The sequence below is a fragment of the Pseudopodoces humilis genome, chromosome 7 (genome assembly GCF_049639895.1).
Source record: "Pseudopodoces humilis isolate 2021_Gansu_Grassland_sample_001 chromosome 7, ASM4963989v1, whole genome shotgun sequence".
NCBI classification, from domain to species: domain Eukaryota; kingdom Metazoa; phylum Chordata; class Aves; order Passeriformes; family Paridae; genus Pseudopodoces; species Pseudopodoces humilis.
In genome coordinates, this window is record NC_142206.1 from 23,206,099 (window position 1) to 23,278,187 (window position 72,089).

Sequence of the window (72,089 nt, forward strand, 5' to 3'; positions counted from 1 at the left end):
ACAGTATTTCCTGTGTTTCTGGCACAAGAAACAGTCCAAGCTAGAAAAAGTGACTTCCTTGGTCTCAGTTCATTTCAGCACCATTACAAATTCTGTTTGTACAAATACTGTTTTGAAAAAAATCACAATTGAATTTAATTCAACTTTAAAAATATGTTTATATACTTTTTAAAAATGAAAATGAATTTAATTTCAAAATAAAAAAAAAATTAAAATAATTTTACCATTGCCTTGAATTTCAATTATTAGACTTTAAAAAAATTTAATCTCCATTCCACTGATTTCAAACTCCTTCACAAAGCTGACATTAATTAATTAAACATGTCCATTGACCCAAATCTATTTATGTTGGATATAAAAAATATTTGGCCTAAAAGTTTCACCTTGCCCCATGGTTGAACTTCAGCTACTGTCAGTATGAGTTTTATCTTCTTTAAAAAGTTGTGACAGTAATATTGTACCCTTGTGAGAAATTACTTAATTAGTGCCTACCAATTACTGAGGTCACTGAATGGAAAATTCTGAAAGTGTAATATCATGCTGAATAGAAAGTGGAAGAGTAGACTAGAACTGATCATCGCTCCGATCGGATCCATCACGCTCTGACCTGGGTCGTGGTGTCCCTGTGGACGCCAAATGATCCCAAACAATAAATTGCAGAGCACACCAAACTGGAACAGCTGGTGACTGCCAAATGCCCTGATGAATGTGCTTTGGCAACTTGCTGTTTGGACTTCTTAAGCAGTAAAATGACCAACTATAAACCAAATAATTCCCAGAACATTGTCTTATTATGGTCCTCTCTGTCACCACCATTAAATTCATGGTCCACATATTTCACCCTCTTCAAGATTTTTAGAAATAAGAAGATGTAGAAGAAAATTTCTGCCATAAAGATTAGAACAGAACCACAGCTGCAGCGCTTAAGTATTTGTCAAATGAGTACCAAGCTCTCAAACTGATGCTCAAAGGTGATGAGGTTCTGGTCCAGGTATAGCTAAAATAAATGGACATACTGAATAAATGGACAACCTGAGTATACAGAGTGAAGTGATTTACATGTTTAACTCAAGAAGTCAGAGGGAGAAGTCTTACTAAAACATGATATTCATGATTCTTAACACCCAGCTCATAATATATTCTGCAGTCTGCCTTGTTAGAAATAAGTGCCTAAAGCACATAAGGGAAATGACAAATTAGAAAGGGCATGCACAACGAAGTGAAGGACTTCTAAAGCAGTAATGTCAGCAGCATCTGCACAAAATTATTCCTTTTTTAAAAATTTTGTTACTTTTGTCTTGATTTTTTTCTTCTTGTCATTAACTGTAACAGCATATTTAGAATTTAAAATTATGTTACTATCTAGAGGACTCAGTCATCTAGATGGTCTAGACATTAAAAACTGTGTTTGGGGTTTTTTTTAATTTAAATGCCTGTGCCTAATCCAAAATATTTCAGGCTAAATTCTCAAAAGTCGTTAGTGTCTTGCTTCTGTTGAAATCAGAGTTTTATTCCTGCAGGCCAGATGGAGAAGAGATGTAGAATCCAGAGAACAAGGCACAATAGAATAATAGGACAAGCAAGTGCAAGGAAAGTTTTATTTCCTTTTTTCTTGTTCTTAATTTTCCTTAAGAATTTAGCAAAATTCTTATTCCGTGTGTCTTCGGTCTCCTGTAACAGTGGTGCTGACTTAGGCTGTGTTTGTGTGATATTAAGTGCTGGCTTTCATTGCTTTTTGCTGACTTACGTGAACTGGCAAAATTTATAATAGTACCCCAGCTACTCAGGAAATTAACAGTCAATGAATATTTACTGGAAGTAAAATGTTGTCTAACAAAGAAATATAATGCCCTCTGGCTTCTGGCTGGTAGTATATCAGGAACCATTGGAGTCAGTTGATTCTGGTTTTGTCATGTTGCTGATTATTTGTCTTAAAACTCTGAGTCATGACATGGGCTCAGTGTATAATGTATCTGCTTATTGATAGCAGTCCTTTGTTTTACACATTTCTTACTTGGCATACAAGGAAAATTTAAATGTTCATAAAAATGCATTCTGAATCCCTTCCACTTCAAGAGTTTTGAGAAGACCTAAAGGAAGATGAAAAATATTTCCAGGCATCCCTCAAAGTTTGTGATATGAAAGAGAAATTGGAGAAGAAGAAATCTGCAATATGAAGTATGAGGAAGAACATCTTTACATTGAGGGTGGCAGAGAACTGGGACAGGCTCCCCAAGGAGGTGATGGAGTATCCCTCTCTGGAGTCATTAAACACCCACCTGGACAAGTTTCCATCTTACCTGCTTTAGATGGCCCTGCCTTGGCAGGGGGGTTGGACTGGATATCTCCAGAGATCCCTTCCAACCTAAGGATTCTGCGATATAGAGGGCTCAGAAGACTTGCCAACCTGACAATACCATAAATGTCATAGACTACAAGCTATTAGACAAGTAAAATATCCAAAAGTATCCAAATCCCATTTTAAAATGAGACTTGGACATTTAGATTCCAAAATACCATGGAAAACCAAAAGGCTTCAAGGCAGCAAATAGAAGTTAGGGTCCTTCTTTACAATAACAGTTTGAAATATTTTTAAATTGTAGCCTTTTAATGGTTGTTTTGAGAATACAAAGATCCAGTTATGACTGTCAATTTGGAAAAGCACAGCCTTTTTACATTAAATACTTATTAGATGAGATGTTTGGTCTTAATTTCATATACTACTAATTTTGCTTATGCTGTATGTTGAGCTGAATGATTAACAAATGAAATAATTAATGACAATAGTATATGAATTGTAATTAATAACTAAGTCAAGGCAAGATTATCTGTAGAAAGGCTTTGTCTCTGCAAGCTGTGGGTTCTTGCAAGGTTGGTGTGAACTTTATTTCCCAAACAGGTGCAATAACAAGCTGTAAGTGACTCAATGTGTTCCACCACAACAATGCATACCTGGGCATGAGATTCATTCCAAACTTAAAAATTTTATGAGTGGATATTCATTGAATTAATCAGAAACTGGTCATCAGAGATCAAATTTGTCTGCAACAGTTGTGTAACTCTATGGTGGGACACACTGAAGAAGAATGCTGTTCTAGGAGTAGATATTTTTATTTTCAATAAAATAGGCAGTTTAAGAGGGTTTTTGCTTTGGTGTGGAGTTTTGGGGTTTTTTGCGGGGGGGTTGTTTTGCATATTTTTTCTCAAGAGTTATTTCCCTTCCTCTTTCTCCTATCTTTCTCTAGACTCACACAGAATAATCATTCTCCATTTCCCAAACTTGCTTTGACTCTTGCAAAATAGTCTAGTAATCTCTGCAGTGACTGCAAGGGAAAAGTCTATTGTTTCAAGCTTTAATGAAAATTCCAGTAGTACCTATGCATAGAGGATCCCACATAATCAGCATGAATTAGGCATGTAGAACATTAATGTCCATTTCATGAGCTACCAGATACATTTCTTTGGCCCATAGCTCAGTGTTAGCTGTGCTTATCCTGGAGTTGCAGGACCCTGAGGGATGGTGGTGGCTGAACCCTGGCTGCTGCAGTCAGAAGGAGCTGATTGCTCTGTCCCTGTGCAGATGTTGTCCTTGGAGGGCAGCTAGAATCCTTCCCTGGCACTGTAGGCACTGGATAGGCTGTGTAATCCACCTGGCAAGAATGACTGCAATTTCTCCATTTCAGTGTTGGCCCTGTGCATTCCTGTTGGTCTGGGATGTGGTCCAGCCCAGTTCTCGCTTCTGAGTTGCCCAATGGCAGACAAAAATACCAAAAAAAGCCTTTTTGCCCTTTATGGTTGCTGTGAATAGCAGCTGAGCTGCTCACTCTCTCCAGTGGCATGGGGGAGAGAATTGAAAATGTAAGAGTGAGAAAATGCATGGGTTGAGACAAAAGCAGTATATTATTATTATTATTATTATTATTATTATTATTATTATTATTATTATTATTATTACTACTACTACTATTATCAGCAGGAGCAGCAGCAGTAGTAGCAGCAGCAACACCACCAACAATAATATTTTAAGTAAAGGTGGAAAAACCCCAGCAGAGATAATAAAAGCCAAGAAAGACAAATGGTGCAAATATACAGAATCACTCCCCACCACCTGATCAATGCCCAGCCATCCCCCGTGCAGCAGGGCTGTGTGAGAGGCACAAAAGGCCTTGAATGTGTGTAAGCACTGCTCAGCATCAATTAAAACATTCCTTTATAATCGACACTGTTTCCAGCACAAATCTAAACCATAGCCCTGTACCAACCACTGTGAGGAAAAACAACTCTATTCCAGCCCAAAGCAGCACACTGGTGAGGTTGGTTTCTGAGTTTGGTAAGCATACTGATTTTTCTTCCCTTTCATCCCCTAAAGTCAAATCCTAAAGTTTCAACCCCCTGAGTCAAAGAATTTACCACTCATTGTATTTACTCGTATTTGCCCCAGAATCATTTTCAGATATTCAAGGAGTACGTTTTTGAATCTGTAAAGCTTTTGAAAACACACCAGTTAATTCAGTAGAAGGAAAGCACCTGAGTCTGCTCAGGGCTTTCCTTTTGTTTTTTATTTGTATGCAAATTGTTTATTTCTTGAAAATGCCACATGATATTTGCAGGCAATCATCATTTTGGGCATAGAGATTTTAATTTCTCTCTTTCTGACAAAAATCCAACATTCTTTTCTTAAGAGTAAGAATAAAAAATATTTATAGTATTTAAGAAGACAATTCCAATAATCAATGAGATTTTGCCAAAAAGGAGACAAGATTAATTGAGAATAAAGGAAGTGATATTTTAAGTGATACAGCATGTCATTTACCTCTTGGCTTAGAGGTCCTATATGAATAATGGCAGAATGGAATAAATGTCCCAGTGCTTTGTTAGAAGTGATTCATCTCGTGATGAAGACTTTATGTTGCCATTGTAACACGCTGCTAAAGAGTGGACTTTTCCAAAGTAAGACTTCTGCTGTTTTATAGAAGCTAGCTGTGACTGAAGTAATAGATTTTCTTCAGTCAAGTAAAAAAAGCTGATAATAATGTGTGTTATTAGTTTTATACAGCGATAATGAAAAAATAAGAATATTCAGAAAGGTCTCAAAAGCAGTGTTAATAGGGTTATTTTTTTCATCTTGCATGTTGTATTTATTTTCAACAGAAAGTAGCCAACATAGAAAATCCACTGGAATGATTCATTAGAAGAGTAACCATCCATGTGAAATAACATTTAGAATCTTCAGTTTCTAGAGCTATCCTTACTTTAGGGGAAAATTTTAATTTTATATTTTATAGCTTTGTTTATTTGGCTGTTTACTATCAACATGCTGTGATTGCTCAGAAACTGAGCTGGTGTAGCTGTGCCTGGTTAGAGAGGTCACACAGCACATTCAAATCCACATGGCTGCCATTGGGACAAGCTTTGATCCACAGGCTGTCTTAGATCAGTGTAAAGCTAATGGATTTTAAGTGCCTTAATTTCACTAAAAGAAATTACACTTCTTTTTAGAGGGAGACAAGTGTAAATACTAAAAGCTTCAGCAAGAGTCATATGTGGTCAAAAGTGAAGCAACTTGGCCAGGTGTCATCCTATCACAGAATAAGAAGGTTATTTTATATGCTGGGCCAGGAAGAGAGAGAAAAAGGAAGATGGCAAGCAGGAGAAGTAGCTGTAAGTGTAATTCTTAAGCAGCAAAAGAGAAGCAGAGCTTCCTAAAGCATGAAAATTTTCAGAGGGACAAGACTGGAAATTGATCCATGACACTGTGATGAGGATGGTGATGTTCATTCCTTTTCCATTGAGAATTGCAAGATTTTTTCTCACTTACTTTCTTTGAAACTAAAAAAAACAAAACTGTCTTAGAGAATCTTTCTTGTTTTATCTGTTCCTAGGAAGCTTGGAATTGACAATAAGGAGCTTTGCAAAGAGAAATAACATGTTGCAAAGCAAAACATCTGCAGTGTATAGACAGGAGCTGATGAGGTGCCTCTCTATTTGCTGATGCCTTTGCTGCATCTGAAAGCGGCAGCACTCGCTGCTTCCTTGAGCCTCCAGCTCCTCTTGTAACAGGTGTGCAGCTGGATTCCAAGCCCTTATGCAGGGCAAGAGTAATGGAGCCCTACAAAAGCAAGCTCATCTGTCTCTGTCAATGGGTCATGGTAGAATAATCTCCTTATTTCACTCTTACCCTCTTCAGGAAAAGCAGGGTCCCTTGCAGCGCTTCCACCCATCTCCTAAAGCTCGGAATCATGAAGCACAGACTCACAAATAAATGGGTTTTAGACACTGTTGTTCAAAGCCATCATCTACAGACATATTTTTTTAAGTGGTTGGAATTTATTCTTAAGACAGAAAATGCAATTTTGAGTCCAGCTAATATGGACAAAGGAACTCTTTTTATAGTAAATCATGGACAGTCATTAGCCAGAAGCAGATGATGGTTTGAGAATTGTCCCTTTGTATCTGTTTGGAGTTTAAAACTGACAGTCTGGAAAGATGAAGCCTGCCTTTTTTTGTTTTGGGTACTTTTTATCTTTGGGTACTGGTGACTGGTAAGTTAGAATATCTTGTACAGGTGTCTGTTTAACAAAGCAAAGATCTGACAACACCTTCGTTATTTAGGAACTCACACATCCAGGCATGCACACCACTCCAAGGGAAAAAGAAATTTAAATATTTCACCTATGTAATTAAATCATATGGAAACTTTGGGGTTTTTTAAGGATGGAAATGTGAGCAATAACTTTATGGTTAAGTTCTGGACTGAGATTTCCACAAGATTAAAATAATTCTATTCAATATTTTCAGAAAATTGACAAAAAAATTAATTAGATCTTGAAATAGGCACAATGATTCTCCAGTAGACATTTGAACTGTCTGGGTAGTATTTTAAATGAAGAATTTCTATAACAAAAACCATTTAAAGTCATATAATAATACGTGCCCTAAAGTGGCTTAATTGTTTTTTATTTTTTCCCCAGCCTCATATATTAACTTTTAAATCAAAAAATTTGTTTTATTCCATCATTTGTGTAACTCAACACTTGTATACTTCAAGAAACGTCTACATAAATACCATAAGTGTCAAAAATGTCATCTTACTGCTTCCTTTTTTTGTTTTCTTCTAAATTCATGAGGACACTACAGGGCTTTTTATCCCTAATTCAATGTGATTTTCCTCTTGTAAGTATCCCTGGAGAATTCTAAGGCAACAAAGAATTGCCTGGTGATGTTGCAGAAGATTTTCTTGAAAGGAGCTGTTTTTCCAGTAACATTTAATTATTTAGCGAAATCTGTCCTCGGTGCAATGCCCTTTATGTAATCTTAATAAAGTCACCATGATCAGCATTGCACATGGACCATGTTAATGTTTTTAGTTACTCTAAAGGCATACCAAAAGGAAGCTCATGAGGAAAAGGTTAAAAGAATTAAGTGTGCATAAAATAACTATAAACTGAGGAAGCAGAAGTAGAAAATCTGCCTGAAAATACTGAAAGGACAATATTAAAGAAATTAAAAGTATTGCTTGTGAATATAGGAAAGTATCTATGAAACAAAGAAAGGGGAAAAGCTAGAATTATTTGCTAAACAGAAAGACTAATTACAGTGTTATCAACCTCTTAGGGGAAGCATTAGAAATCTCTTCACTCAAGCTGTTCAAATTTAGGCTTTGGCAAAGCATCAGGGGATATTCTGCAAAGAACAATGCTTCTCTGGTGAGGTGAACAGGCTGGCGAGAAGCTGATAAAGCAGCAGTATTAGCATGGTGCACAGCTGTGTGAGAAAGACACAGTAAATGCTGAAATCAAAAGTAAGCAGTTTTGTTTGAAAAGGGCACAGGCAATTACTGGCGCTGGAGTTTAAAAAGTCTTGGTGACATTCTATATGGTTAGAGAAACTGGAAATTTCTAAAGCTTTCCTCTGTTACCTCTAGAATAGCCCCTTTTTGGTTCATTATGGCTAAAGAATTTTAATTGTCAAATCATCTTTCTTGATGACTACAGAATGTGAAGCACTACAAAGAACAATACTCCACACCCTAAGAAATTCATTTAATACAATTAAAAATGCAAACTATGCAAAATTCAGGTACTCTGGTTAGTGGGATGTGGTAAGAGCTGCTTCATATTCTCAAAAATAATCTGAGGACCATGAATGGATTTAATAATTTAACAAAAATCCAGTAATTCTGTAGTTGGTTTGCTTGAGTCTCTCTTTTTGCGGCTTCTTTGTGAGCACATTAGCACAACCAATTTTTTTTTCCTTTGTTCTGTGCCTGTGCCTCTCCCTGTGCTGTTATTTATCTGCTTCTAGATTCTATAGCCATTTCAGGATGCCACTTTTCACAGATGGAAAACAAAAGTTGTTCTGGGTTATTTTACTATCCCTAGTTTTTTTATTATTTCTTAAATTTCTTGTAAGATGAAACTTGACAAGCTTTAGTCTATACTATATTTATCTTGTTTAGTTTTAGTTTTACAGTTTCAAAACCCAAGAGGTTTATGATTGGTAGGATAACAGCAACTTAACTATTTCAGCTAGTAACTCCTGACATAATCTGGTGTTTGTATTAAGTAGAATAGAAAATGCATAAATAAACCCAAAAGTAGTTAATAAATCTGTAATTTCACTCTGTATCTGTGGAGAAGATCAACACTTATTTGCTATCGATTCCATGCCATAAAGGACATGATCATCTCTGAGTATTCATTGGAGAGCTAGAGATGAAAGGTTTTGTGTAGATATCTCAGTAAAAGTACAAAATGAATTATTGAACCTGGCTAAGATGGAAGTACCTGCTTTCTAAGTATTTTAAACACCAACTCAGTCATGTAGTCAGACTTGACCAAAACAAATTTCCAGCTTTTGAGGGAATGCTAGTGATATCACAAATGCAGAGGCAAACATTTCCAATCCCTTACACTAAGAGGAAGGTAGGATAACCTACCATCTACAAATGTAGGTCTACTCAGATATGAATGATTTACAAAAGAAAAGCCAAAATATTATCTTGTATAATAACTCCATGTAATTGAGCAATGGAGAATGTGAAATAGTTATTTTATGAGAAAATAAAACCACTCGGAAATATTCTAGGTAAAATATCATGTAAAAAATAAAAAATTGTGCTTCAAAAGAAATGTCTCATCCTGGGTGTAAAATGGACATTGGTGAAGTTGTAACTGTTGTTCCCTTTTATTGTTCTAATAATGTTACTCTTGGTAAGCTCCCATTCCATAGGAGTATATTTTACTGAAGTGTAGCTATAGGAAAAAGAAAAAATAAACAAGAAAGAATAAATGTCAGTGAGTATCCCAGCCAGCATCCAGGCCTGTGTCCCTGCTGTTGAAATGTCCTGGCCTGTCAGGATGGAAAGGTCGTGTCCAGGTTCCACATCAGCATGAGCACACCATAGCAACAGGGCTGTCACTAGCCCCTTGCACCCCAGCAAGGCACACTTCTGTGGGCTGCCCACCTCACACACCAGCATTAACTGCTCCAGTGGGTCTCTAAATTCCCAGACATGTTCCTGTTCTCCTTTACACTGCCTAGCTAGCCCTGCTTGATGCCACTATTGCTGCCGCTAGTGACACAGGTGACAGATCACACCATAGAACGGCACCTCATGAAATAACACGTTCTGTAGGATGGTCTGCCACAGGATATCGTTTAGGAGCATAGATATACCACACAAACATACTGTACACTGTGGAAAGGCAGGTCTGTCCCCAAAGGGATGCTGCCCTCTGCTTCCTCAGCAAATACTGGCAAGCCATGACTGGGAAGTTTGATTTCCCAAGTGTCAGATATGCTAAGCAGGAAATATCTCCTACCCAAGATGAGAGTTCCCAAGTCAGGGAATATTTAGCTCTTCTGAGAGTAAATCCTTGACTGAAACTAATTTACAGACATATGAATTATCAGGGAATGAAAACTGTTACACCCCACCATCAGTCATCTAAAAGTAACCTCAGTCTCAATTCTTTGATAAGAGAATGAAAGATGTTAAAATAGAATTTTAGTTGTTCTGGAATGAGTTGAACGAGTCTGATTTGTCCCACAGAACTAAGCCACTACTTTTCATCAGTCTCATGCCTCATGACCTCCATTTCGCTCAGCTCTCTGAAGCCAGACACTGTGCCCAGTTAGGTGCAGTCAGAGAATTCACTTCTGATCTCAGCAAACCTCTGCTATTAGCATTATTTTATCTCTAAAAACCTGCTGGTTTTAAACTTAAGCTTTTTATAGCAGTAGTTCATTGGATAAAACTAAAATACTACCAGTTTTCTAAATACTAACCTTCCTAGTGAAGCAAGTAGGATTTAAACTTAAATCACATACACATGCAGTACACAGTCTGAATTGGTAACATCTGATGAATTTACATATGATAAATTTCTCTGCAGATCAGTATTGATGCTTGTCTCCTGTAGCCAATGGGGGTTAAATCAGCCCTGGAGAATACTGTGGGATTAGGGTATTAGGAGTTCTGCAGACATGAGTCTAATGCCAAAAAACAGTGGAGCACTATGAAGCACAATGCAGTCATGGGTCACACTGAGCACACTGACTTGAGAATTCTAGGATTTGATTATTCACTGCTCTGCAGTACAGACAGTCACTTCTAACTGAGTGGAAAAATCAGTGTGAATATCATAATTCTAATTTGACAGCCTTTTATGCCCTCTTTACATGAATTTTGTAGAGATGGAAATGAGCCCACAGGAATTGTGTCAGCAGAGAATATAGAGAAAGAATCCCAACTTAGATGCACAGAAAATGGTGATGGTAAAAAGGATACAAATTGCACCAAATAAAATATACAAAACAACAAACAACAAAACTAAGAAGAGATAACTGGACTGGGAGATCTGCAGAAAAAAAAACATCTAGGGATATTTCAGTAGAATACATGTGATTTTAAAATTCTAGAGAAAGGGACATACATTAGAGATCAAGCTATTTCAACAACTCTTCTTTACCAGGGACTTTCCTTAACTGTTTATGATTTCAAAGGTTATCATGTTACTCAGTAAGTGATAACATGTCCCTGGATGACCAGCATTTTTAGCAAAGAAATATTTAGTAGTCAGAGTTGAAACTTCGTTCTAAAATGGCAGACTAATCTTGATGTTCAGATATTCTATGCCTTGCAGAGTTTGCCATTGAAACACCAAAAGTTTTCTTTGGCTTTCCTGAGGTACAAAGAACAGTTTCAGTAACAAGTTACTGCTTGATTCCACAGCATACGTGTCTGAGGCAAGTGAGCTGCCACAGAGCCATTTTTGGTTGTGATGCATGCATAAATCAGCTTAGAAAGAGATGAAACACAGATATCACAAGCCCAAATAGGTGACATGTCCTTACATTATAGGCAGCTGAAGAGGGAGGGTCACAGTAGAGAATGTCAGACAACCTTTATGCAAGACAGCACTGCTGTTCCGTTTTGATCACCTCGTTAACTAAACTTTTATTTATGAGAGCCATCTAGAAGAATGATCAATGAATGAATGAATGGCTGCAAAATATCCACAGGAGAAAGATTAAGACCTTTTTTGCACCCTGACTTTTTTTTCTGGTTTTTTTAGAGAGTTTTTATCCATGACCTGGAACATCAGTGGGTCAGGTTCATTCCTACCGTGCACACAGGTGTTGGATTTGGCCCCAAATGACATAGAATAAGCAAAGAAACACAACCCTGACATGAACATTCTCCTCTTTCATTCTTTGTGTGTTCCCCACTTTACTGTAATCATTAAAGCAATTTACAATAGACGGGAAATGAGGAAAGTATTTAAGAATGGCAAAATGTATATGTAAATATATAATGCAAATGCACATACACAGAGGTTTCTTTACCCATTTTTTTAATCAGAAGGATACTCAATTCAATGCAGCCAGTCTCATTTAATGCCTTTCTGCTAGGAATGAAAGCATTTGGCTATTGGCCAATTCTATTCAGTACTTTTTGTCAGGCTCCAGCATATTACATCCCATTTCATCTCCTCTTCTCTTCCTAAAGAACCCCAGGATCCCCCCATGGTAATGGGGTTGCAGATATCAACAGAGTCAATGCCAGATCAAATACTCACAGACAAGCAGATTCCCTCCCAAAGTTGAGGAGATTATTTGGGAACCATGCAATTAAAGTACATAGGGGGGAAGGAGTGGTAACAAGGCTGGCTTGATTGCTGTCCAAATTCATCTACTCTCATGCTGTTTTTCACTTCCCTTGTCCTCATTTGGGCTATCTCCCTCTGGGCCCAGTCCTCCCTTTTTCTGTAGCATACAAGAGAAGAGCAGTGAGTTGACACACTGGAGGTCATGCACAAAAGAAACACTTTAAGTTAGGTTTTTCTTCTGAAACGGAACCTTAGGGTGTTCCCATGCACACACATACAGTGGATGCTAAATTTTGTCTACCAAAATGGCAGAATTCAGGGCCACAACACCAACATTATTCATCTCCCCCGTGGCCGCTTCCTAGATTTGAAAAGTATGAGTCTCACTGTCAGATCATGTCCCTTTTTGTCCTTGAATAGGGACAGGAGGTTAAACATGAGACAACAGCAAAGGAGAACAGCAGTTTGGAGGACTCTACTGATTGCTTGCTCTAAGGGAGAATTGCAATTATTGGTGGTCAAACTCTTAGATCTGTTTATTTACACTTTCCAGACAGGTTTCACCTATGTACATTAAATTATCATGCCCTTTGGCTCCAAAATAAAGCTACAGGAAACTGGTGCATGCCTATTTAAATAAGCAGGTATGCTGGAGGCAGCACCGATCACCAGCCACTTAAATGGAAATTTCACATGAGAGAGAGAGGAGCTATGTAGGAAATGAATGATTTGTTTTGACTCCAGTGCCCATATTACAAATTTACAAGAGACAGCTAAGGGTCAAGTGTGTATGTTCATCTCTTGTAGTGCCATGGATGAGCACAATTCACAATTCTGTGCCTGTGAGAATCCACTGGGCTGAGCATATATATATCTAGATGCTGAAATGTGGTTGTTTATACTTTGTATTGCATGCTAAGGCAGAAGTTAAGTGAAATAAATGAGCCACAGAGAAGTCACACATAAGGATTTAGTTGGTTCTCTTACTGAACAAGGACTACCTGCGGGCATGCTGCAGGTGCCAGAAGTTAAATGCATATTTCTTTATTCTCAGCAGTAAAATAATCATATGGCACCACACTCAGATCCTGGCTCCAGGGCTCAGCAATAGCAGCAGAGGGAATGCAGGGCTCCCATTTAAACACAGTTGATCACTGTCAAATCCTGGAATATGTTTTTGCAGTGGAAGGACTCCTGGTGAGTGCTTGCTGAGTCAGCACACCTGCATTCCCCTCTGTGGCTTTTCCATTACTCTCTGAGCACCATGGACAGAGATGGGAGAGGAGTTTGGGGCTGTCCCAATGCGTTAGCACATGCTATCATGTGGAACCAACATTTCCAGAACAAACTCTACTAGTTACTTCACAGGGCAGCATTGTCTAAATTTGTCCCCGCTTTCCTTAGTGACTAATTGTTAATGTGCTTATGCAGATAAAATACCTTTACTTTCAGTTTTCTGGTCAGCATCACACCAAATCCAAGTGTTGTTTTCCTCTGCAGCTGTAGTGGAGGATTCACAACTCAGCAGAGTCCTCACAGATGCCTTTGGAGTTTGTTGGGAACCCCCAAGGCAGTACTGATGGAAAGGGTAAGCAGTGGGCAAAGCTAGAGAAAGAAGTAACTACAAAAACTGGTATGTTTTCATTTCTGCTTCAGAAATGCCTTAGTAGTCATGTGTGGAATCCGAAATGCTCTGCAAAAATAAGCTGAAGGTTCCTTTTTATCTCCTTGGGTTTTGCGCTTTTTTAAAAAAAAAATATTATTTATTCTTTAAAACAATGATTAAACAGGCAAGATAAAAGCAAAGGATGAGGGACATTTTTAGGCCAGTTATTTCAGAGGAGTCACTTGATGAATCAGAACAAATCCCCTTTAAAGCAAAGTGCTGTAGAGGTGTGTGGACGTTAGGCAATTCCTTTCTCCATGATCAAACAGGTATTCACAAATCCATGGCCAACATGTGGAGGAGTTAACTCTCTGCTCCCTGCACTTCTCCCCTGTCTTACCCTCCAATCCTTATAACTGCTTTCCAGAAATATCCTTGGAGACAGGTCACATTTTAGGAGAGAAAAAAGAGAGATGAGAAGGAGAAAATATGTTCGTACTCTGTCTGAGCCTCTTGACTTTTCAAGCCTTTCCTGCAAATGCATTTCACTCTACAGGCACCTTTGCTATAGTCTACAATTGTCCTTTAACATGATTTTTTCAGTCCTATTCAAAGGATGCTCATCATCTTGGACTCCAAGAATAATGCTATGCTCTCTCCCCTTCCCTCCGTGCTTTTCCATGAACACCAGCCCCTTGACACTATTCACATCTTTTTTCAGGACACATGGAACCCCTTGTAATTAACACACAGGCTTTGGTACTGATCTCAGCCAAACTGATAGATGTAAATTGAGCATGCTGCCTTTCTTAGCTGAGCCATCTCTATCCCTACAACCATGAGAATCACAATAGCTGTATGGGTAACTCAGACTTATGGCTTGGGTTATTGGAGATTTGAAATCAGTCTCTTTCATATAAATCTTAATTTTATAAATGAAGACTTTGCAGTGGAGAGGATTGACAGCAATCTCACACATTGCTGCAATAGGCAAGCACAGGGAAATAGAAGGTGAGATAAACTAATCATCCCACTCACTCCTTCAGGGCTGCTGCATTTGGGCTTGCAGGGTTCACCATCTACCAGTAATTTTTGAAAACACTTTGAGTACCCTCACACTTCAGGAGCCTAAACCACCAGTTTTACTGGTGTTTTAAAAAGTTGAGCCTTAGTAGTAAAATTAAACTCTCCAAAAGAAAAATAAACCTATTCTTGCCCTTATTTACTGTATTTATTACTCAAGATTTCTAAAGCTACACTACGAGCGGACATGGAGTGTCCTCAGACCTCAAAAGGAGTGAAAAATGGAGCAATTTCTCTCTGAAGTCATGCTAAAACTTCTGCTGAGACAGATGCTGAAATAATCAGGATACATAAAGTTGTTTGACTCCTCATTGCTAAAATCAAACACACAGGTATTCTCCAGCAGCTGATGCTGTGAAGACAACGGGGGAAAAAATCTATTTTGGAGCATGAGAAAAGGATATTTTTTTACATTTCCTGAATTCTTTTAAGAAGGTTACTGCTGGTTTGACAGAAAGAAAAATATTGCATAGCTGCTCCTCGCCATCATGATTCTCTCTGGATTTCAAAGGCAAGATTTCTTTGTTTATTAAGAATTTGTTTTGATTGGCATACAAGAGTCTCAGAGCATCCAAGGTCTCTGCTAGCTGTGAAAAACCTAGAGAAACCAAGTGAATCAGACTATAACCTTAAGCAACTGTGGGACAGCCTTTGAATGAACAGAGATAGCTCTCTTCATTTTTGTATGTGTGTGTCTGATTCATTGGAATAACTTTCCAAGCATTGCAATAATAATCTGTGTGTGTTGGGATTTTTGGCATCTGATAGTTACACGTTATAAAAGGGCCCAGAGGTATTACACAAAGAGCAAGAATGATAGAATGTTCTCCTTGGAAGGTTTGTTTGTGTGTGCTAAAAGGTAAACAACCCTTGATTTAGATTCCAGATGGGTTGTTTTATTTTCTGTTATTTCCCCTTGTTTTTCAAAAATTCCAGAAGCATCATTGTCTGCCTATCTTGCAGATATTTATGTGACCCTTGTGACTTTGCAGCTAACACACAAACTGCTTAGATTCATCACCAAAGGAGAGCAAGAAAAATGTAGTACAGCTGTGCAACTTGGTGGGTAATATGTATTGCTCAGGAGCAAGGCAAGGCTGGATTCAAATTCCTGAGCTAGGGGTGAGGTTTTGATGTGGATTTTTAAGCTAATAAGTCTTTGATGTGAAAAACAGAAACTCTTCTGTGAGAGGGATGCTGAAAGACATTCTTGCTCAGATATTTAATGCAGATTTATCATCAAATGATTTACATAATTTTATCTTTTACTAATAAATTGTAATTTTTATGTTTACTGTTCTAGGTAAATGATTGTATTTAAATGTTTCCCTTCCAAGTACTCTATTCTAATACAAGATTTAGTATGCTATAACTTGAAAGCAATAGTTTTACATGAAATGGTGAGTGAAAGTTGAACAAGCTACTTTAATTTTGACACCTGTGGCTACTTGCATGCCTCAGTATTCAGCATCAACATTGTCATAATTTAAATAGTTACACAAAGGAATCGAGCTATGAACTCACAGAGAAAACTAAAGGGCTTTACAGTAGAGCTAACCAACACTTAATATTCCCAGGCTTAGAGATCATAGTGGGCCTTTTCATGTGCTCAGAACCGTGCCTTTCCATTTAATTCTGAAGAGGTTATTTTGGGTGCAGCCTCAAGAGGGACTCATTAAGTTTTGATGCTGCAGATCCTGATGTGTCAAGACATCAATATTATTTTCCATATTTACCCCATTCTCCTGGCAGTGCTCTCCTAATCACATAAACAATCCAGCCAGATCCTAATGGACTGTGACTCTGGCAGAGCTGTAGGATTTGGAGACATGTTAGAATATTTTAGAAAAGTAGGACAAATTTTACTAGAGGAAGGCACTATTATTGCATATAGACTTACCAAAAAGAGAGCAGTCATGTCAGCCACTTTTCCTCTGTATCACACCCTTCTCATTCTCAGTCTATTTATTAGTTTATTGTCATTCTCCTTGAAAAACAAGGTACTTGGGAAAAAAAAAGAATTAAATTTATGGATGTATCTGGACAGCACTTGACAAATTGTGCTATGGAAAAATAGAAGCAAGAATAGCATTTATAAAATTTTAAAATTCACTCTTAAACATGTTCATCCACTAAGATGTATCAAATTTAAGTCAGTGTTTTTTGGGAACAGAATGAAGAATTCAAGCTTCATTCAGTTTTTGTCCAATGTTTTATGTTTTCCTCAGCTTGTCAGGACAAAGAGATATGGGTCACAGCTGAATGAAACTGTTTTTGTCAAAGAAAACCTGAAGTCAAATGTCATTGTCATTCTATATAAATATTCAGCATGTGTGCAGTTCCTCCCAGGCAACCTTTCTTTCTCTGTCAGGGCACTGGCCTGAGTTAAATTTCTCAACAGAAAAGTAAAAAATCAAAAGGAAGAGAAAAAAAAAAAAAGTTAGAAATTACATAAATGGTTCCAAAATGCATATTCACTCACTTTCCCAGCTGAAGGCTTAAGTGTTCACTGAACAATTATTCACGAGGACAGGTTAAATTCACAATACTTTTGCTGTCACAAGACAAGCTTTGTCTGAAATGTTAATGATGTTGTTTTACTGTAGGAACTTCTACTGCATTTTAAGGAACAAAACAATCAGACATAAAGGAGCAGAAGGAACACTAGGAATACCCCAAGAGTGAAACCACGGCCCACCACGTGTCAGGATGGTTCCCTGTTGGCAGCTGTCACAAATAATCTGGACTTGCTGGAATCCAGCTTCTCATCCCCAAGCACAGAAGCGATGAGGATGGCATGGCACGGAAACCTCATCTGCACCAGGGTTAACCCCATCTTCTCTTCTCCACACACATGTCCCTGAGCTGCCTTCACACTGAGCAGAGGAACCTCAGCTGTGCTCTGCATCTTGAAAACCAACATTTTTCTATTAATTTTGACTAGTAATGATATGCTTTTATTTGCCTCAGTATTCCACCTCTTCCAGGAAGCAGTTATTAGAGTCAGGGCTCCAATGTAATGACAGTCCAATGGCAAAAATCCATGTGGTTCCCATAGAAACTTGCAGGGAGCACTCTCAGTTCCTCTCCAGTAGGAGCTCACATTACCACGTTTGCTGTTGGTGCCCCACTATCTCAGTCATCTTCTGCACCTCTGGGAATCTCACAGACAGAGTCCTAATTGCTGTATACCCCAGGGATAGCCCAGGGAGAAATACTGCTATTGCGCACGGAAATGATTTGGGCACATCATCATTGAGTGAGGGCTGTTTATGGGCTAAGGGACCATAACAGGTGAGAAGAGAATCTGAAAGAAAGTCAATGAGAAGAGGATGTGAGAGGATTTCTCTCCCCCTTTTCTTTCTCCTTTCCTATATTCACTTGTCATCACAAGCCAAGTCTTCAGCTTTGGCATTTAAATTAATCCTGCTGGGTCTAAGCCCTTAAAGAAGGCTAGTGACCAACAACTTTTCATCTCCACACTTTAAGCTGCATCCTTAAGCATTCCACACACTTCTTTTACCTAGCTAGGGCAACAGCCATTTTTGTGTCTCTTTTACAGGCTGCATTTGCAGTTTGTATGTCCACCATAAGATGGCATTGTCAGTTCCTACATTTGTTCCACCTGCCGGTGTGCTCAGGAGCCAAACCTGCAGCCGTGCTCCTGGTGGGAAAGGCAGCGGTGTGTCAGCACTTATCCCACCCAAAGCGTGTGTAGCTCCTGCGAGCACTAGAGGACAAGTGAGGTATAACTACGGAAAGAGACAAAGTTTTTAAACCTTCTCCAAGAAAGTGCCAGGAATAAAAATATCTTTTCTAGCCCTAAATGTAAAGATCAAAAAGAAACACTCTCTGTTCCCAGAGAGACTGATGCTCTGAAAATTATAGTAAGAGCAATTTTACTTAGAAGTACTTCAGAATATGAAAGAAAACCCAAATTGAGAATTGGACATTCTAAGAAGGACTGGCAAGGTATTTTGTTCAAAATGATGGCACTGATCCTCAATTAGAGTTGAAAATTGGTCAGGGCAGCTAAGAACTGGGTGTTGATTTTGGCAGTAGCCCATTCTGGGTTTATCTCCAAAAACAGAGTAGAACGACCATGTCTGCCCTGACCTGACAAAAAACTTCATATATTCCTCTTCTTGCATCATTCACAAGCACTGTTTGAATGTCTGTAAAATGTTGAAGATTGTTTATTGCTTTCATTTTTTCTTCTTTCTTATTCTTCATTTCGGTACCTTAATTCTGGATTGCATTAGTTATCTGGGGTTTCTTACTGTATCACCTTTCATTTTTCAGCAGGGGTATTCATTCTATTATTGCTTTGTGCCAATAACACAGGCCAGCTTATTGATCCCAGTGGGAACATTCACATGATTCAAATTGTTCATTTGCTCACATGTTTGGCTGAATTGATGTTTCTCAGCATTAAGTCCATCTTGAAAATTTGCATAAATTGGAGCTCACAGTCCTGGATTCATTAGTTTGACCAACAAGCTGAGAGTGTTTTCTCAGTTGTCCTAGCCCCTTCAACTAACTCTGAAATCACCTGGGAATCTTTATGAGAGAAGTCTCCTCTGTGATGTGGAGATGTAACATAAGATATGTACCAGTATCTACATTTCTGGAAACTTACAGAATTGACATTTATTTCTCAGCATCATAAATTAAGAAAATTAAGTAAATATATATATATATATATGCTGGTATATTCTGACTCATAGTTCTCTTTAATTTAGAAGTGCTTTTTAAAAATTATTTTGTCTTGGCTGGTGAGCCAGTGATGGAGATGTGAAACTAGAAGAGACACACGTTACATATACATGTAATTATTCTCCCCTCATAAAACCCAGCCTCTCAAGGGTAAGATCAGAATCCATCACAAGTAAGGGGGTGAAAATTTTCGTAAGAAAGTGGTAACAAATAGCAGAGAGCCTCTTAGCAAGACATTGCCCCCAAAGAGAAAATTTCTGTTCAGTTAACTAATGTTTCAACCCTGCACATTTATTATCTGCTCTCCTCCTCCCCAAAGCTACTTCTTGCTTTCTCCATAGAAGGTCATCCCACTCACTTTTACAAATGCTAATTAATTGCCAAATATGAAGTAACACGGGTGAAGAAGGGAATGGGAACTTCTTAAAATGGTTGCAAGATGTTAAAATATTTGCCACTCATGAAAAATTATCACTGTAGTTTAAAATAAAGTATCATTAGTTAGATAAAAAAAGAGAAATGCATGCAAGTCTGGCATCTGTGGGGTATAAACAAAATCATTATTTTCTATTTCTTATCAATCAATGATTTTATTGTTGATTTTGGCAATCAACTACACTTGTATCCTGGGAAACCAAGATAAAAAGTCTCAATATATTTCACAAAGCTACTTCAAGTGGTCAGATAGTGTATTTCTTAAGTCTACCTTTATTTATTATAAGTCTACCTTTATTTCAGGTAATGCAGTACTAAATAATAGCACATTCTTTTGATAAGTTTTGAGGGTTACCAGAGGAAGCTCTGAGATGCAATTTCAGTGTTTTAACCAAGCATTTTAGGTCTGAAAGTAATTTGTTAAAATACCTTAATAGAGTAAATCATGTTTCATCTTTTTGGTTATATTTCCTTCTGGTACATCATCTCTGAAGACTGTAGTGCAGATTCCTCATTCTGGATGCCACCATTTATAAGCCAAATCCTACAGATGATAGGTGCACACTAAAAGCATTAATCCATCATTCCTTTTTTCAAATTTGGATGGATCAATCTAGGAACATATCAGTCAAAGGCACTTTTACCCCTTAATGATATTTTTATGTTCATTAGACATTACTGAAATGAAATACAACTACCAGCTTATTCTAGCTTTGTTAGTCCATTTCATTTTTAAAGATACAGACAAATTTTCTACCCCAAAATTATTTTTCATCTCTGATAGCAAAATAGACTAGTTATGTGTGATTTTTTTTTTCTTGATTTTCTGAAGAAATATTACCACTTTGGGAAAATAAGTTCTTTATTCTGTATCTGAACTACTTTATCCACAGAATGGGATATTTTGTGCCATAGAGAAGTGCTCAGAAGATGCAGCACTTAAACATTTTTACGATTTATGTGGCAGCATGAGAATCAAAAGGTGGGCAGACTGTTGTTTTTTGCTTTTTATTTTAACAGCCTGGAAGGGGAGTTTAGGAATACAAGTCCTCCATAGCAGCATTTTGTTGAAACTTTTATTGGATATAAAATGTTTCAAATAAAACATTTTGGCTGATGTCTGTAGTGTAGGAATACACCTTGATTCCCATCCGGCTTCTGAGATCCTGTTGTACACAAACTGTAGGCACTACAACTCCAAATTCAGGTCTGACATACAACATCTAAAAGTGTCGCAAGAACTTTTCAGGGCCTGCAGATCCAGTCAGAGCCCAGTATTTCCAAAACACCCAATATATGGGAATCAACAAAAATCCAGGATGCAGAGTGAGGAAGATGTGGGGATCTTCAGAGGCTGAAAGAGAACAGAACAAAACTTCTGTGCTGGTGTTTAATTGCCTTGCTGTTTGGCTGATGTCAGGGAACCTGGCACTGAGGGTCAAGTTCTTAATATCATCATCATATTTCTTCACTTGTGCTGATAAGGCCTGTCCTTGTCCTGCTTTCAGTGAACACCCAAAGCAGGGTCAAAGAAGGGGCATGTGAAGAGGTGTTACCAGTGTGAACCCTCTTCTTAACTTATACTGAACTAGAAAGGTTTTGGTTCAAGCTAGGAGCAAGACACAGAAATGTGGTGCTTCATGGTTAATATCTAAGTTTCCAGTTCTTGTATAATTTAAGATATCTAATCTTAAAAATTTGACTCCTGCTGTTCTGGAAAAAATATGTAACTTCAATCATATCTTTACTTCCATCAGCCAGGGTGTAACTCTGTATGCTAGCACGGTGTGGCTGCAAACACTGTGTGCACCACTCCACTTCTCTGACACTGAGAACTGCTGAATCTTATGCAGAAGCTGCAGGTCTCAGAGCTCAACCATGGCAGACTGTGACTGTTGTAGTGTGGTGATCCCAAGCACTAAGTATTGATAAATGGTTATCACTGATCTTTACCTGATGGTGTTCCTGCCTTTTGCAGGAGGTTTGGACTAGCTGAGGTTTTAAAGGTCCCTCCCAACCCAAAACATTTAGGGATTCTGGGATTTTTCATCTAGCTGTTGCTATCTAACCCAAATACATGATAATTTAAAAATAAATAAAGTCTTTAGAGAGCAATTGTGATGACCTGATTATTCAAGGTCTTTTGAGCAGAAGATTTTTCCAAGTCAGTGGCACAAGTCCACAATTCCAGAGGAAGGTGAAGGTACAGCTGAAATTGAAGAGAAATTTGGCTCAGGAGGAATCTATCTGAAAGTCTTTTTGTAGTGTGATTGTGGCTTTCCTGGCAGTTGTTTTGGAATCCTGCCAGACCTTTCCCTGAGGAAAGTCAAGTACAGGCAACAGTAGGAACAGTGTTTAAATAATCAGTTTTTTGTGCTTAGAACTGTCCATTTTCAAATGCAGCTCAGAAGAAGGTATAAAGTAGTGAGAATAGGTGAGGCTTTCAAAAGATCAAGGAAATAGCCTCTTGTGTGTCATAAATGCCTTTCTTTGCACAGTGCTTTAATGTGACAGATATGGGATTTATCCTGCCCTATTTTTGGAATTGTTTAATGGTCAGTTTGTACGTCTCAGATGGCTGGTTAAGAAATTAGGCTGAAACACTGGATGGCCATATTATGAGCCTGCAAACTCCATTTGTGAATGTTGATTTGATTTATAAATGACACCGTATCCTGGATTCTGTCTGGACATTTCTCCCTGCTGGATGGCGTGGTGCTAGTTTGAAATGCAGAGTCTGCTTCCCTGCCCTTGGCTAGCAAGCTAGCTGCAGCCTATATGGAATAGTTAGGATTTTAGGTGGGCTGCAACCAAACAAAGGTATCAACTGGCTTTTGCTAGGGGTAGGAGAAAAGGTAACTAAGTGGGCTGAAACTTTACATATCAGTAACTTTAATAATAGGTATTTATGAGGAATGAGGAGGCTTGCAAAGGAAAATGAGGGAGGACCTGAAGGAATGAACAGAGTGACTAAAAGAGGTAAAGATTTTGAAAGATGCTTCCATCTGACCGTGTCTTTCCACAGCTGATTATATTGTGTGTGGTGTTCATGTGTGAAGCATGATTATTTTAGAAGCCTCACTGAGAGTATTCTCCAAGCTGTCACATCATTTCTAACCAGTGAGAAGTAAGCCCCCAAGTCCAGGATTTTGAGGATTGTGCAGTCTCTTCTAAAAAGCATCTGGAAGAACTGCACTGTTAAGTGGACATGGGCTGCCAGACTGTAGAATGCTAATTTTCAGGAAAGAGAAAAAGCAAGAATATCAGAATCCCAGAAATCATGATTAGAAGAGCTGAGTTTGTGAGATACCATTGGAATCTCATTAGTTCTTTCAATTTAAGGGCATGGGACATCCAGAAAATGAAGACTCTTGCTGAAGTCTGGTAAGCATCTTAGTGGAGTGTCCACCAGGGCTATAGAAAAAATGCTTCTGGGTTTTGTTGGTGCAACGGTGTTTTCTAATTTTGTTCTCCATGGAGCAAAGATTTTATTCCTCCCTCAATAATAAAATATCCTGTCTCCATGAGTGCACATTATGTATATTTAATGTCCTATCATTAAATGCCCTTGTAAAAAGTCCCTCTCCGTCCTTCAACAAAGAAGAAATTATTTTCTGTGAGGACACTGAGACACTGGAACAGGTTGCTCATGGAAGTGTTGGGTGCCCCATGTGCTGTGAATTTTCTAATCTGAGCAGCCATTTCCAGTTGGTAGAAGAGAGAGGCTGATAGGAGCCTGCTGCTGCAGGGCTTGTGCAAACTGACTTGCAGGAATCACTAAAAGAGAATATAAGAATTCACAAGTGTGACAGGCATTGTTTTCTGTGTTTGGGTTTGGATTTTTTTTTCCCCACTGTTTACCAGCCCCTACCTATATTTTCTTTAATAACTAATGTTATTATATATTAACAACTATGCTCTTATGCTTTTTTTTTCCTAGTCTACTTTCCTGGCTGTAAGTAAAAAGGTAAAATAGAAGAAAAGTCAAAGCAAAAGGTAAGTTCGTAACAAACACTTCAAAAATATCCACTGTTTTGTCTTGTGGGATTTTTGGTGTGGATTTAATTGTTTTTAAAAAAATTAAAATTATTATTTTAAGTATTTTTATTTCTGATTTGCTAAAGTTCTCTGAACTTATAGCTGAAAGCAAAAACTGCCAATTTGAAGGTGTCTTTACACTGGCATTTTGTATGTGGAACGTGAAGACATGTTGGTGAAGTTAACTGCCTATTACAAAATAGGCAGAACTGTTTATGTTACATACTCCTTATAAACATGTAAAATTTGATATTGTTTTGATGAAAGGTACACTGGAGGGAAGAAACTGAGCTTATACTTTGTTTCTGTCTCTGCTTGATTGTTTGGGAAGGCTTTCTTTAAATCCCTGACATTGATAAGAGACATTTGAGAAGTTCCCCTTAGCCAGACCAAGCCTGGGCTCACAAGCACAGTTCCATTATTTCATCTGGATTTTATTACTGCAAACAGCTTACCCAGCTGCATAGCAGGAATGTTTAACCAGGAACAAGACAAACTTCCATAAGCTGCTTAATTCAGACATGGGACTGTTCCTTCAAATCAATTTATATTGAAATAATTACTTCTCAGAATCTGTAGAGGAAAAGGATGTAAAAAGAAAATGAAAATCTAATTAAATGGAGGTAGAAAGCAGTGTCTGAGTAGACAAATCTTAAGCTTTAGCAAATTTTCAAAGGTTATGTTATTCTTTTTGTCCCTAGAAGTCTTTTTACTTTTCTCTCCTCCTCTTGCACTTTTATCACTGTTTTTGAACAACAAGGAAAGCTTTTAAGAAAATAATAACTTATATTTCTAGATGAAATTTGAGTAAAATTATTTATATATAATTTTTTCTTTTTTTAATGTGTAAAAGAAAATGTCATCCAACAGAATTGACAGAGCTACCCTGACAGTGTCAATGTCCTGAACAGAAGAACATAATGCTGTTTTCCCAAGAGCAAGGGTCTTTATTTGTGGTGTTTGCAGCTAAATTTCAGCTTGGGCAGCTGTTCTGCTTCCTCTAATTCCCTCTTTATAACCTGTGTAGTTGTTCTCCTCTTCACTATTAAACTGCAGGTAGCATTATAAATTCACTGTGGTGGATGAAGTAATTCATCTATAGCATGGGCTAAACTCCCTTCTTCTTTTGCAATAATTTTATACTAATTTAACTGCCCACCTCAATGGAATTATAATGATGGATAGCAGAGCTCATGATACTTCAGTGAGGCAAAAAAAGGACATATTGAGTGTGTATATATATATATATAATATAAAGGTAAAAATACTGAAAGAGTTTTGCTTTGTCTTGGTAGGGGGAGCTATATTTAAAGTAAATCTGATGTATTTTTAAAGGGAAAGACACTGGAAATATGGAAATTTGCTTGTTTCAGGGCAAGTCTAGATTGAAAGCATAGATATTGCATGGGGTAGGAAAAGGGAGTCCAACTTCCTCTAGGGAAAGTATTACAGGGCAGAGGGAGGGGAGGGGTTTATATTTGGGTCAGGGTGTTCAAAATCAGTTTTCTGAAGTGAAGCAGCTAATCACTAAGACAACAAAAATGAAAAGTGGCCATATACAAATACCTGAGGAAGAGTAAAAATGGGCAAGCATGTACAAAGCTTAACACACGCGTGCAATCTCTCTAAACCTCCTGCTTTATTCAGTACTGGGGATTTTCCAGCTCTGTTGTAGTTTGTCCGTCTGGTAAAGCCAAATGTACCTATCCCCTAAATATTTTCCCCTTTTTTTTCCTTGAACCCATATGAACGTTTTTGTATTCACAACTTTCTCCAGCAAGATATTACAGGTTTATGCTACCCTGTGCCCTCCTCGTTACTTCGAACGTTGTTCCCTGTAGTTTCATTTATTGGACTTCCTTGAAAAGACCATCTGTCTCTGTCCAGCCTTTCCATGTCATTTCTGGTTTTGCACACTCTCCATATTCTGCCTAAATCCCTGCCACCACCTGAAATATTTTGCCTATCTGTTGTCCCTCGTAGGGAAGCCACTCTTTTTTTGTTACTGTTTTGACATTTTTTTTATCCCTGTTTCCCCTTCTGAAGATTTTTTTGTTTTCTAATAAGAGATGATTTTCAAGGGTTTCAGCCATACACTCACCGTTCTTATATATTTATGTCCAGTAAGACGAATTGTAGATTTAAAGGGTGGCATAGTGACCTGTTCTGTTTATCCTTCTTTTGCAAATTCCAAATGTTTCCTTACTGTTTTCACTGCTATTATTGAGTGCTCCCTCGTTACTTTGTGGAACCAACTGCTGGGACCTCCAGTTCTTTCTCTGGTAATGGCCATGTATAAAACTAGGAGTCATTTTCCTTTCCTTATGCTTATTTCTACCTGCCAGGTGAATGCTTTTGTGAGGTCCTTCAGGTTTCACAGTCCTTTCTCATCCTTACTCCTTTGAATGTTCTTTCTATCTCTGGCAAACTTCCTTGCCTTACCACTAACACTGCTTTCAAGGTTAAGATTTAATAAAATGAATAGCACAAACTCAAGAGTTTCCACTAATTACTTCCCTCCACTGCAATACTGATCAATTATCCATATCACACCTCCTCCACCTTCCATCTTTCAGCCACTCACTCAATGCTTCCTCATTCCTAGACATTTTCCACTTATTCCACTGCTGCTTATTTGTTCTAAAAAACCTATGGTAAGAGTTTGTAGAAAAAACAAAACAACAATTCAAACCTTTTGGTTATATAACTTTTTCTGTTCTTGATTTCTTCTAATACTTTAATAATTTGATTAAATACAAGACTTCCAGCTGCAGAGCCTGTGCTGGTATCCATATCTGATACACAGATCTAAGGAGGTCATGTCTTTGTAGTTGCCCTCTAATTATACCTAGTGGAAATTGCTTTCTGTTTCTCACTTGATTTTCATCCTTTGTCTTATGATTCGCATAAAGTAAAGAATTTTTGCATTTGCATAATAAGAAACACTGTTCTGAAAAGAGTGTTCTTTGCATTCATTTGGTCTTTTTCTCACTCGTTAGTTTCAAAGCTCACTCATGGTTTTTGTTTAAAGTATTGCTACTCGGCCTCCCTGCAGTTCAGATGCACTCCATCCCTCTTGTGCAGGCTTCTTTCAGATGTGAACCTAGGTATTGTCGCAAATTGAAGAAAATAGATTTTTGGAGTTTCATGCTTCAGATAAATTTGTACTGGCTTCACACTGCATCTACAACAAATAGACATCTTGAAGGAAAAGACACATTTTAATCACAAAAGGTTGACTTTTGCTTTAACACTAGGAAGAGATAAGTTGTCACAGTTGAAAACATTTGAAAATGGGTTTTGTGTTTAATTTTTAATTTTGCTGAAGAGATCTCATACAGCAAAAATATCCTTAATTCTGTGTTAATTTGTTTGTGGAGAAATTGGATATTTTTTCTTCTCAAAAATAGCATTATAATGGACCAGCAAAATTATCCAACTTCTGCTTCTGAATATTCCAAATATTAATGAATATATTGAGCTGATGATGGGGTTAGTGATGCACTGTAGAAATGTTAAAATTTCATACAGTCCTGCTTCATTCCTATAGCTATAATGAAGAAGGCTGTATTGTGGATAATTTAGATAATCTGCAGGGGAAGTAAAGCAATGACTGTGAAGGAGAATGTGGCGTGTCATCCCCCTAGGCCATGGAACACTCCATTTGCTGGAATAGCTTCCAACTGCTATTTAGTGGGCAGCTAGTGGAAAATAAAATTGCTTCAGGCAAGTGCGAATCTTATTCTGTATTATTAATGTTTGCAGTCTGGGTGAGGAATAGGGTAAACTAACTCCATTTCTAATAAGGGCAGAAAACTGGAGGCTAAAGGAAAGGGAGGAGAGGATCAATATATTCTTTTGGCAAGATTTCTTTTGAAGGATTGTTTGTGTTGTGCTGATTTTTTGCTGAGGGTGGAGGCGGGTAGGAGTGGTAAGTTAGACACCTGTAGCTTCTTCTGGAGACTGATTTCTGTTATCTTATGGTCATCCACAAGTGACTTGCTGATGAAGATGGTAATCTCTGGTTTGGAAGAGCTCAGGTATTTCTGAAAAACTGCAAGAGAAGAGCATTATGTGAGAGAAACATTTCACACCCTGAAAGCTGGATGAGTTCACCATAGTGTGCTGAAATCCTCTGGGAAAATGAGAATGTATGTTCTGTATGCTAACAATGGAGATTAACAAAATAGATTTCCACTGAGAAAATCTGAAAGATTTCAAAGACAAGAGTTTGTGTTTTCTTTGTTTAATGGGTTTTGGTTTGTTTTGTTTTTAGGTTTGGTTTTGAATAAATAAGCTAAAGTAAAGCCAGCTTTACAGTATTGAGATGATGAAATATTACAAATTATATAAAGAGTATCCAGAGAAACTTGTTCATCTGGGAATCTGTGTGTCCATTTATACCAAAAATTATTGGAGTCTAGGAGGGCTGTGGAAGGAGCCCATCAGAAAACCTTTTCTTCCAAGTTTTCCACATATTAGCCGTAGAGGAGACTTTCCATTTTATAAAGGAGATATCCCAAAATGGTGTCATCTGTGAACTGGCTGCCCTCAGGATACAGAGAGGAATGCTTCAGAGACAACACAATGTTTTCAGCAGGATGGTATGATGATCTTGCCTCAGGCAAGATTTTCTTTTCCTTCCCACTCAAATTTTCTGTCAGCTCTTTTCTCAGTGTGCCACCTGCTCTCCTGTGGACTGGATGTTAGACATAGGAAGTGCATGTGGTATATCTCTTCTGGGAAATATCTTCCAAACTGTGCATGGCTTTCTTTCCTGATACCTCCTAGTTCTTGATCAGATTGAGTAAGGGTGTGCATGACTTCATCAAGAAGAGAAAGCGGTGTGTTCCAGAACATGGGCTAAAACATGCAATGGACGTGAATGAGACTGAGTGAACTGGTTGGTGCTCCAGTCTAACGTGCAGATAAACTCTAATAGCCATATTCAATACTTACATTTCTTTCCTGAAGAAAGAAATCATGGTGTAATCACTGTGCTGGAGTGGATGGTGGTGTCTCTCTACATGCCAAAAAACAAAAACAAAAACAAAAACAAAAAACAAAACAAAAAAAAACCCACACCCTCTGGCAAGCCAGATGTGAAGATTTTGCCTTATCAGCATAAACCTTTGGATATACCAATCCAAATACCAAGTGCAGACTTAACTTCTAAACTCTATAAGATTCATTTTTATCTTAGATACAGTGGATACAGGGTTTAGTGGACATGTGCAAATGTTGAAGTTCTTATTAGCAAATGGGAATCAGAAAACATGAAATCAAGTTTAGTAGTAACTCCAAGCCTGAAAACTGCATTGAGATTTCTGAGAAGCACCAAGCAGCAACCTGCAACTTCTGTTAACATTCTGAGTGGTTTAGATTTTGACTGTGAGAATGTAGATGGGGAAGATGAGAAGAACTCCACATATAAAGCTATCAAGAGAAAAATAACTACCTGTCAAGTGAGATAACAACTATGTGATATGATGAGAGATTTTCTTTATTTTTCCACTGGATCAGATTTGAAGCATCATAGGTAACAGCTATCAAACAAATGTCCAACTATGATGCAAACAATAATTTGCGTGATTTCTCCCCCTCAAACCCTTCCCAGAACTGAAGTAAAGCTTTACTGCTTAATTATTCATTTGCCACATCATTTTCCATTTGTGTAATTTTCTTTGGTGCATTGGCTATGGTACATTGTGCTATCCTATAGTACCTCATCTGTTGTGTAAGTTTAAAAGCAGTTAATGTTGGAGTAGGAAGGGCTAGCCTGACAATAATAATTCAATTCACCCTTGATTTTCAGCATTCCTTTGCACCATCACACCATTAGTAGTTGTTGTGGAGGTGGGTTTTTTTACTTCTCATTGTGAGGCTTTGATTATTCTGTTTGGGGAGGGCAGTTTCTGAACTTCCTGTGGGATAGTTCATTTCCTAAAGCCAGCACTGATTTTTTTTTAATTTTTTTTTTCTTCTTCCATTAAGATACATGGCTTTACTTTTAGGGTGTACTATTTATGGGTTTTATGGATTCTTTTTTGAGAACAGAAATGGAGCAGAATTATGCAGCATAATTATGACCTTGGGCTTTGGGGAGGCTCAGAAACCAAGATTTTTCTCCTGTCCATCTCCTAAACACCAAGCCATGGTGTGCTGTGTGACCAGTCAGATGAAGAGCAGCTGAGAATCCCTTGGACTCTAAAGAAAAGCAGCAGACATAGTTAATAGTGATTCAATAAGAAATTAATCCACTGACTGCTGATAAGATTTACCTCGTCCTTTTTCTTCAGGGAAAAGTAGATCCCTGATGCTCTTGAAGCCCCAGTGTCTCTAAGAGCAGATTGCTGTGAGTGTGTAGGACTAATGGACACAGTGGTTGTGTGCACACTGACTGTCCCATGTCTCCAATTTGCTACAAGAACAGGAAGAGGCTTTGCTGCTCCTTGGCAAATGAAAAAGCTCTTTCAAAGATGAATGCTGAACTTCCTATTGGGTCTCCAAGCCTCTTGAGGTGAAGGCTGTATGGCCTGCAGCACAGCTGAAATCAGGTCTAAAAGTCAAGCTGCAGAGGCAGGAATCCTGTTCAGCTGATATTGAGGCAGGAGAGTTGGTGGAGCCTGTCCTTTTAGCCACAAGTCTATATGTAGCCTTTCTGACCAGAGAGCATTCTCTGTCCCCAGCAGCAGCCTCTAGAACCTGCAAGAGACATTAACTACAGTGCTGTGGAAAATGGGAAATAAACAACCTGGCTATTGACTTAGCCTTCATTTTATAGGTTAACTTACAAAGAATCTTTTGTTTTCTGGCTTTGTTTTAAATTGAAAGCCGAGGTTTTCCTTTAAATTTCTAAATCACTAATTCAGTGTTAGATGGGTAAAGAACACCTTTACTCACCTCAAGTATTTATTAGCTATTCTCTCTTTTCACAGAATCAAAGAATAGTTGAGATTGTTACAAATCTCATGGGAATGCCTAGTCCAACCTCCCTCCCTCAAGAAGAGTCAGCTGAAGCAGGTTGTTCACGACAGTGTGAAGTAAGATTACAAACATCCCTGAGGATGGAGACTTTACAGGCAATGTTTTAGTGTCTGACCACCTTTGCAGCAAAAAACTTGTTCTGTGTTCATATGGAATTCCATGTGCATAATTTTGCATCCATTGCCTCTACTTCTGTCTTGTGGCACCTCTGAGACAACTATGATTCCATTTTTAAGACCTCTTTTTGGACATTTATGTACCTTCCTCTGCCAAAAGTTCTCTTCAGGCTGAAGAGTTCCAACTCTCTCAGCCTTTCCTCATGTGAGGTGCTGCAGTCCCTTAGCTGTCTTAGTGGCCCTTTCCTGGACTTGCCCCTGAAAGTCCATGTCTGGGAGCTGGGGCACCCAGAACTGAGAGCCAGCCCTCCAGATGAGGCCTCACCAGCACTGGGCAGAGAGATCACCTTCCTCAACCTGCTGACAATGTTTTTCCTAATGCAGGTCAGGATATTTTTTTACCTCTTAGCTAACAATTCTAATTTCTAATCTTATAAACAGGGAATGCATAAATGTAAAAATGAAGAAAAAAAAATAAATGGCAACCACTAAAGAGCACTTAACTTTATGGATTAAGAGAAGAATATTCAAGCTTCTGTGTAATCACCATGTCAGTAATGCTTAATAAGACATCATGACTCCTTGTAATGTCCTATTTTTTTCTGAAATCATTGAGTAAAAGAAAAATTGTGGCAAAATAAGCTAAAATGGTGTTTCCTCTCCCTTTCTCCCCCTCTCCTTCATCCTTCAAGCTAATAAGAAAAAAAAAATCATTTGTGGAGGGAGGGAATATTGAGGATTTTTGTCTGAACATATTTGATTTTTTGGAAACCAGAACTTTGATTTCATAAAAATATTCTTGTTATGATTAACAGGAAAAACACCAAGGTGAATATAGAAATAGTTCTGCATTCACTATTTACAAACCAAGAGCAAGATCTGTGTTTATCAAGACCTGGTCTATTAGTTGAAGGGATGTATGAGATGTGCACTTGCTGCATCCTTTTAGAAGCAGGGGTGAAAATGGGTGCTCTGTGAAAATGTTCTGCATCTGAGTGCTGGGATATTAGAAATGGGGGAGTGGATCTGAGGGAAGGGCAGGGGGCAATATGGAGTATTAAAACTTGTGATTGTCCATCCCAGAACAGAGCTTGCATTGGGCATTCATAAGCTCAGATAGACAGCGCTTCTGAGGATATCACAAAAGGAGCTCATGTAAGACAGGACATTTTTCATCAGGCAGAATTTAAAAACCCCTCCCAGAGAGGCTGGTAAGACTGGCAGTCAGCCTACAAAGTCTTTGTTATCTCAGAAGTACAAATCCTCCTCGCATTCCTTGTGGGATACCACAAAATTAAAATCACCCTAACTTCCCTTGATCCTAGCCTGCTATGAGACTTATCTAGAGAACAGGAGGGTTCTCAGGCCAGCACAGTCCCATTACACCTGCCAGTCACAGTGAAGACTCAGGAGGTGAGTACTGATGGACAAAATTCAAGTATGGAGAAGTGAGAGATATGGTCTGTACATTTTTAGGAAGCACTGATAGGGAAACTTCCCTTCTATCTGGCTGGGCCACAGGTCCCCATTGTTGTGCAAAGGGTCAGCACCAGTTCATGACCCCTTGCCTCAGGCTGCCACCACTCAAAACTCAACCTGCAGCTGGCACTGCACATCACACTGTACTCCTCAGCAATGTAGCATGTAAAGTTTGAGTGCATTCTTTCTTTTCATTGCTTAAATGATGCTTAAGAACCACTGTCACAAGGTACAGTTGTCCTTTCTTGTTAGGACTGCCAACCCTTTTACTCTGTCTGCGGTATGAGATGCAAAGTCTCCTTAACTGTTAGAACAGTACCATCATTATGAGATAGCCAAACAACAAAATTATGCAAGAGCACTACCAAACAGATGGTGTCCTGGTAGAGTGCAGCACTCCTATTTGAGTTTCTTAAGCTCTTACATACAGAATATTATCCCTGCATCAACAAAAAGATCAGAAAAAAGTTCTTTAAAATGTTATCCTCCAGAAGAGCCTTGCTGAGAGCAGGTAATAGCCAAGAGACTTTGGCTGGTTGATCTGTTACTTTTAGGCAGCATGCAGTCACTAATCCACTGGGCTTTATGAGTCTATTTAAATTAGATATATGCAGGCAGTGCATTATTTATAACCAAAAATCATGAATAATTCAACATGCCCACTCTCAGCAGGTATCCAGCTTGTGCCAGAAGCCTGCACTAGATGCTTGCTTTCAGAATAATGAAGAGACTATTAGATAAGTCTCTTTCACTTGTATGCTCCAGTTTGCTCTGTCTACTCTTCCTTTTGTATTTCTAGTTTGGCTCTTTTGTCAGGGAAGAAGAATAGACAATGTATTCTCTACATTATTCCCTTCATCTGGAGATGACATACTATGTCTAAAACAAATTATGTAAATCCGTTTAGGATGAATGCATTAATTTCATTTCTGTTTCATTGTGATGGAGACAGTGGTATGTTCAAGACAAGGGACTTAAAGGCAGCATGGCACAGGGAAAGCACGATGCTCCTGGCCTAACAAATCTAGTCTGCTCCACTCCACTGCACAGCCTGGGCTCAGCTGTGTCCTGAGTCTACTTGTGGCTGCTCAGACTTGGAAAGTATCTGTTGAATCACCCTAATGCTCAACTCTAGAGCCTGGAAAAGAGTTCATACTGCCTCCTCTTGTTATAATCAGTGATCTGAGTTAGAGCTTTCTAGTAGGAGGGTTACGGCTGCTTGTTCCTCTCTGAAATTTGGACTCCAAGCCCAGAGCAAGCAATAGAGTAAACTAAATTTGTCTGTCCATTCTGAGCCTGAGCTTTTCTGAAAGAACTTCCAGTGCTATTACTTGTTTCTGCCCAAGAGTAACCAGGTATTACGGTCATATTTTCAAATGCTGGGAAACCTGAACAATTTGGGGAAGAAATGAAAATTCTTCAGCACACGTGACATGCTGGGCTGTTACACACAGAAGTCACTGCAGCAGAGACTTCCAAGTTCCCTACCACTGGAAACAGAATGCAAGTACTTTAGCTGCAAGCTTTGTCAGTAAATCCTTAGTGGACTATTACTGAATCAGTGAAGAATTGTTGAGGTGTTTTTCTAGGAAATAAAGCATATTGATTCAAGCTCTCTGTGCGACTACAGATGAACCATTATTTTCTGTACCTCAGGTCCTCATTTATATATCTGCATAATGATAGCTCCCTAATCATTGCAGTAATATGAAGGGGAAAATGCACCAAAGATAGTGAGGCACTTGAGAATCATGGTTTGGAAGGCAAGTAGAGTTACCTAAATATTATAAATAGAGTTCTTCAGCAACAGCCCGAGAGAGATTGCTTCTGTAGTCACCAAAATACAGCAGTTGGAAAGTACAGCCAGATTATACAGGAGTATAGCAGTATCACAAAAATTTAAATAAAAACCATGATTAAAACTTCCTGCATAGTTACTGCTTAGAATTCTCAGCCTATATGATTATAACAGCTCTGTGTGGAAAAATGCAAGTCTTCAAATCTTGGGGTACATCATGGGGTCTTCAACGACATAAGACCTTAGTAAAGTGTTTAAATGAATAATGTTCTTGGGTGTCGTTGCTTCAGAAATAAGAAACAGAGAAAGAATGCTGTGATCAGATATGCTGTCATCATTTGTACCTCGTTGACTTTTGACTTCCCCATTCCCTGCCAAGATCTCTTATAAAAGCACTGACCTTAGCCAGCATGGCTTTACAGAAGAGAATCTAACCAAATCACAGAAACGGTAGAAAGTCCAAAAGTAGAAAAAAATATACTCTCTGGCAATATAGTGGTATGCTTAACTGGGATTAAGCAGTAAGATCTATTTCAAATACTGTGTAAAAAATCCATACTAGTGTGAATTCTTCTTGATATCTTTTTCTTGGTTTAGCATCTTAATGACTGCTTATAATTCCCCTGTGACTGTGCAGTCATTCAATGACAGAATCATTTCACAGTATCAGATTGTTTTGTTCCAATAGGAAAGACAGGTTCTGTGCTCCAATGGGAGAACTTAGCTTATTGTGGCAAAAAAAAACACTTAGAAGATAAAAGCCTCATGGAACTGCAGGATAATCTGAAAAAAATTCTTAATGATGGCATTTAGCTAAGAAGTGGAAATTCTTCCTAAATATAATAAATTATCAAAGAGATATGTCCACTTCATACTGTGTGATTTGAAGCTGTGGTGGCACACATGCATAAAAGGTTTACTGTAGGGATGAGAAATAAAGGGTGTAGCAAATAACTTTGGTCATCGGTGGTTCTACTAATGGTTCTGCTGTAAGATCCCCTTTTTCCTACCAGGTGAACTATAAGGGGGAGAAATTCCTAACCAATGATGGCTTGCATATGAAATTTATGGATCTCAGAAGCAGAATCTGAAAGTCTTGAAGGGAGGAGGACTTGAGCTTTCATGAAGCCTTGTTACCAAGTTCAAGATGGCCAGTTGCAGCTGAAACGTTGGTGTGAGATTCTTTGCCCTCATAGATCATAGAAGAGCTCTGGAAGTCAAATTTCAGGTATCTCAAAGCTTTTATTTTCATCTGTCACATGTTTTCTTTTAAGGTACTCCTAGAAAATACAAGTTTTATATATATATATGTGTGATATAAGTGAAAGATGAAGGAAGTGGAATCTAAAAGCTGGTTTTTTTGCAGCTGCTCTCCTCAAACTTTGCTGTCTTCATCACAGCCAATGCCTGTCATTACCTGTTTGCAGAGGAAAGTGCTTTCCTAAAGCTGTATTAGCAAGATATTTACTGCTCAAACTCCTACTTCTTACAGGTGTTTGGACCCCAGTAGCACACTGTGATGGATTTTTATGTCAGTGTTGCCACCATAAGTAAAGAATAAAATGTTGTAAGAAAGTGAGAAGGGAAGAGATAGGAAATCAAGGCTAGATTCAATTTAGGCTAGGTTCATCTTCCATTCTCTGATCACTACAGAATCAAAATCATTTTAAAAAATGGGATATTTATTTTCATAAATTCTATCTGTAGAAGTGAGATAGTGTTCCTCTGTTTATCTGAGGAAACAAGGCACAGCAAGATTAATGCAGAATTTCATTGGATGTAAAGAGCCTGGTTTTAGGATGTATTTCCAGGGCACCCTTCTCAGAATGGAAGTATCTAGAAGGTATTGCAGGCAGAGATTTGTATGAGGCCCAGTAAAAATCAGGCACTGACTTCTGCAACTTTTGCCATTGGTCAGGCTACAACTGGGAGTAAGCAAGTTGAGAGGTGTTCCTAAATGTAAATAAAAGAGGAACGGTATCTAGATGATCAAGAACTTGAAATTAGTAAATATTTTATAATGGAACACTACCAATCTGAGAAACACTGAGGAGGGAAAAACAGAAGAGAACTCTCCAAAAGGCTGCTATCAGTTGTGAGTAGCATTAGCTGTTCATGCAAAAAACTGTTTTGTACCTCTCAAGGGCAGAGAGGACACACATCTCTTCTGCCTGTGCCCCTCAGTGACCCTTAGCTGGCCAGAGGGCTTGTGTGAGCTCTGCTGATCTCATTGTATATGCTACTTCCACCTTAAAAAGAGAGCTATAATCTCTTCAATGCTGCAGAGTATGGGTGTCACCAAAAATTTCCTTGAGGGCTCAGAAAATAGGGCAAGGTAGAGGAAGAATTTCCATTCATTTAATGCACTGATGATCTGCAGTTTGCAGGAGCATGTCTCATATTCTGCAATTTGACTTAAAAATCTATTACTGGATTGAAGGCAGCAACTCTGTGGTTTGATGCCAGAGCAGGGCCACCTATTCCCCACAACCTTCATTGCAGCTCTGTGAGTGCTACAGTGGTGACAATTCTGTTCAACTTCTAGCAGAAGAAAGTAGAATTTCTAAGAGATCATTTGTTCACAGATACTGTGAAGATAGAGACCTTGAATTCCTTCTTCAGCCTTAAATATCCTCCATCAGGACCTTCAGAGAAACGCAGAAGGTCTGAAATTACACCATCTCTGGCATATCTTCCTCTTTGACAAATTTAGGGCTTCATTTCTCAGGGCTATCAATTTGGCAACTTCTTAGCCAGTGCTAAATTTACTGAAGGTTGAAGGAAGTTTCTAACCATAATATTTGGATTTATGAAGTCTTTCTTGTAAGACATGTTCTCTTTGAACATCATTGACTAGGAAATAAGTTAAATCAAGACGTAATCCTGCAGCATGTCAAGCACTGTAGTGTGGTATAATGTCTTCCTTTCTGAACGAGTGCACAGGCTGGAATTGCTCTTACCTTGGGCAATGACATGGAGTTTCAGCCTGAACTTTCATGTATTCCTCCCCAGTTTCAACACCTACCCACCCCCTCCCCGATATGTATTCACTCCTTTCCTTCCTTGCAGTTTTTCACCCAACCACCTACTTTTCAATCCTTATGACACTTTAAGCCTGGGCAATTTTCCCTTGAACCAGCAATTGCAATTGCCTCAGAGCCTCAGAACTCTTGCTGCAGTTCACCCTCTGTCTGATCCTTCTGGATCCTTCATGGATCCTTCTACACAGCACAGTGATTCAGCAAACTCTCAGCATCTGATTTCTTTCTTGACAAGCAGAACTGGTTTGAATAGGATAGGATGAGAAAGTCAGAGATTGCAGATATTCCTGTATCAGATATTCCTGTATCAAACTGAGACTTGTTTGAAGTTTTTGAATAAAAAAAATCTAAAGCAAAGTATCAGCTGAAGCAAAATATTTCATTTAACCTTTAACTGCTTCAGTTTTAAAGCAATCACTGTAAACAAAAGAGAATTCTTCATTTTCAAAAAGGTCAGAAGTGTTTAGATTACTTTGAAATGCTTTCAAGATGCATATATAAATAAAAAACGACAAAAAACCCAACAATGAAACAATACCCACAAAAAAACTCTGAAAATCAGAGGATTTTCATGAAGCATTTAATGGAAACACTTTCTCACCAGCATTATGAAACTTTAGCTTTCCTCACTTTCTCTTGCGATGCTAATCCTGGACCAGTATAACCGTATAGCTTCAGCTATGCCTGATTAATTCCATTCTGCACCAAACTCAGTGGATGAACCACATTGGGTGCATTGATGCAGCTCACGAGAGGCCAAGCAGAACTGCCTGTGCTGGTCCAGAAAGAGCAGCAGAGCTGTGTTAGCCCTCCCTGAGTGGAGCTGAGCTGAGCTCTGCCTGCTGAGCTCAGTGCAGGGCGTCTGGGTAGAGTGCCAGGCTAACAGAGGGAGGCTGCTCCTGATACCCTAGCTGGGTTATTTAAAACCAGGTGATGTGCAGACACTGAATACTCAGTTGTTCAGTGTCAGTAAATCCTTTCTTTGTGTAGTGGAACACAGCTGAACCACAGCTTTGTAGGGTCACAGGTATGAGGAAAGTCTGAACTGAAATCAAGTACAGCTCTGGTTTCCCACGTTTCAACAGGCATTCTGATTAGCACACTTTGAATTTCTTGTTGTGTGTCAGACAGAATAAACAGTTCTGTTTCCCTATTCTGCCAGGTATTATGTAGGCTCACAGTACAGTAAAAACCATGCTCAACAGACTGAGACAAACATAATTTTAAATGAAGAACTACTGTCTCATGCTTTGAGAGAAGTGCTGGGGAACCTCCACCTTGGAGGCAGCCGGGACCAAGCAGAACAGAACAGAATAATTGTTATTTAGCAAATACCAAAGACTAATTCTGCACTCAGTACAGAACAAAAATCATGCAGCGGTACCTGTCAGCACTGGGTCCTTGGAGGGCTGGAGTACACCAGGAGGACAGGGGCCATTTTCTGTAGGCTTTGCAGTGTCAGAAAGAGCTGCAGTAGACTGCAGTGAAATACATTTTTGCTGGGAGTTGAATTCTGACTGGACTACTAAAACGTAGCATTATTTTTCTGTATTTATCCAAGACAGACTGAAGCTTTTTAAATTGCCTTCTTGTCTGCTGGCAGCACCTATTGAGAGCTGAAAAGGCTGAAATGGCTAAAGAGGGAGATGATGAATAAAAATTGTTCAGTTGTCCATTGCTCAGTGGATCAGCAGCCTCCTTGCTCATATCTCACCAAATGACCAGAAGTGAGGAGGGCAAGATACTGAAGATACTCCCAGGGTGTGAGCATGGTACAGCAGGGACTGTCCTTTTGGAAGGCACAGAGACATTACTCAAAGCTGTCATTAATGTCTGTTTCTCTGCAGCAAGAGTGCTCCACCTTATCTGACTGATGTTTGTGACTATAGGGATTTTTTTCTGCTGGGGTGGTCTTTTTGTTACACTGTGATGCCAAATGCCTTCTGCCTGGGCACAGCAAGCTGTCTGGCAAAACCTCTGTGTTCTGGTGTTTTGTGTTGCTCTTTGTGAAGTAACGTGGGAAGAATGGGGTACTGGAAAAATAACCTTAAAAACAATTAATTGAAAGGTAATGTTAAAAATAAAGGTCTTGATTTGACACATTTTCCTTCTATTCCTTCTTTCCATTTCTCCTGAGTTCTGTCTACTAGTGGAGGCACGCTGGCTTAAACCCAAAGTAGATTAAACTGAGGTTTTCCTACTTGTATGCAAAGTTTCTTCGCCTTAAATAGAGATTTTGTCGTGAGGAGACTGATTCTTGCCCATTTGTCCCTCAAGACAACCTGAATACCTGCAGCTCATTGATATCTCCCATTGCTCTCACACTGCAGTAGATTTATTTTACATATTAGGCCTGATACTACAACAGTTTGTGCTCCCTGGGGTACCCACAGGATGTAGTAGCAGATGTTCTGCATCTTGTAGGTCAGGAAGCGTTAGATACTGACACTGGCTTGAAATGACCAAAGACTGGACTGTTAGCCCACAAACACATCTCTTTCTCTGTTACCATTGTTCTACTTGGACTAAGATACGTGCCAAAGTACCTGGAAAGGATGAGATTAAGGCAAGCAGGAGTGGAAATGAGGAAAAAGGCTGAATTTCCTTCTCTGTTTTCTGCTCTTTTTTTCCCCGGCTTTATTCATGATTCCAGGCCTGTGCGAGAAGACACAGAGCCTCATGTAAAAACTGATGTAACAAACATGATTTCATTTTACAGCTTCCTTCAGTTACTTTAACTCATGGCTCAAAAAGAGTCAAAGTGTTATCTTATTACTATGAATTGGCAAAATTTTGCATGGCTTTATGTACTGATGCTGCACATTGTTTAGATAAGTGGTACCCTTGTCCTTAGGCTCAAGCCCTGGGAATTGCAGTGATGGAAATGCCAGTACTGCCTCAATCTGTCACTTCACATTGGTCTCCTGAGACAAGAAGGCCACTTGTTTCCAGAAAGGCACAATAATTTGTGTCAGCTCGTTAAGCTGGCATACTGCTGATTCAGGCACTGAACTCTAACGAAGCACTTTGTCCCAGCTCTGTAATGGCCTGTCCCTTGTATTGCCTTGGGGATAACTGGGATAAGGTCCTGGAGGGAAAGGTCAAAGAACTCAGGAAAGATTGTTATTGTCAATCCGAATTAAAACTGATGCTGGAAATAAAATATTTGAGTAGTGCATTAAAGAACTGTATGGGAAAAATCTCTTGGAGAGTATGTATAAGTGTTAAACTCCAGACAGAATAGAGTTGCTGCCTGTATATAAGTCCCTGAAAAGGAAGGAAGGATTTAATAGATTAGGAATGGAACTTTGTCACAGTTTATTAATTCATTTCCAAGACTGAGGGAGGAAGTCTTTATCAAAAATACCACAAGGAGAAAACGCTAAGTGACCAATGCAAGATAGGCCAAATAATTTTGCAAGAGGCAGCAGGTAGTACAAGAGATTATTCAAGGAGGTCAAACAGAACAAGTTTTTGAAGGATTTTTTTTTTTTTTTTTGGTTTTGGGCAATGTGCAACATTAAGCTGTTTCTGACAAAACTATTTAGGGCAGATGTTTGGGAGGGCAGATCCTGGAGTATACTTCTTTATGGAACTAAGGCTGGTGCAGTGTTTTGTTTGCACTTTGTGTCTGCTTGGGTTGATTTAATCTGGATCTTTTCTGAATCCTGCTAGGGGTGTGTCAGAAGTGAGAGAGAAAGCTCATTCCTTCTGAGCTGAAACAGCAGCTAAGAAATGTAGACAAGGCTGTTCAGTCTTGCAGAGAGGTCATTTTGGTGAGGGGGGTGGAGAGGGCAGGTGGAGAACTGCTTTACAATTAAATTCCTTTTGATCCCTTTATATTAAGTGAGCTAACTTTTTCAGATGAAATTTGCAGCACCAGTTGATGTGCTTAATTGGATGAAGAACTTTAATACAGCTGTAATTTTTATAACCTCTGTCCCAAGCATGCTTCACCTGCCTTTCTTTTGTGCTTTAAATAGTTACAAATATTGCTAGATAACCTGAAAATGCTCTCACCATTCAGTCTTCCTATTAATTGGCAAATGAGAAAACTCTTTCATTTACTGTGTGCTGCATTTTGCTGACTACTTGCTTTGATTTGGTAGTTTAAAAACACCTAGGTAAAATCCTATTTTCATTTGCCTAGGATATAACTACTGAGTCACACTTCTATTCTCCTATATCAAACAAAAAGCCGAGGGAATTAAAAAACATTTGGTTTTGGGGAACCAGTTCAAAAACCAGGCTCTTTGGAGGATATTAATTTTTTTTTTTTTCAGAATCTTGCAAAAAATGTAGTTGAAACTGAATAACCCATTCAGAAAAAGAGGTAGACCTCTTGCTCAAACTTGCAAAACAAATCTGGATTGATTTTAGTTTTGAGGTATGTGGTCCCCTGCTTCTGTCTTCTGTGACAACAACCATCACAATGACTTCACTTGCACCTAAAAACTGCCAAGCTTGATTCTTCTGGGACCAGAAATACAAAACACTATCAGAAGATGTGGACTTGATAAAATGTTCCAACTTCTTGACCCATGAAGTTTAGGAAATCTAAACCAATACATCCCCAAAATTAGGCATTTGAGATTTTATGGTTAATTGTTCTAAAAATACACATGAAAGTTAGTGGCATTATCTCCTCTGTCTCAAAATATTGATAAATTTTATGTTTACCATATGAAAGTTTGTATATATTCCTAAACTGGATTTTTATCTTGGTCTTCACAACCAGAATGAATTGCTTTCTGTAGACCTTGATTGCCACAGCAGCTTCATTAAATCTTCTTCAGATTATTTCTGACAGCAATATTGGATACTGGAAGAGCTTCCAAGTGCTGTAAATTTTCTTAGAGTGAATGCAGCTGGAATCCCTGAAGAAATACAGCAGTGCTTAAAACTCTTTTTGATTCCTACCCCACTCTCTTTCTCTCCCCACTTCTCAACATGAGAATCAACTCAGATGTTTCCCACGCATTTCATATTTAAAAGCTATTAATGACATTTCTTATAGAGTATTTCATTTAGATGCTGTTTTATACAGCAACTTCTGGCTTGGCAAAGGGAGGATGACATTGTGAACTTGCAGAAAGTAGTCAGTGATAGGGGTGTCTGCTAATATATTTTCTAGGCATCTGCATTACTTAGCTGCATTAAGCAGGTTCATTTAGTAGCTGTGTTCAACACTTTGTTTCTAAATGAACAGAATTCATATCTCTTCTGCTCTTCATTTAACTCTGTTCTTTATTTTTAGAAGTATACATCTATATAAGCCCTCAAGTAGCATTCAATTGTTGCAGCAGTTCATGGAGAACTTCTAATAAGTTTGTACTAGCTTTTAGTCTCTGAATTCAGGCATGAAGTGGTCTTAATGAGCAAATTCTGAAAATGGGTGTATGCCTGGTGAATACTGACTGCCCCTAGCAAAGGGATAAGGGAGGCCTCCCTGGCTCCAGCAACACTTCCAGCTTCCACTGCAACGAGCCCGTTGTCACCAAATGTCTTGAAGAAGAGAACACTCCACAAAAGCTGTTGGAAGTGGTGATCCTGCATGCCTAAGGCCATAATCTCAAAAATGCTAACAAGACAGTGTTGTGTGCACTACAGAAGTATGTAATATAATATAATATAATATATGAGCTAATATATATTATACTAATACTAATATCTATTATTAGTTACTATATTATACGAATATATTAATTAGTATATTAAGCATGGTTTTCTCCCCCGTAATTGCAGTGACTGGAGAAACCAGGAAAAGGTTACAAATGAAGAGGGTTTTATGGCAGGTTCTCTGGTTTGCAAACTGTTCCGGCATATATTAATTTAACATGAATATATAGTAATATATTCATATAATAATTCGTTTAATAATTCACATGTACTTAGAGATTTTTTTTCTTTTCTTTCCTCCTCCCATTTTCATTTGGGATGACTGATTTACATAGTTTTCTTATAGGCAGAAAATAGTATCCTTTAAATTCTGTTATATTTATTTCATGCTGTGAGCTAGTGGTCAGGTGATCTCATGTAGCACATTTTGATCTGTCTATAAATCAGTGTACATTACCATGTTCTTAAGGTTGAGCAGGGTCTTGCTGGGACAGAAGCATCTGCTCCTTACTCCACAGAACTGTAATCACAATTTCAAGTAAGGGAAACTAATAGATGTAATTCTGCAGAAGACTACAAAGACTTTTCACTGGGGCCGTTCTCTAAATGTCTCTCTAGCTGGGGTTGAATTATTTAGTAATGAGATTAAAACCATTCATAAAGTCTTGCAATGGGAAACATTTTATGTTCAGACACTGGGTATAACATAACTTTATTCATGTTGGAATAAACAGCATGGTGCAGATAAACAGCATTACTCTGTTCAAAGGTAGTAAGCATCTGACAAAATTTATTTTCTGTCTCATTTTGAGAAATCTTGTCTTTAAGGGAGATGATTATGGAAGCCTGCCAGTGATAGACAATATGTGCAGCTCAGTTCTGTCACATATGGATTTGTTAAAGTGGTTAAGGTATCAACATTGTTTTTAGCCACAAAATTAGACTACAATTCATCACAGCCCAAAACAATGTGTCTGGGCAGGGTCCTCTATAAAAAACTGTGTTTGAATATGGCTGAATATTCCAGAAAAGGGCTGGAATTATTGTTAGCAGGAACATATGCCACTAATGCTGGTAGCATGTAAATTCTACTTTCTAAGTCATATGTGCCTATGTAAAATAAAATATGCTCATGTCCCACTGCCACATTCCACGTTTTTCTAGAGTGAAATTGGATGCATACATTTAATTAAGACATCAGAGAAAGGAATAGTTGGCTTTGCTAGTGCAAATTAGTTTGAAAGCAAAGAGCTTCCATTATTCTCTTTGCTTGTTAGGACAGACAGATTGATTTTATAATTTCATTGAGACATAGAACTAACATTGCTTTTAAGAGGGGAGTGGGATACAGAGTGTGTAATAGCTGCATATTCAAGAGGTAACAAAAATGTTCTTTCTGTTAGAGTGAGGAGCAAAGATCTTATTAAAGTGGGTGCATTTTTGGAGGCTGAAGAAAAATACACACCATATCTGAGCAGAATTGCTGACTTTCTTTCTCCATGAGCTAAATAAGCTCTAGTTATTTAGAATTCCTCAGGGTCACTCATGTATTTGTGAAGATATGAGTATTTCGTATGAAACTCTTTTTTGTGTGAAACATTGCTCCTCACATGCCCTCAGCTTTGTCAGATTTGAGATGGGAAAGACACAGTGTAATTGAAATTCAAATAAATTGGATGCATGCCTCTGACTTTAAGCCTCGTTCTCAACACAATGCTCAGAAGTGGAGGAATTAAGGTGAGTTTCTCCTCCCCCCCCTCCCCGATTATTTTCTACAGATTAGTATTGTTCAAATGTTGGTGGAATTACACAGTCCCCAGAGATTTTAAAAGAATCAAACAAAGCTTTGTGTTTATCCTCCATCTACATTCTAAGATTAAACTGGATTTTAAACATACTGAGGCATCCAAAATCTCCTGGGCTCTCAACTGATGCTTGTAGCAACGCAGCCTTCATGACAGGAGGTGGGGAGCTACAGCATGGGAGAAAAGTGCTCTGTAGTCTCAGATGGCACAAATGAGCATTGGCTGCAGAGGGGCTGCACTGCCTTACACTCATTGAGGATTTTGTGCATTAAAAAACTTTTCTTTAAGATGAATATTCTCCATCAGATGTCAGGTCCTGTTTTTCTCCAGGTCAAAAAAGAACTACAGAACTAACTTTTGCCCATATCCTTTTGCTGCTGAGTCCGCCTAGCAATCTTGAATAACAAAAGCAACCAAACTTGAGCCAGACGAAATAGCTACAAATCAAGATTGTGCTCTGCAATGTGGAAAACAACATTAAGATTTTGATTGTTTTATTTATGTATTTATGCAAATTATGAGGAACACTTGGTTTGCACAGCTTTATCATTAGAATAATGCTACTTAGTCATGCAGGCATGTCATTTTACAGTGACTGTGGGAGCTTCATTTTTAATGTAAGCCTATTAGGAGCTCAGGGTAACTTTTCAGGGTGTCGTATAGGAAGGCAGCATACTGATAGGATTCACAAGAACTAGAAAATTCCCCAGGAACCTTTCTAATCATGTTTTCTTGAACCACATTTTTCAGGCCCAGGCATCTAACCTCAGGGTTCAAAGAAATATCCCACCCAGCTTCATAGCCCTTTCATCGAATGAAAAAGAGAGATGCACAGCAGTGCCACACTTAGACTTATCAGCTTGCACATAAAACATACGTATTTTTGGTGAGAGACAAAAATATAATTTTTTTTCTCTCCTTAATTTGATACAAAGTTAGATGTATTACCCAGGAGACAGTACCCTTCTCCAAAATATCTTTTTTCTGGCTAAGTCTGTCTCTAGTTTGGTTTGACAAGATACAACAAGTCAAGAATATTTCACTCCAGTACAGCTGATCCAAGACTTGTTTTGAAGATCCCATTGTTTACCAGGCCCTATTTCACTATTTTATGGCTAGTGAAAGAACTTGTACAGAAGGTGTTGAGATCCCAGCTGAATATCCTGAAACTTAGGATACACTGGTGAACCAGCCTCACATCTTTACCTGGGGCTGGGCAGGCTTGTACTCGTGTCTCCTGTGTGGAGAAGGAAAACATTCTATTTCAATACTAAGTTTAAGGTGGGGCACTATATTTCTCTGCTGCCTGTGAGGGAAAGATGTGCTCTGAGAATGCCAAAAATTGCAGAGGAGTGTGACACATTGCACACTCCTACCAGGACTTAGCAGCAAGATGAGAGGCTCTCAGTTTGGGTCATGTTGTGTGGCCACTATCAAAAAGGAAGAAAATGAGGGACATAGGGCCATACAGGGCCAGTGAAAAGGAAATCTGTAGTAGTACCTAACATAAAAGCTTTGCCATTTGCAACCTGTGTACCTTTCCTCTGTTCTTTTCTTTTTCTGAGCATATCTAAAAGGGGAATTTTGTGTTGGATTTGAAATTACGAGACCCCCTCTGTACTGTAAACTCTTGCTAGCATGGTGTTTTGTTATCTAAAACTGACCATATGGTACATAACTGAGAGCTGTGTTAGCAACAAAACCCTAATACTTCTGCTCCTTATTTGGAAAAAAAAAGAGTAGACCACAATTTTCTATTACTTGTCCATCACTTTAAATGTGGTAGGAGTTCCAGGGCTATAAAAAAAGGATGGTTTTGGGAAAAACTTGGTTATGAATGCTGTACTTTAATCAGAGATTTTTGTGGCTATAACAAACTGGCAGATACTTCAATATTACACTTAGTCTGAGTTAATTCAATTGAATAAAAAAAAAAAGCTTATTTCTAAATGGTTGTTTACATGATTGTCCAGTATGAAATAAATGAAAAGTTTGGAAATTCATCTTGGATCTCCGGAGTTTCCCCATAAAGAAATTACCTCAATTGTTCTTTGTTAAAGTGTTCAGGAAAAACAGATGTCCTGTTTCTGGGCAGCTCCAAGACAAGTACTGTAATAAATAAAATTAATTGTGAAGATGGAGAATTAATGAAAGCTGGATTTTTTCAAGGGCCCATAGTGACAGGACAAGGAGGAATGGCCTTCAACTGAAAGAAGGTGGGTTTAGATTGGATGTTAGAAAGAATTTCTTCACTGTAAGTGTGGTGAGACACTGGAACAGGTTGCCTAAAAAACTTGTGGATGCCCCAACCCTGGAACTGTTGAAGGATGAATGGTCTAGAGAAAGATGTCTCTGCCCATGGCAGTGAGTTTGGAACTGGGTGATCTTTAAAGTCCCATCCAAACCAAGCCATTTTATGATTCTACGATAAAAAAAGAGCAATAGTAGATATCTGACTCCTAATCAGAAGTTCACACTCCTTTCCCAGTTCCATCAGTGTTTCATGTGTGATGGTCCTTGTGGGCATACTTGGCAAGATATTCAACTTTTAAACAGAAAGCAAGTGAAAAAAAGAAAAAAGAGGAAAATCCATGATCGGTGTACACATTCATTTTGGTTTCCCAGATAATTTCTCTGCAAGCATTCTTAATGAGAACTTCTCTGGCATGGAGCAAAAATTACTCAGTTTTGACAAAGGTGTGTATTGTGTTATAGGAGCAGGAATATTATTGTGTGTATGCAACCTGAGTTGAGATTCCATCTAGTTATGATTCAGTTGTGGCACTTAATTACTGCATACTCAGGTCTTCTGTAATAGATGTGTTTTCTTAACCTCCAACCTCCAAATCTCCCAGCTGCTAGACCAAGAATTCTTTTATAATTGAAAAGCTATTTGGGAATACTCCAATCTTTTTTTGAAGTGCAAACCGCAGCACAGCATACTAAGAAAGCAATTTATTCGAAGTCAGAGGGGCAGGTCGCTCTGTTTCAGATTGTCAGTGTGTTTTCAGTAGGTTTGGGTCCTTTTGATTAGGACTGGGGCAGGAGGGGAGTTGATTGGACTTTGTTGAATAGACTCCAGGTTGTGAGCTATTTCCTCTGAAATACTCTTCACACAGCAGTTGATTTGCAGCATGTAAGGTACATGATAACTTCTCATACAGAATCCATATAATCTAAACCCCAAGATAAATCAAAAAGTGTTGTGCATTGTGATCCACTCTATTCTGCCTCTTCTGAAAGTCAAGAAAACACTGAAAAATAGTTTGCATACCCTTGGGATATAAACTCACTACTCTTGTCTAAAAGCATTATCAAACCTGTAACTTTGGGAAAGATGTTAGCATATAAACAGGTTTTATCTTCCTTTCACCTCTTAGACTTCTAAGCAAGAATCTATGAAATTAAATACTGTTATTCAAGTTAAAATTGAATAGCTTTCCTTTTTTAAACAATGAAATCTATGTAAGTAAAATTTAACCTGTACAAATGGTTCCAAAACTAATTAGAAGGAAACACAATCCTTACCTGGGGAAATTCCAAATTTAATTTATAAAATAAATTGTGTCAAATGCATTAGAGCTACGATATGCCTGATAGACACTTTAAATAGAATATAGTGATGTGCATATTTAATGACAATAAGGAAAACCAGAAATCTTGCTGAGCTTACTTAGTGATTTACATCCTAACAGATAACAGTTGGGTATATTTTCCTTGAGTTGTCTGGATATTGTCAGCTGATGCACTGCCTACTGCAAGTGGCTAGGAATCATAAGCTCATAGAATCATTAAGGTTGGAAAGAATGTCAAAGATCATTGAGAGTCCAGCTATTAATGTAGCACCATTGCATTCACCACTAAACCATGTGCCAAATGCCACATCTACATGTCTTCTGAACACTTCCAGGGATGGGTCTCTCCCACTTCCCTGGGCAGCCTGCTCCAATGCCTGACCACCCTTTCAGTGAAATTGGTCCTGAAACAGTTTTGGGGTTTGTCTGTAGTGTTAGGCTGTTCAGGAGTGTTTTGCAGCTGGCAGACTGAAGACAGTGGGGTTTGAAGTAGATGCTGTATGGACTGTCTTCATGTGACTGAGATGCAGGAGACTTTCCTCATCCAGTGTCTCCATCTTGTCAAAAATTGTTCTGTGTATAAAATACGCAAATCAGCTGTGCTGTTGAAAGACCATGGGACAGGAGAGGAGATACATGGTACAGCAGCAAAACACAGTTCTCCCTGACAGCTCAGTTTAGGAGCTGTTTAGGGGCAGAAACAATCTTGCATGTTGGGTTGTACACCTTGAGGAGGGCTAAGTATGATGAGGGTATGAATAGAAATAGTCTTGAGAATGGGACATAAGTGAAGCATACTGACATTCATAGCTACTGACAGTGGGAGAAACTCTGAAGGCGACTGCTCGATACCTTTTTTGACAGAAAGGTGAGTAGTTCTGTTTACCAAATCATGCAAATACTTCACTGATGGTGATACTGCATAAAAGTACAACAACCCATACAGCCTGTTTTCTGGGGAGTCAAAGGCAGGTGGAGTAGTGAAACCACAAATGTCTAATTGGGTCATTTTTTTCAAGCCAGGAAGAGAAATGTGTCAGGTGGAACATGCCCAGGAACTATACACCAAGCAGCTTAATCAGCACCAGGACTCATTGTGCCTGTTTAGTGGAAAACAGAAAGTGGCACATGATTTAGTTATCTCCAGAGTGACAGCTGGACAGCGGTGTTGAAGATTTCAGCTATGGATTTATGTCTTTAAATTGATACTTAAATAGTTGGGTCCCTGCATGAACCTAGCTGATAGTACATTACAGACTTTGGAAATGTTCACATTACAGCCTTGATAGTTCAGCGTTTGACATAATATTTTCTTCTAACTGAGCTACTTTTATATACTAGGGAAGCAGCGAAATTAATGTGTGGTGACCATTTTTTCCCCCTTAAATTAACTCCTCTGTTATTCTCTTATTTATAAAAATTGAACAAAAGCATGGTTTAATCTATTTTTATAAGTTATGATAATCACTATGTGATTTTTGCATTTAGTTTGCCTAGTTTTCTATTTGTACAGTGAAAAGAGAGATTAAGTATTGTCACTAGAACTTCCAACTGGGCTCTGGAATTACAGCTGGCTCTGACTCACTTCAACAAATAAAAATGCTAAAATCTGAAGTCTAATAAGATATGTTCCTGCCGCATGTAAGACAGAGGGGGTTGCTCATCTTACATTTTTTTATACTTTTAACCTGCAGCTTTTTTTTGCAAACAGATTTTCCTAGCTTGCAGGAATGTAGTTAATCTGAATAGATAAAGGACTGCAGCCATGTAAAACTGGAGAGACATTCAAGAGTAATCGTGGGTCTTTATATTCTGCAATTCCAAGAATTCTAAATTCAGCTAGAAAATAATAAGATTATTCAACACCTGGAAGGATGCAAGAAGTGTAGATTTTAAAAAGATATACCTGTACGTATCAATTATGGGATAATTCTGGTGAATTGTTACAATAATGATGATTTATAATAATTCATATTTGTGACAGCAGGTTTTTGAAACAGCAATCTAATGACATAAATGCAGTATCTTTTGTTATGAAAGAAATGGGAATTAAGTACAGTCTTTTTGTTCAGTGAAAAGTTTTGTGATCTCTAAATAATATATTTTCTTATATTTTCAAACAAAAGAAGACCTTTTAGGTTTGCTGTAAAGTGAAATTCATGCATAAGAGCTCTGAGGTCTTGGGAAAACTAAATTATTTTGGCTTTGATTAAAATCAGAACCTGTCACCATAATTTGACCTCCTATGAATTTTATGAAACTTTTAAAATTAGTTCAATTTAAACATGTGGCTTTGTACCAAAATCAAAATGCTCTATTCTCAAAAATGTCAAACAAGATGCTTTAAATGTTTCACCTGCATTTCCAAAATGAAATTTCTTTGAAAAAGCTTAAATGTAAAGATTGATGAAAATGTTTTTCATAGGAAAAACAAAACTGGCAAACCTTTAAACCAGTTCTCTTTAGAAATAAAGCTTTATCCTTACACTATTCTTCAGCACATTCTTAAGGTCATATCTAATACCACAGGGAACAAAAAAATAATGTGGGGGTTGGGAATTCGGACTTAGTAAAACAGTTCCACAGTAAAAATAAAACCCGTGGTGCACTTCAGAGAGCTTCTTGTAATGTGTGAGAGTGCATTTTCCCAGCTCTTCACCACCTAGGCAAAAAATAATTTTGTCTCTTTGTATGAGCCCATCTACTACAGCTAGAAAAACTTAGTTTGACAGTGATGGCAGGATGATATCTAGGAATGGGAGGTAAGCATCTCTCTACCCTCTCTGCCCTGCCTACATCCCTGCCATATATGCAATCCCAGTAGGATTTCCATCCCAAGGATAACCATATGAGCTGTTGGCATAAGCCCATGCACAGCTTGCCTTTCCTTGACAGGCAGCACAGAGTTACTGTGGATGGAAGGAACTTCTGGAGATCACCTCACTCAGCCATTCCTGACAAAATCAGGGCCAATTAAAATAGGCTGCCAAGGACCGTGTCTGTGGGTTTTGAATATCTCAGAGGATGAAGGCTCCACAGTCTCTCAGGAGAAGCTGTTATAGAATCACAGAATCCTGAAATGGTTTGGGTTGGCAGGAACCTTCAGAGGTCATCCAGTCCAAACCCTTGCAGTAAGCAGGGACATCTACTAGATCAGGTTGCTCAGAGCTAGTCCAGCCTAACCTGGAGTGTTTCCAGGGATGGAGCATCCACCACCACTCTGGGCAGCCTGTTACCATGCCTCACTGCCTTCTTCTTGAAAATATTGAAAATCAAAAAAATTCTTCCTTCTTTCTAGTCTGAATCTACCCTCTTCTAAAATCTTTGCCACTTGTCCTACCATAAGAAGGCCTACTAAAAATTCTGTTCCCATCTCTCTTGTAGGCCCCCTTTTAGCATTGAAAAGCAACAATCAGGGCTCCCTGGCTTCTCTTCTCCAGGCTGAATGACCCCAGGTCTCTCATCCTGTCCTCACAGGAGAGGTGCTCCAGCCCACTGATCATTTTTGTGGCCCTGCTCTGGACCCGCTTCAACATCCCACGTCTTTCTTGTACTGAGAAACACTTTTCAGGTATTTAACCACCATCACAGCTAAACAAACGCTTTCCTGTTTTTCAGTTTGTTCCCACTGCCCCTCCCGCTCCCACTAGGCACCACAAAGATTCTGGGTCTGTAATCTTAACACCTCCCCATCAGGTATTTATACACATTTAATAGGATCCCCACTGAGACTTCTCTAGGATAAGCATTCCCAGTTCTCTCAGGCTCTCCTTGCATGACAGTGGTTCCAGTACCTTTCTTTCCAGGAATCACTGTCTTTCTCATTTTGGGGCACCCAAAACTAGAGATATCACTCAAGCTGTGGCCTCACCAGTGCTAAGGAGAGATGAAGGATCACCTGCCTGAACACAGCCTGAATATTATATGTTATACCTTATTATATATATTATATATATATATATATATATATAACATATATATATATACATATAACAGATCAGTCTAGTTGTGCTGATGAAAAACAGTTTCAACCTCCTTCCTTGAACTCCTGGCACATGTAGATTACACTGAGATTTGGCTCCAGCCCTCCACCTTGTCTAGGGAAAAGACACTTAGACAAAATCACACTTAAGGTAATGATTATTTTAGTACCATAAAAATATCCCTTCTTCAAAGTTGAAAAAAACACACACACACAAAAAGAAAAAAAAAAAAATCAGTCAACCTACCAGTCACAAAATCTGAATGCACAGTCAGATTGGGACTTTATTATTTTACATTTCAGAATAGAGAAAAAAATAAGTTTGCTATTTTTGGTTCTAGAATTAAACTTAAAATTTGTCCTTCTGCCTGTCCATCTATATTTCCTCTCTTTTCCCTAGAAGCCAAAGTCTGCCTTGAACCAAACTGATTTCCAGGTACATTTTTTAAATGTAAATGGCATGAAATAAAAGTGGATCCATTGTTAAACATTTCCTCAGGATTTTTCTGAAGTCGTTCATAGGTATAGTATCCAAATCCCTTCTGAATGTTTTTGATGGTGGAATTTTGAGCTCACTGTTAGAGCTGATTTGAAATGCAATTTAGCTCACTGATGCATGGAGCTAACTTGTGGAGATTTTGGTCTGAGCTAGTTTCCAGCGTACAAATTGATTTTCTTTTCATCATCTAAGACTGTTGCTTACTGTAACAGTACCAAAGTTGAGTCACAAACTTGCACCAAAAATATAAGACCTTATGGTTTATTGTGAGGACCTTTCCTGAAATCCAAGCCATATTTCTTTCAGCTGAGTTTTGCTTTCAGATTTGGATTAGTTTGGAACAAAGACTAGAATGTGAAATCCAGGCAGAGTACAGAGAACTGCTCCTAGTATGAGAACAGTAGCTCAAAAACAAAGAACTGCACAAGGTGGTGGGGGGAATGCCTTTTAAGTATCAAGATTAGTCTGTAGAAAAAGAACAATAAACTGCAAATAAGTGACATGCAAAACTTTATTCAAATTGTATTTGAAAAATTATATTATTATACCTATATAAATATAGACATTAAGTTATATGATTAAAATTTGCTATCATCTACAGATTTTTGCTACCAAGAAGAAAGCCCCAAAATCTAGAAAAATAACATCATTAAGCAAGTAAATGCAATGTTGATGTATTTCCAACTGCAAAGCAGTTTGAGGAATTCTGAAATGGAGTGGCTCATCTTTTCTGTGGAAGAATCATGCCCTGAGATAATACCACACTACTAAGACAAAGTGAAAGACCTTCTTCTGTGCTGACAAGGGACAGACAGAGCCAGAAGAGTTTGCAGCTGCCAGAATAAAGCCATATCATTGCATCTGAGGCTTGTCACACTGACCCTCGTGTTGTGCTTTGTGCTGACTCCATTTCACATATGAAATTATCATGGCTGCTCCAGAAGACTAATTAAGTTGTGGATTTCTTTCCTATCTTTTTCAATGGTTTTGGTTTTAACTGGTTTTGGTTTGGGTTCTTTTTTTTCCCCAGTATATTTGTGCTAGCTTAACTTGAGCAGCTCCTAAAATGGGAAGAAAAGGAGGGATTTTATTCTGATCTATAGATATTGATACAGTCATAGAAACTCTATCATGGGAACACTTTTGTCTCAGTAATAACTTCTCCTGATTTAGTCACTATGCTGTTGCAATTATGATAATCAAGTCAGCAATTTAAACACCTTGGATCACTAATAAATAACAGTAAAGATTATAATTAATCAACTTATTTTCTTCCGGTTGTCAAGGTCCAATCAGTCATCAACTCCTAAGAATATTTTTGAAACAGTGGATCTTGGGCCAGATTTAGACCAAGTCTCATGAGCTTTTTAATTTTTAGATTCAACAGTGTTGCAAAATGCAAGAACAGATTCTCTGAATACAATAGAGGCTTTCTAGAACATATCAGAAGAAATTGCATGTCATCCCAGCATTTAGTTTTACTATAATACTCCCCAAAGGCTCTTATTTTCATCCTAAGTATCAGCTCATATTACTGTATTCTTTAGGAGATATTTATAATCCAGCCAGGCAATTAGGCACAGCTGGATCACTCCTAATTGCCCTGGCCTAAAAGTTAATTTGTAAATGTGGGCAATTCACTCCAACGGTCATGTGCAGGGCTGGGAGGGTTTGTCCAATCTGATTGTTTCAGAATTTTTAACCAGATTAGCAGATGTTCCCCAGCAAATCTATGGGCACTGTGGATCTCTAGTAAAAAAAATTGCTGCTGGTGATGATAAAGGTGAGACAATAGACTGAAATTACCTTCAGTGAGATTGGGCAGAAACCACAGTGTAAAACAGTGACACAGTGGCAGGTCAGAGGCACAGTGAGGGTGGTTCTGTAACAGTCACACACAGTCATCAACTCCAGGCAAAGTGTTTCTGATCTCTAGGATAAGGACTGAGGACTTCTCTTCCCCAGTGACCCTTGCTTAGCTTTTTGTTTCTGGATTTGTTAGAGGGTTTTGTTTGTTTTGTTTTGGGTTGTTGTTGTTTTTTTTTCCTAGTGACTAAGCATTTAAATTGAATGAACTGTGGGAGAGGAGAGGATTGAAGGTAAAGTAGTGCTTTTTATTATTCAGGCTGTCGTTAATTGCTGTTTTCAGTTCACAACATTTAAATGAAATATTCACGCAATTGGGCCGGTTGTAATTCAATCAGAAACCCATCCAGCTACCCTGAGGAATCCCATCAGGGCTCCTTACGCAGCAAGAAAGAATTTTAATTAGAAATTTGAAATAAGCTTTCCTCCAGTTTTGCCAGAAACAAAATGGGCTGGTGCTTAGTGCTTCCATTTGGGGAATTAAAGTCTTGGCAATAAAAATCAGCATTTAAAGAAACATGTAGAATTTGAGAGCGTGATAAATGGGTCTGTATTTGCACTTTCTGGTAAGTCCCAGTGAAGAATATGAATGTCTTGCAAACACACTTTTAGGGTGTAAAGTACACCACCACTTCCCCTGTATCTGTATTCTTGAAAGTACTATCTTATACTAAAAAATGTTGAATTATTTAGTTGCACAAAGCTATCTTTGAAAATGCAGCTACTAAAAAATAGGAAGTGGAAAGCATTTTGAATGGTAAATTATTATAGAGGCACTTTAAATAGGTCACATGGTATTAGCCAGGAGAGGTGTTTTGAATTGTTAGAATTGCAGTAAGATGCTTGCTCCAACCACAGATTTAGCAACAGGATCAATTCCTATCATTCAGAAATCATGATTCTTAAACCAGTCAGTAATTTTGAGGTGTATGTCTCAACTCTAATAATTTAGGGGAGGGTAGCAGGGGGAAGTTACCTGACTCTGCCTTAGGTTGCTGTAGAGCAAGTCAATTAGGCAATCTGCTCTTCAGTTATTTTCACAGCTGCAGACCAGTTCTGGTACCTGTGTAGCATTTGGCCTCTACTGTAAATGTGAGAACAGCAGCAGGTTTGACTCCAGTACAGCAGGATTTAGCATCCCACCCTTAAAACAGAGTAATACGGTCACTGGGTGACAGATGTAAGGTGGGAGGTTTGGGGTTATGTTCATTTGGTCTCTGTTGTTTGGTTGTTTTCTGTGGTTTGGCTGGGTTTTTTGCATGTGCTGCATTTTTTCTTGCATGTAAAGGGGGTATTTATATGTTTTGTGTTGTGGGGTTTTTGCCGGGTGGTTTGTTTCTTTTCTTTTTGCTAGTTTGGTGGGATTTAGGCTGTCATTTGGGTGGTAGAAATTTTGGATTGGTGGGTTTTTTGCTCTTGCTTAACTTTTTTAACAGAATTTAAAATAACCACCTCACCTTAAGCAGCTTTTCCTTTTGCCTTCTGACCCTATATCCATGCTTTGTTTCTTCTCTGCTAGTCTCTTAAAAATTCCTCTCCAAAAATGCAGGGCTGAACACATAAGTCTTTCCCTCAGCATAAAATGTAGAAGCCTTAAACTGACACTTGCAGATGTGGCCCAGCTCTTTTGGATATGTTTTTCCTAGTTTTCCTACCCGGGAAACATAGGTGGCTTTTGTTTATATAATTTGTGTTTAATTAAAGGCACAAGCACAGTGAGACTGTTTTGGAGACCTCCTAAGGCCATTTGCTCAAGGCTGCTCAGTTTGTCAGTGGGATCCAGGACTTGCACCTCCCCATTCTGCACCTGCACCACAGCCATCAGTTGCTTCAGACCCTTGGGAAGGGCAGGTGGGAGAGAAGAATACAGGACTGTAGGCAGCATCCTTGACTTAGCTAAATTGGCAGCATCTGCACTGACTGGACTTACACTACCAGCTGATGACCCATGATATTTAGATGCTTTCTACTAAGAAACACCCTGCTGTCCCAGCCTTTCCCCTTAGACAAGTGTCTTTCTTTGTGCTCCAAAACTGTTAAATGTACAAAACCAAGCTTCCACTTTCAGTGTTTTTATTCTGCTGATTCAAATCCCTAGAGTTCAGCTAGGGGTAAGATGAGCCTGATAATATGCAGGGTGAGTCTGAACATACAGCTAAAATATGAAAGGTAGTACTGTTATTTGTGTCAGTATAAGTAAGGGCTGGTCATAAGTATTTCTGTGAAATTCTTGGTATTTTTTTTTCCTCCCTTTCTCCATGCATTCTCAGACTTGGGATATGTGCCTTAAAGAAAGTAAGGAGCAAGGTTTTGTATTAAAGCATGAGTTACATCTTGTCTTCATATTTAGAAAGAGGACTGTCTAGTATAAATGGATAATAAACTTGGCTATATATGACATAAAAGTTTTTCCTGACTAAAAGTATTCTCATTTCACAAAGACTATGCAATTTGGTTTTGCATGGAAACAATATTACAATAGCTAGAAAACAGTTAATCTCTTGACATAGGAAACTAATGTATTTTTATGGCAAAAACATTTATTAAGAGACAAAATTTTCCTCCAGGGCCATCTCACTGATTTTACAACCAGTTTCACATTTAATTCCAGTTCTTTGGAGCATGATATCAGATATTTCATGCAAATGACTTCAAAATGTTTAGTAAGTTGTGCTTGCAAATAAGCCTGTTTAGTTCACCTCATTTCAAAAAGACTTCTGATCATGTTTAAACTGTACTTAAAGGATAACATTCTTTATAGCACTCTGAACTAGATCAGGTGCCCCAGTTCAGTGTGTGGAGCAGAAGATCAGGTTATAATCACTATTATATTCCAAAGGTTAGTTTTAATTTACAAGAGCAAAGTGATTTTAATGAAAAGGGGAAAGTTTATTTAAACAAAAGCTCTTACTTTAAAAAGGGTTCAGACATTATAATCCCGAGTGAGTTCTACTTAAAAGTTCTTCAGGAAATAATGAAGAAAAGAACAAAAGGTTGAGGGTTTAAGGAAATCTGCTGAAACTGAGCAGTCAGTAGAAGAAAAGAAGTTAAAGCCATGGAAATTAAAGTTCTCTACCTGTTCTCCGTTGGCTGAGGACTTCTTCGTCTGTTTTGTCTACCAAGCATCTTTGTGTTCCCTGCAGGGGCTCTCTGGGTTGTGTAGAATGGGAATTCAATGAGCACAATCTGCCATAATAATATCCAATCCCTGTCAATTATACTGGTGATTTAAGGAAAAAATAATCCTTACAAATGATCGTTAACTGAGGGAATTCAACACTCAGCTAAAAAACAAACAAACAAAAAAAGCCCAATTCACATCACCCTCAAACTAGCATCTTTGTCTTTTTCCTTAATCTTTTTAGCTACAGTATGAAATGGTTGCACACAATGCTACAGTGAAAAAACACTGTAGCTTCCACAGGTATCAATTTGCTCTCCATCCTCAGATATCAATGATTTTTCTTTCCTACGAAAGGGATAAATTCAAAGTTTAGCCTATATTTTAAGCTACATGATATAACTACAAAAAAGGTAAACATTATTGGCTCTCTTGGATCACTGCTTATCTTCAGATAATACAATGGGACAAGTACTTTCTATATATTCAGAGAAAATGCCATTTGAAGTTCCTATCAACATACTAATTCTGGACTGAACATTAGCTACAGTAGCAAAAGTGTCTTTTAGGCTGAATATGAAATCTTTTCTCTTGCCTGCTTAAGCAGGGAGTAGATTGTCAGTTCATACTTTCCTCAATATGTGCAAAGTAAGTAATAATAATAATATGCCTAGAGATTATCACACAGAGTTTTCTTTGACAGCTGGGAGCAGCTGCACCATAAACAAAGGAGATGCAGAAACAAGGCTGTCTAGCCAGACCAGTGCACATTCTGTGTTCCCTGGAGAAACTAATCTCTTCTGCTACTTCCCATTGCTCAGCTTACCCAGCATGTCTCAAGCCATTTCTAATTACCACTCCTATCTTTCACTCAGTCCAAAGACAAAATATGCATCCTATTTTTGTGTTAGTCATGTATTACTTCTCCCTTTCCCTATCCACCTGAGCTTTTACCAAATCTGTTCTTTCAGCTGTACCTTACTCAACTCACCTTTACATGTGAATGTACATTTCCAACTCACTGAAGTGGCCTTTGGTGTTTCCTGATTAATTTTTACAACTTTTGGAATATATTTACTATTTTCTTATTTCTTATTATTTTATCTGTTTATCTTGTCTAAGATTTTTTTTTCCCTCTCCTGGTTTTCTGTCACTGGTTTACAGACACTGTAGGCATGAAATCTTGATCTTATCCATTTCTCTTGGAGCTCTGCTATTTATGTGCGGCCTGCATAGGTGTACACAAAAAACAGCACTTAGGAAACATGATGAGTAGGTCTCCAAGTCAATCTAAATAATGCCAAGTATTATTTTCTGGTTATACTGTATTTACTAAACCCACTTACCTTTGCAAAAGGGTATACTTGCTCTTTCCAAGACAGTTGTTTGAGAGCTCACTGATGTGGAGCACAGCACAAGGCTGGGATAACTGGGTTTTGAGCTCTTGAGCCACCAAAGCTAATCTAGTTACTGCTTCTATACAAACCTGCAGTTACTTCCTGTGAGTGAAATAGATACACAGGAGGGAGCACCTCTTTGTGTGTCAACTGCTTTGAATCCTTCTGGCACCTGGCCTGAACCACCTGTCAAAACCGTCAGTTCTAAATTGGCAAATCTGAAACTTTAAAGACAAGAATAAAAAGTTCTGTCATTATCATTGAAAAGGAATCATTATTCTGTTCCTTTAGTATTCCAGAGCTACTTTCAATATTCTGTTTCAGTTGTAGTTGGGAGAGAAGTCAGTAAAGAGTATCAAGAAGAAAGTGGAATGAAAATAATTATATGATTTCAAAGAGCCACTGTCCCTGTAAAGATTTAGCCCTGAGTTACAACTAGGAGGCAAATCCATATTGTATAATAGAAGTACCAGATTTCCCATATTGGAATATCTCCTATCTTCTCCATATCCAGTGTTTTCTGAAAAAATAAAAAGTGAACATGCCTATAATGATATTTTTAGGATGTGAGCCTCTTTTTTGTGAAGCCAATCAGGCACCCTGCAAAATATGGAAGAAGCATTTTGTCCTTTTCAAGGAATTAAGAGCTTCATTTAGTACAGCAGTATAACATTTAACTGTAAGAGATTTCTGGATTGTCCTCAATAAAATCAAAAATGCTAGACATTGTTGTTGCTTTCTACCAAATTTTTACTACAGTCTGATTAGTGCTCAGTTGTTCTTGAGTATCAAAATGTTTTAATCCAAGGAAAGTGAAGATCATGCATGCCAGTTTCATACATATATCAATGTATGACAGCTTTGCCTCAGCAGCTGTTCAGTTTTAATTTTGCATATTAGTGTATTGATAAGTCCTGTGGATGCTAATTCTGTTCTTTTAGTCTTATTTGGCTATGGTCTTAGCTAAAAATATTTTCTCAGAGACATGGACTCTGTGTTGCCGTCACACATTGTTGAGTGTGAAATGTTCACTGACTCGGGAAATTTTAGAAAACTTTGTAAACGTGTACTTTTCACTTATCTTAATATTCAGGGAGTGTCTTGAAAGTGATCTAGTTGATGAGAAAGAAATTGATGATGGATACCTGATTTCCAAATATAGCTGTTCTTTAAGCCTGGGTTTTTTATGTGTTTTACAGTTGCTGACTGTTGGTGTTGTTGATCAACCAGTAAGGTAAGGACATTCATGAGTAAATCCACAAATCATTCCTGTACCAGTCAATAAACACAGGGAAAGATGGGACAGGCAGTGCTGAAATCGAAGTCTCCTCAAGGAAATGAAATTGAGACATATTGTGACATAGAAAAGATATAGAAACATGCATGATATAGAAACCTCACTTTGGATGAGAATACGAGGACTTTTCAGGGTATATTCCTCTCTTTTCCTGTCTCAATTGATTAGCTGTCCCTTGATGCAAAGTAAACTTAGGGTGGACTTCCATTAGCATGCGTTGCTGAAATGAGCAAGTGTTGGAGCAAACAGCTGTTTTAAGCTCATGTTTGAAGGTAGCATTTTAAGTCCTTACTTAACTTTATGTATTAAAAACAAAATAATCACAAACAACAGGATCTAGGGAAACTAACTTCTTTTTCATCTGAAACTTGTCCAAACTACCCACCTTTTTTTTCCCCAAAAGAACTTGATTATAAAGTATTTTTGATAGGCATTCGACAGCACTGTTTGGATCTTCCTCTGCACTGAGATGCATTTGCTGCCACAGTTTCCTGCTCTAGAAAGAAGAGTCAATTACAAAAGGAAATTAGAAGCTGACATAAAGGTCAGAGAGTAGGTGAACAAGGGAAGGGAAGCTCTGCAATTACACAGCTATTCCAATTAAGGTCTGATAGTCCTTCTTCTATGGGTCATAGGATCTGTGACAGATTTGATAAATGTTTTAACTTTTATAACAGATCTATCCAGGATAGCAGTGGCAGAGGAAAATGTTCTTTTTATAAAATCACTTACAAGAAATAAGTAAAAAAAGTTTCTCCAGCTTCCTTAACCTTATTGAATGTGGGTAATTCTACTGGCACTTTCACTCTCAAAAGTTCTTGTTCCAGCAGCACAAATATTTGCCAAACTACCAGCTAAATTTATATATATATTTACTGTCAAATTTGACAGAAGATTTAAAGTTTTGAATTTCAGCGTAAGTCACCTTTGATTTACGATGCAAAATCATGAAAGAATATATCACACTAGATTTCACCTAGGGCAGATTTAATGAAGATTGAACCCTATTAAAATTCTAAGCATACTTCATATTCAAAATTCCCATATTTTAAGAGTTTGCTGTGCAAAACATTCTCTGAGTTCAAAACAAAGCACTCACTGGTTTTGCTCTATTTGGAAGCAAATAAAGTCACATCAAAAGAGAAAACTGCTGTGATGATAAACAAGGCAGTGAGACCAAAAGCCTAAACAATAAAAAGAATATTAAAATAACAGCAATCTTACGTTATTAGGATTGTCATAATAACTCTCTGTATTAACCCCCTAATTTTGCATTCATGTTACTACTGAAAGTTACTGGATCATATAAGGAATTCCATTTTTGCATCACTGTAAAGCTCCCAGCTGAAACTGAACTCTGGAGCTCTTTCTGAATGAAAAGAAGAAAGAAGGGGTGGGGAAAAAGGGACTAAAGAAGTCATCCATTTTCCTTGTAGCTGAACAGAATAATCAGAGCATTTTTATAATAGCTGTACTCACTGTTGCAGCATTAGTGAGTGGAAGATCAGCTCCTTACAGCATTAGAAAAAACTACAACACAGCAAATTCTAGGTCTAGATGTGTGCTAATCAGTTAACCAATAAAAAGTAAAAAAGTAAATCCTGTCAAGCCCAGATAAAGCGTGGAGAGTATTTTAAGAACAACTAAGGAAAAGATCCTGACTACAGGGACAGAGAGGGCACAGAGTGGTGGCAATACTGTATTTTTTCCTTAGGCATCAGAAAGCAAATGGAAGTCAGAGTCAGAGGAAAGGTTACAAAATGAAACCAGAAAGTCTTCAGAAAACAGCAAGGATGAAAGGTAATGGCTACCTTGAATAAGTAGATAAGATTCCTGAACATAGAAACAAAGTGCACTCAACTTCCCCCCAAGAAAAACCTTACAGAGCATTAGAAATTTGATCCATAAGAGCATAAACTTGGAGGAGGAACCCAACTGAAATGCTTTGCTGTCTCCAAGAAAAGTATGTTTTAGGCAAATAAGAATTTAGGACAAGTGCAGAGTTAATTGCCTGACTGTACTGGTCAAGTCCATTTTCTATACATCCCCTTTGGCCATCACCAGATCAGAATTCAAGAAACAGCACTTAATAAATAATGTATGACTTTAGGAATATTACCACCATTCTTAACCTACATTTTTCATACAGTTCTCCACTACTGCATATACTGTAAGAAGAAACAATGAAGAATTAATCTTATAGCCTTATATATCTTATCATCCCAAGTGAGTATGTGTAAAAGTAATTTGGCATAATTGTTTGGGGAAAAAAAAATAGGTATTTCAGTTAATTATTATTTCTTTCCACTTTTTAGTATGTCTTTACATGCTATGGCACAAGCAGAACACTTAATTTGTCCTCATCTATATGATCTATCTGTACTTTTCCTTATATCTGTCTTATACTCAGATGTGTACAGTGATACAAAAGAAAAATGTTTCCTACATAAGAAATATATTAGACATATAAGAAAAATCTTTCCTTTGACTTATAAGCATGTATAAGATGCACAATTAATACGTAAAAGAATAATCTCTCTTGAAATTTAGTCATAACATTCAATTGTTGTTTAGCCATTAGAACTAATTTTAAGTAAAAGCGCACTACAGGTTTTATCTTCAAGAAAACAAACAAGCAACAATGACAGCAAAAAGCCCAAACCCAAATAACCAAAAAGCATTTCTTTGAGCAAGATGCATCAACAATTCTCAAATAAGAGTTGATAAAATATGATAAAATCCTTGCTTGTACCTTTGTGGTTATATTCTGTGATTAAATGGGACTGGAATAAGGTCACTGTTTTACCAACTGGATACTGTATGGTCCTTGCCTTTTCCTTATGGTCTGATGACCTCCACACTGGCACTGTCTTTTCACTGGGCCCATGCCAAGCCTTTCACAGGGGAACATCATGCAATATTTTACACACAAATTATGGACCATCCACCAGAACAATCTAGATGCATCAACTTTGCCAAGGAGTCTTGAGACTAATCATTTAAATTCTGGAATATGTTTCAAAATTGTATGATCCTACATGGAAGAGTGAATGAGATTTTTGCATGTTTGTTCATAAAGAACGCTATCCTCTGAAGCAGTCTCTGAGCTGATTAAACCCAAGTGCCCCAATTCCTTGAAGCAAAGCCTGACATGTGCATTTTCCCCACACCTTCTGCGGAAGTCAGCAGAAGGCAGAGTGCTCATCCTCATGAGCAGCTACCATTTCAAATTCCAATGCACAGAAGAGCTAAAAAGCACTTTACAGCTCATTCAGAAGTTCAGCTGTCAAGTCTGTGGAGACTCTAGCTTATTATAACATCTTGGTGTTTTTCTTCTTTGACAGGTAGCACACAGCATCTTAAAAACCCCTCTCTATCTCTCTCTCTCTCCATCAGTCTAGCATGTCTGTCCCTAGAGTCCTCTCCCCTCAGGAAGATGGCAACAGCTTGCTAAAGCCCTCAGACCACATCAGAGGAGGAGAGATTAAATATACCCAGTGCGTGATAAAGCCAGGGGCAGGAGACGGTACCTTCTGCCAGCAGAGCCTGTAGAGTGCTCCAATAAGAGCTCAACCTGGGCAGTAACACAAGAAACAAACCTCATTTCCCTCAGACTCACAGAGACAGTAACAGCTGCAAACACCTCAGAGGCAGTATTTGCTGTAAAAATTAAACTGAGCTCTAGGGGCCAGATGAGGATTGTACCAAAAGGCATTGGCGATCCAAAATCTGAGATAAAAACAAAAAAACCAGGGCAGATAATTCTTCACAAGACTGCCCCCTCTCCCCAGCACACACACATACACATTATGCAATGAAGAATTAGAGGGCAGTTTCAGAACCAGATTAGCAAGATCATATCCCACACTGCTGCTGTAGACAGATAAACTCACTGTAATGGGAATGTGGAGGCATGAGAGAAAGAGCTACAAAGGCACAGCTGATATCACATCTAGTGAGTAGGTCAGATTTCCTGTGGGGGTCAGTCAGATATTTTTCCTTCTGTGTTGGAATGAAATAATTTCTGCACAAAGTCCTATTTCTACATTTTACTATTCATCTTGGCCATGATACCTCAGCCCCCAAACTTGCCAACAAGATATTAAACATAGCATCTTCTCTACACCAGAAGATTACAGACTAACTAGGTACCAAGTACTACAGTACCTAGCTCATCATGTAGATGCAGTTCCCTAGCATCTACATCAACATTGTGCAACCTGTGATTAAATAGATAATTCCTCATTTTAGGTGTATCCTTTTCCAAGAGTTAACCCTGAAAAGAAGTTCATAAATACTACATAGTCAGGAGAAATAAGCATTTAAACAAAAAACACTTTGCCTATTGATGGGTTAGTATTCAGAGACACGTGTGGAGTGCTATAGTCCTGAGCAGTGGACTTTTCCACTCCATCACTCTCTCTCAAATTCCCCCAGCCCCTTACTTGTATTTAACTTCAACTTTGAAGTATGATAATCTTATTTCAAACTTTAAAGCACCTATCCTGTGCAATTAGAAGTGGTTAAACACAGTTGATTACTTTGCTGGCCCAGGACCAGAGAGTCACTTCTCATCCCAGCGGAGTACAGACCAGCACAGTTTCTTCAGCTCTGTAATTTCAATTAAGATTTATAGATATTAGTGAGAATAGGAATAGGATGAGGGGGCAAAAGTACTCAATCTACTTTCAGAGCCCCTTAAGCAAGCTCTAAATACACCCAGGCTCACATGAAAGCATTTAATTTACTGCTTAAATGAATTTCCATATATGGCGCTAAATTCAGATTCAAAAAAATCTTCCAGAGAGAAGGCACTGGAAATGCTGTATGCTCTGTGCATTCTGCAGAGGTGAGAAACCTGCTGAGGTCTGTCCAAAGCACTTAGCCTTACCAGGAATCAAGCTGCTTTTTATGGTGATATTGGCTGTCCTCCAGTTTTAGATGGGAGCAGTATATACTTTCTTCAAAAGTTTGAAACTTCAATCAATAGAAAACATAGGCTTGATCATGACTACGGTGCAGAAACAATAAAATCTTCCATGAGTAATGCAAGAGTAGACTTCTATATTGAATGAACAAACTCAGAAGAGAAGAAGAAATCTTTGGTTAGAAGTAATATCATTGTGCATCCAAGTGTTCACAACGGGGGAGCACAGAAGAACAGACAGGTGCAGTTGAGACAACCGAAATATTTGATTTTAATTAATACTGCAATTCCAAATGAATAAAACAATTAGAATTATTAGATTAGTTTCAGTGGATGAGGAGCCAGTAAAAATAAAGCCCAAACAAAGTTTTATGAATACTGGCAGGAACCCATACCTTCTACATTTCCAGCTATTCATGGGTGTGATAGCATAAATACATGATGAGGCCTACTCCAAATAAATCTTATGAAGCCCGTCCTGCATTAAAAAATAATAAAAAAATCATTCTGAAAAGAAGAGCGTAAGGAGCCTGATGGAAGTTCTTGGGAGTAACACCTAGCATGCCATGAAGATATGAAAGCAGACACTTTGGTTAATGAGTAAGTGTTGCACAAAGGAAAAGGAGGAGGGTGAAAGTGCGAGAAAGGTGAGCACTGCAGCAACCATGTTCTGCCATAACAGGAGAATAAAAGAGGAATAATGTTATATGTCTAACTGCACCTTGGACCCATTCAGTCTGTCTCGAGCACACCCTCCAGGTGTGCCACAGCCAGAGCTTCTGTGCCTCCCTTGCCTGACAACACAGTCCTGCTTCATTTGTCAAATGTTAAGATCTGGCCCGCAAGATGCCATATTTAAACTTCTTTCTGTGGGAACCTGTAATGTTACCTGAGCAAAACTTCCATTTAAAGACAGAGTTTATTCAATGATCAAAAGGATCCTTATATTCTGGATGTCAGCTTAACACAAAGGATCTTTATAGAAAATTACGTATAGAAACTCAGTCTAACGATAATTTGGATAAGATCTCCTGACTTCCATCTTTGGGTTGAGTCAGACACTTCCTGTTCTTGTATTTCTTTATCAGCTCAAATTTCCTCATAGCTTGTTCTCTTACCTTCTTACTTTGGTCACCATTTTTAGTGACTGATCCCTCCAGCCTGGGGTTCCATATAGAAATGATGCAAAGTCAGGAAAGGCTGTTCCAACTCAATATTTCTCCTGTTGTGTTCTAGAGCCTTGCTATCATTTCCTTGTGATTTTCTACCATAACTCCTGTCTGCCAACCAGATGAAAATCAGATACAAAAACTGTGTCCTTTTCAAGTGCATATAACTTAATTTCCCTGTAGAATTCAAAAAGTATGGACAGTAACACATCAAACCCACAGGCAGCAGAGCAGAGTGTAGGTTTCTGCATACTCTGAAGAAAACAAACATTTAAACTTGCAACTGTTAAGCGTATGAAAATTCTCTTCCTTAAATGTTGTTAGAACCTGTCCACTTCAGTTGCATTTGCTTGGGGAGTGAGATGTTACTTTGTCAATCTTAACAAAACTCTGCACTTCCTCAGCTGGGGCTCTTAAAAGGAAGCATTAAATGGATTTTGGCATGTAGAGTTTTATGAAGAGTGGCTCTCTTTGCAATCCCATTTAGCACACATCAGTTGTTCTGAATGCCACTGGGATTATACTGACTTCCAGAAGTGTTTCAATAGGAACTGTATGATTTTCTGTTGCAGAGTAACTGAAGAAAAATTGCCCTTTTTATTTTGGTGGGAAGAAACCACAAAAAACAAAAGCAAAAAACCAAAAACTACAATTGATGTTATGCACAAAAAAAAATAAATAAAATAAGGGCAGATAAATACAAAAGTATAGAAAAAGGTCCAAATAAATAAATACCAGAGAAAATACCATTCACTGTAACGTTTGTTGACATCCAAACTTGCAACTTATACGTGCAAAACCAAATTCACTCCTCTTCCATTCTCAAATTGTGGCCAGCTGTTAACCCTCTGGAGATAATGCGTCTGAAAACAAATGAAGTATTCAATACTCAAAGAAAGAGCAACAAATCTGTGCAAACTTTGCATTTCTTGGTGAAGAAAGTTATCTTTCAAGACAACTAGCTACAGACAACTGCATTAGCACAGGAGTGACCAAGACTACAAAAAGTATTTTAGAGAAATAAAGGAACTGACAAATACTTGAGTACTAAAGTCTGAAATGGTATAACCCAGTAAAAAAGGCTGGTCTTTAAATAGGAGATGTCATTGGATCTACTATCTATATCATGCTAGAAACAGAATTAAAATTATTAATCAGAGTGAAAATCAGTGCAAACTGGAAATAAAGTCAGTATCAGGACGATTTAGGAGAAGCATTTAAACAGAAACCTATGGCTGAATTACAGAAAATACCTTTTAAAAAAGCAAACCATTGAGAACAAGATGAACTCTCTTCTCTGTTTAGAGGCTTCAAAGAGCCTGAAATGGATGCTCTTATACGGAGAGCAATACAAAGCAGGGACCAGTACTGTTCACAAAAAAAATATTTATTGATTTACTGCTATTTTTTGTACATCTTTCAAGCTTTTGGTTTTCCTAGCTCAGTATCCTATAGCTGAGAAACAGCAACACCAAACACTAAAGAAAGGATATCAAAAAAAATATAAAAATAGCAACCAGATATAAGATTGTCCATGCAAATCTCAGCTTACTCCCTTGTAATTAAGAACAGGTTTAGATTGCTACCAGCTACAGTGTCTCACTGGTTGGCAATTAGCAATGAAAGCAGCAGAAACATAAACATGAATCAATGCCTTCTGTCTTTGCTCTGCTTTTCCCAAATCCTCTATTTTCTTTTTAATTACAGCACATTATGGATACAGCAATAAAATGTCCAGCTCAATAGGCCATACCGGTTTCTTTCTTTCCTCGAACAAATATTTTTAATTTAGTCTCCTGTAAGAAATCCTAATAGTAGGTCACAGATCAGAAAGTCATCAGGCAAACACAAAGCTCTGAAGCAAATCATTTATAGCACATCTATTATTACAGTGGTGTAAGTTCCAGTTCTGCAAGAAACTGAAAATGCCATCAGCATTTTCTCCACCAATCACGTAAGGGCCATCCCTGCAAACATTTACCCATTTTAATCACAATCTACTTACAACAAATCATAGTTTCCTTCTTTCTTCTTAACCATAAAAATGCAACAAGTAGTACCATAACTTAGACATCATTCTGATTACATGATTAACTCTGCCAAGCTTTTTATAATGGAATACTTATATACAATTCACACCACATAAAGATAGGCAGCAGAAGAGTTAAGATTATTTATGGCATTTATTCTATATTTTGTCAGTCTGACATTCTCTCCAATTATCTATCCAGACTCATTTGATTCAATGTTAACTGAAATTAGACCGAAACACCAAACATCCACCTTTTCTAAAACTGTTTTTAGATTTTGATTCAACAGCAAAAATTTTCAAATTTTCTCATTAAGTAAAGGGGGACCAGGGGAGAGAGGGGGTGTGTGCTGGGCTTTTGCTGATTTGTTAGTTTGTAGTTTGGGGTTTTTTTAGGAATACAGTGGCTGTGAAAACATAAGAAAAATACTTCTATATCATTTAACTTTAATTTTGATTATAAACTTTTATTGAGATATGCTTACTGTCTGTCCATCCTTATTGTTCCCTATCAAAATGGCAGAAGCCTAACTTTTGTGAATAGGTGGAAGTGATGGATACTGTGAACTGTTGGGCAATTTTACTGTAATACAAAATTTGAAGTTTTATTGGTAACTGAAGAGAGAAACTACAATTTACCGAGGAGTTGAAATTATATTAGAAATTATATTAGTTGATCAGCAGAAATCTATCCGATGTTGCAAAATTGCAAAACCTCTTGCAAATGCTTTCAAAGTAGGGAAAGAATATAAAATAGTCTGAAGACAGAGGCAATAATAACCAAAAGGAGAGTAATTCAAATAGATCTGATACTGCTTGAAGTACGAATACATTGGCCAGAATAGGTCCACTAGGGCAGATTCATCCTAATAAGGGTTAACAAATGGGGCAGGGAGAAGGGAGACAGCCTGGAAGGAAAGCTCAGCACTGACATGAAAAATCTGCTGATGGAGAGAAGGTAATTGAAGGGTTAGGTGTACAGTGAAGCTCTGATTTATGAGCATGAACAGTTGTGGACAAGCTCCAACATCTAGTCTAACTGTGATCAGTTCTTTAGTCCCAAGAAGGAAGAGTATGTCCTAGAACCATTTGGTAAATCACACTCACTTGACCCATAACAAAGAAGAGGAAAAAAAAAATATTAAAAAAAATTTTCCATCCACCTCCCAGTTGTTTTATGTGACAGACTCCTCTACAGAGGGGGCACCCAGGGTCTGTCCCACTACAGAGCATCCACCACCTCTGAATATTCATATAGTTTTGTACATAGCACCAATTCACCCTGGTGGTCCATGTCAGGCTTTCCAAGTGTCTCATTTAGATGCAGAATATTCTTGCCTCAAAAGGGAGGGAGATGAAAGAGTTTAAATGAAATAGTGAATGAATGGATAAATAAATAAAGTTGACAGCAGATTAAAGGTTCTAGAGAATTTCCAAAAAGTAGCTCTGCTGAAAAATTTCCTTTTCTTGTCTACATATTGCCTGTATGCTGCTCTCAAGACAGATTTTATTGGCAGTGTATAGAAATGCAAATACTGATGCATATGCCAAGGCATTTCCTATTTCAGGACTTAGATGCTAGAGATGCTATGGCAAGGTAAAAATAAAAATTCCAGAAGATTTAATCCAAGTACTACCTGTGTCACACTCAATGCTCTACAACTGATGTGTTTTCTACTGTTTATGCCTCAGTTTGTCCATCAACTAATTAAAACCAAAAACAAATAACCCCTTACCAACCTTGCAAAATAGGAAAAATATCCACTGATATTGCCAAGCTGAGCATGATTCTCTGAGGACACAGGCTTAGCTTTTAGATGTATTTTCTTTGTGTAGTGACTATTAGGCTTATTGATTTTAGTGCACTGATTTTAGTGATTTTTAGGCTTATTCATTTAGGCTACCACTGGTTTCTATTGTGATACCAATTCAAAGCCAATATAGCTAAGGGAGGTAAATTAAAGTGAGTTCCATTTCACCCTAAATCAATATGGCTGTTTGCTTTCAGGCAGTGGAGTGACACTGGTGTACAACTGCTGTTGCTTTTACTAGCAAAAAAAGTGTATTTTCAGAGTATCAGAGTTCTTAAGTTTCTTCTAAAACTCTAGTGCATTTATGGCAATACATATTTTCCACAGAAGAACTATTGAAAATTAACACTGGACAGCCTTTGCATTTCACTCAGCTAGCTAAATCCACCTGAACTGGCAACCACTTCATGTACTTTGAGCTCTTAACATAAACAAAAATTAGATGAAACTAGGAGAAAACCTCATAGCTGTTCAACTAATGTACACTTATCTTTAGAGGGTCTAAATCTAGGGCAGTATGCCTTTATAACACGTGGAAGCCAGAGAAAAGGTTCAGCTTGAACATTCAAAGAAACAGCAGGACAATGAACCTTCTTTTACTTCTAAACCAAGCACATTTTTTGAGGAATAAGAGACATGGAAACTTTAAAGCCTTTCTAGCTTCTTTTCAGAGCACAGCCAAACTTTGAAGTTTCCTCCAGAGAACCTATGCTCAGAAAATATGATGTGGCCTGGGGTGGGAAGTCACCCTGCCTTGACACTGGGGATTATTCTGTGACTGTCACAACAGGTCTCTTACTGACACAGCTCTGCTTTTCTGAGGGATATTGAAGGCAGCCCCACAAACAGTGGTAGGGACTGTTGCTGCCCCATCTGTAGCTCCATCCTGAGCACTAGCAGGAGAAGAAAACCTGGTTGATTCTCCAAGACCCTCTTTTGAACTTTATCATACAATCCCTCTTTGCAGGGAAGCAAGAAGAGTGGAGAAAAGGACCCCCTACACCGCAAACCTCACCAACCTTCCTGCTCACTCCTCCTTATCAAATTCCATACTAACTACCCTTAACATTTCGACTTATCAATAAAATCATTGGACAGTTTGGGTTGGAAGGAACCTTAAAGATCATCTCTTTCCAAACCCTCTGCCACGGGTTTTGCTAATTCCTAGATGCTGTCATCTCCTAACTCTGTCTCCTGAGGAAAACCCCTGTGGTCTTCCAGCTGTCCCTCCCTGTCCCCAGATCCTGCATCCACCTTGAGCCTTTCTGAGTCCTCCCTGCCTCTCCTCCAGCCAGCCTCAGCATCCCTCTCCCCAGCTGCCCTTGGGATGGAAAACCTGAGTGTTGCTGACCCTACCGAAAAGCTTTGTATCGACTCTGACCTCAGCCTCTCCACATTTCTTCTTTAACAATTAAATAACTATATGTATTTCTTTAACTAAGTCTCTTTAGGTTGAAGGACAGCTACAGAAGGCATTGCATTTTTAATGAAGGGTAGAAAATTGGCAAACAATCTGTAAATACAGCTACAACAATATTTTACTTTTTGCCTCACAGAAACATTAATATAGTTGGGTTTAC

The 72,089-nt window shown here is 38.2% G+C and overlaps 1 long non-coding RNA gene across 1 annotated transcript; it reads left to right on the top strand.

The window, feature by feature from the left end:
- The first annotated feature begins 4,269 nt into the window (after nucleotides 1-4,269).
- Nucleotides 4,270-60,508, top strand: LOC148183991 (uncharacterized). The gene is made up of 3 exons (XR_015773016.1): nucleotides 4,270-4,330; nucleotides 23,894-23,949; nucleotides 60,476-60,508. It is a non-coding gene; the product is annotated as an uncharacterized LOC148183991 (long non-coding RNA).
- Nucleotides 60,509-72,089: the final 11,581 nt, after the last annotated feature.